Source organism: Coffea arabica, chromosome 4c, assembly GCF_036785885.1.
Source record: "Coffea arabica cultivar ET-39 chromosome 4c, Coffea Arabica ET-39 HiFi, whole genome shotgun sequence".
NCBI lineage: Eukaryota > Viridiplantae > Streptophyta > Magnoliopsida > Gentianales > Rubiaceae > Coffea > Coffea arabica.
Window position 1 is genome coordinate 51,890,179 of NC_092316.1, and position 71,570 is coordinate 51,961,748.

At 35.7% G+C, this 71,570-nt stretch overlaps 5 protein-coding genes and 1 long non-coding RNA gene across 11 annotated transcripts in view; 4 read left to right on the forward strand and 2 right to left on the reverse strand.

Moving 5' to 3' along the window:
- The first annotated feature begins 7,415 nt into the window (after window positions 1–7,415).
- On the forward strand, window positions 7,416–13,535 carry LOC113740380 (ABC transporter C family member 3-like). Its single transcript, XM_027267991.2, has 10 exons — window positions 7,416–9,937; window positions 10,038–10,124; window positions 10,211–10,849; window positions 10,963–11,127; window positions 11,215–11,509; window positions 11,602–11,816; window positions 12,102–12,407; window positions 12,495–12,558; window positions 12,651–12,890; window positions 12,980–13,535. Exons 1-10 carry the CDS (start codon window positions 7,496–7,498, stop codon window positions 13,093–13,095), a joined length of 4,569 nt encoding a protein of 1,522 aa, XP_027123792.2. The 5' UTR covers window positions 7,416–7,495; the 3' UTR covers window positions 13,096–13,535.
- A 761-nt stretch (window positions 13,536–14,296) lies between these two features.
- LOC113740381 (cytochrome c1-2, heme protein, mitochondrial) lies at window positions 14,297–21,445 on the forward strand. Its single transcript, XM_027267992.2, has 8 exons — window positions 14,297–14,619; window positions 14,803–14,896; window positions 16,272–16,492; window positions 18,011–18,290; window positions 18,374–18,445; window positions 20,622–20,738; window positions 20,837–20,902; window positions 20,977–21,445. The coding sequence occupies exons 2-8, from the start codon at window positions 14,828–14,830 to the stop codon at window positions 21,091–21,093; spliced, it is 942 nt and encodes a 313-aa protein (XP_027123793.1). The 5' UTR covers window positions 14,297–14,619; window positions 14,803–14,827; the 3' UTR covers window positions 21,094–21,445.
- A 2,432-nt stretch (window positions 21,446–23,877) lies between these two features.
- On the reverse strand, window positions 23,878–30,647 carry LOC113740382 (calcium-dependent protein kinase 10). Its single transcript, XM_027267993.2, has 7 exons — window positions 29,717–30,647; window positions 28,404–28,547; window positions 28,165–28,317; window positions 26,440–26,555; window positions 25,924–26,091; window positions 24,646–24,876; window positions 23,878–24,398 (listed from the first exon to the last, which is right to left on the reverse strand). The coding sequence occupies exons 1-7, from the start codon at window positions 30,405–30,407 to the stop codon at window positions 24,225–24,227; spliced, it is 1,677 nt and encodes a 558-aa protein (XP_027123794.1). The 5' UTR covers window positions 30,408–30,647; the 3' UTR covers window positions 23,878–24,224.
- Window positions 30,648–38,775: 8,128 nt separating this feature from the next.
- Window positions 38,776–41,218, reverse strand: LOC140005403 (uncharacterized). The gene is made up of 2 exons (XR_011813246.1): window positions 40,982–41,218; window positions 38,776–39,287 (listed from the first exon to the last, which is right to left on the reverse strand). It is a non-coding gene; the product is annotated as an uncharacterized lncRNA (long non-coding RNA).
- A 5,943-nt stretch (window positions 41,219–47,161) lies between these two features.
- Window positions 47,162–52,308, forward strand: LOC113740383 (pentatricopeptide repeat-containing protein At1g74750-like). Its single transcript, XM_027267994.2, has 2 exons — window positions 47,162–47,341; window positions 49,565–52,308. The coding sequence occupies exon 2, from the start codon at window positions 49,568–49,570 to the stop codon at window positions 52,160–52,162; it is 2,595 nt and encodes an 864-aa protein (XP_027123795.1). The 5' UTR covers window positions 47,162–47,341; window positions 49,565–49,567; the 3' UTR covers window positions 52,163–52,308.
- An 8,248-nt stretch (window positions 52,309–60,556) lies between these two features.
- Window positions 60,557–71,570, forward strand: part of LOC113740384 (uncharacterized) — a 14,734-nt gene continuing 3,720 nt past the window's right edge. For 3 of the 6 annotated variants that reach the window (XR_011813247.1, XM_027267995.2, XM_072046358.1), the window contains exons 1-12: window positions 60,572–60,786; window positions 60,952–63,714; window positions 63,800–63,928; window positions 64,039–64,230; window positions 64,334–64,386; window positions 64,463–64,793; window positions 64,920–65,004; window positions 65,111–65,266; window positions 69,463–69,558; window positions 70,481–70,677; window positions 70,827–71,042; window positions 71,212–71,487. Coding sequence is in view for 4 of the 6 variants with exons in the window: in XM_027267995.2 (XP_027123796.1) it covers window positions 60,967–63,714; window positions 63,800–63,928; window positions 64,039–64,230; window positions 64,334–64,386; window positions 64,463–64,793; window positions 64,920–65,004; window positions 65,111–65,266; window positions 69,463–69,558; window positions 70,481–70,677; window positions 70,827–71,042; window positions 71,212–71,487 (4,479 nt within the window). In the remaining 2 variants the exon portion in view is untranslated. Of the gene's footprint in view, window positions 60,787–60,951; window positions 63,715–63,799; window positions 63,929–64,038; window positions 64,231–64,333; window positions 64,387–64,462; window positions 64,794–64,919; window positions 65,005–65,110; window positions 65,267–69,462; window positions 69,559–70,480; window positions 70,678–70,826; window positions 71,043–71,211; window positions 71,488–71,570 lie in introns of all 6 variants that reach the window. The other 3 variants (XR_011813248.1, XM_027267996.2, XM_072046359.1) reach the window with 2 other exon arrangements.

Sequence of the window (71,570 nt, forward strand, 5' to 3'; positions counted from 1 at the left end):
CCTCGGAACTAGAAAACCCTGAAATTACATACATGAATACATGCAATTACTGAATGGTCGGATATGCACTCATTTCTTCATTCAAGAAAACATATATTACTCCATTTACTTATCCTTTCTTTTCTGTCTTTCTTTTCTTGCCCTTTTGTGAAAATTGTGGACTTTGTCCCATCCCATCAAAGAGGGCCACATGATTTTGATCTTTATTAGATTTATTGAAGTAGCAGGACTTCAGTTAAAGTAAAATTGTTATCGTAGAAACACGAGACCAACCAGAGAAATGTTGCCATGCGTGAAAATTTAAAAAGTCTTCTTTTTTTATTATTATTTTTTGTTCCTTCGAAAAAAGGAATCAGGAAAACCTGAAATTAAGGATATTTAGAATCCAAAAGTAGGTCTGTCAATCGCACCTAATGAGCCCGATTTTGATAAGTTTAAATTTAACTCATTTAATTTGAAACATTTTCGAGCTTCGAGCTATGAGTTTCGAGTTCATAAATGTGAATCTCATATTCAACTCACATAATATTCGGATTGTGAGCCTTAATCGGGTTTAGCCTAAATTCACTTATTACTCCTTAATTTTCTTAATATAATTACTAAAACTATTAAGTTGTAAAACTAATTTAATATTTACAAGACTATAATATTAAAACTAAATATGAACAAATAATAGTTCTTAAAAAGTATATAAACCAAAAATTTTCAACAATATTTATATTTAATTCGTTCAAAATGCATGAAAAATAGTAATAAAACATGGGATCATAAACCAAGACATCTTTAAAAGTTGAAACTTTTTTTACAATCTTGTGATTTAAATCCAAATATGCTTGATGATTTGTGTTTGTAGACCAAAAAGAAATCAACTAATATTATGCCAATACAAAAATTTACTCAACCAACAAGAAAAGTTAGAGATTTTGTTATGCATTACTAATATTGGTTCTCAAGAAAGCTCATGGAAGAGTCTTTAGATGTATTTTTGTGCTTTGTAATTTATATACATATTTAGTATTTAGTAATAATATATTTAGATATATACTTATACATAATATCAAAATATAAATATTATATATATAGGTAATTAAAGGGCCGGACATATATCGGATTTGAGCCTAATAAGGCCCAAGTTCGACTCATATTTAATTCGGATCTAATTTTAGGTTCAAACTCAAACCGGTTCACTAAATGATCGAGCTCATCGAATTTTTTATCGGTGCAAATGAATCGAGTTTGGATTGACCCAACCCTATTGACAGTCCTATCCAAAAGTTAATCAAGAGGCTAGTAATTCAAAAGATGAACTTGAAGAGTCCAAGTGAACAACTTGACAAGGCAATTTTGTACCTTTCGGCCAGATTTCACGGGCCACTGAGAATCATGACTAACTACAAAATGACTTTTTTGAGTAAAGTTGCATCCCAGTCCAGCTGCTCGCGAGCAAATCGATTTAAAACTAGTTTCGAACTCCGTTAACATTGAATTCGAGTTGATCAAATTGAGTTTGAACTCGATTTCAAAAATGCTTAATTTATTAACTTGCGAGTCGATTCAATTTTATATATATTATTTTATTTTTATTTTAATAGTAAAATTACATATATATTTATAATACTTCATTATTTGTTAAGAAAAATTACTATTTTATTTATTTTTTTAAAATCAAATTTTTTATTTTTTTTCTCGAATTCGACCTCGACTTAGCTCAAATTTGATGTTGAATTTGAGGTCAAACTTTACATTGAGCGTTCGTCAAACTCAAGTTCGAGTTTGAACTTGGTAAAATTAATTTAAGACTCAATTCAATTAGATCAAAATTCGATTCAACTCAAATCGTTTGCAGATATGAGGAAACTAGTTGCATTGACATCCATTTATGTTTCTTCACAATTCCAAAATACTTTCCTTAAAGTTGCATTAACATCCATTCAAACTATCAAAGCCGTTTTGGATTTTTTAAAAAAATTTTTTTTTGTAGAAAAATGTATTATAGTAATTTGATGCGTGTGAAATAAAAAGGTAATTGAAAAATACATTCAGGGAAACGTATAGGATAGATTTCAAAATATTTTCTCTAAAAGAATTCCTTAAAGTTTGTAAATCTTCGTTATTAAGGTTGAGAAATCCTCCAATATACGTCCATAGTAGTTTATTTTTGTGTATATCCCAAAGCAAATAGAAGAATGATTGGAGTTTTTTCACCCTTCTAGTAGAAAAACAAAATTAGTTTATCTCAAATTACTCCAAGGCACATGACTCAATTAAATTATTATAGGAAGTATGAGGTCTAAGTTGGTGGTTTTGTATTTGATGACTTTATGATCATTTATAGCTTTCAATTCCTTTGTCCCACTATTGTGGTCTTAAACAATGGGACACAAGTCCATCATTGACTAAAAGGATACTTAAATATGTGGGACTGAAAATAGATTTTTCTTCTCACAAGTTGTAGATTTTGACTACAAAAGGAACGCAAGGTTTCACATGAAATTTTAAAAAAAAATAAAAATAAAAATCAAACTTGGGAAAAAAAAAAAAGAAGGAAAAGATCTACCTACTGATAAAATAAACCATAATAGTAGCAGCATTAAGTGCTGCTACCATAAGGGAACCTACCAAAATTGGTAATGCTTCACTTATACCAATTGCTCAAAAATAACAAGCGACTTCTCATGGATGTTTCTCAAGAATCAATTAAACGCCATGCATTGGACAGCATCACTTACCAGTAACTAGTTTTCAATCATTCTTATTTCATATTTGACCATATTACATGATATGATGCGTATTTTAGGGCTGGCAATTGGATCGGCCAACCCTGTTCAGTTAAAAAAAAAAGTTCGTTAAATCCAAACTTTAATTAGATCGGGTAGAGTTTGAACCTCAATATTAGATCCGAACTAAATACGAGTCTAGTTTAGATCATACTAGGCTTAGACCCAATTAAGGCTCAGCCCATATTTGAGTATAACTATATATAATAATATTCATAATTCATAATTATATATATTATGACAAAAAATGTTAATAATTTAGATATATATATATATACTTATAGTAATTCATAATTATAGAATATATATATTATAGTGTATAATTATGAATTTGGATTGAGCCCAATTTGAACCCGAAACTCATATGATAGTGTAAACTGAACTTAAACTTTTTAATTTAAACCCAAAGCCTAAAAGCTTATATTCCCTCCATTCCACTTTGATAGTTCTGTTTCTTTTTTCACATAGTTTAAGAAAAAGTAGTTAACTTTGTTGGAAAAGTAAATTTAGATTGCTATTTTTCTAAAATACCCTCACATTAAATATGGTACAACTTTATGGGAACTTGGATTGATGGTAAAAAAAAGAATCAACTCTCATTAAATAGGATAGGTTTATAGTAACAACTACTTACATTGAATAAGGGTATTTTAGAAAAATTAAAATACAATTACATTGTTCAATTGGAAAGTGGACTATAATTGGAACAGATGAAAAAGGACTATCAAAATGGGAACGAAGGAGTATTTAAAAAGTCCAATTGACACCCTAGCATATTTTGCCGAATTCCTCCTAGTCCACTCTCTGAGTTTTAAAGCATGACAGTCAGTAAAATAATTTTTTTCGGGAACAAAAAACAATAACAAACTCCTCGCAAAACGATGTCGTGAAAATGCGAGGCCCAGTCACAGTGCGACAAAATACGTATATCCTTTAGCCAACTGACAAGATACTTTTTCGGTGTACCAATTATTTGTTTGACTTCTTGATTCCTGCTTTTGCCTTCATTCCACAAATCTAGCGTTTTTGTTCTAGTCGTGCCACCAAATGATTGGAAGAACAAAAAGCCAAGATTAGTTCACGTCAGTATCGTTGATAAGCTTGAACGTGAGTGATCATTTGCTACGGATTACTACTGATTAAATAGAATGGAGTGTCAATTTGTTAACTTACATGTACAATCTACCAAGTTAACCATCATAATATATTTGCTTTTAACCAAGTTATATTCATAATACATTCGAATTTTGAGCCTAATTCGAGTTTAGCCAAACTCATTATTGATTACTTCTTAATTTTCTTACTATTATTACTATAATCATTAAGTAATAAAATTATTTTGAAATTTACAACATTAAAACTACACATAAATAGGTAAAAAAATTTCATTAAACATACAAAAAAAAAATTCCAATAATAATTGTATTCGATTCTTTTCAAATACATGAAAATTAACAGTCATTAGTCAATAGACTACTAATTATCTTTCTAAATATATTTAATGAATCTAATTCTCTTTATGTTAATTACTGATAGTCTATTTCTACATTACGTATTTATTTAATGAATCTAATTGTCTTTCTGCTAATTACTAATAGTTTAATTATACATTACATACTCTGATTCCATCTTTCTCTTTAAATATATCTATTTAATGAATCTAATTCTTTTTCTGCTAAATATTAATGGTCTAATATTATACATTACATTTTTAAAAATAATACATTTATAGTTATATATCTTAGGGTGCATATATATATATATATATAATTATATACCAAAATATAAATATTATATATGTGTGTGTGTGAGAGAGAGAGAGATATATAATTGGCTGAGCTTTAATTGAGCTGAGTGTATTTATAGAGGCAAAACTCGACTCAGATTTTAATCAAAACTCAATTGAGGCCCAAATTTTGTCCAACCTAGAATTATAATAGGTTTAGCCCCTTTTACTTTCGGCTGAAGGAGCCGAACTCGGACTGATTCTATCCTATTGACAGCTCTAGACACAAAGTGGTGCATACTCCCCCCCCCCCCCCCTTCCCCTTCTAGAAGGTGGAATACTTGTGTATTGGTCTCCTTTTCAACCAAAAATAATGGATATTTATTCTAATCTTTTCAATAGTAAGTTGTCATAAGAAGTGACTTAAACTCATTTTCTAGGTTGTGGGTTTGGAATTTAAACCTTTAATCTCGTACTTGATAAATAAATAAATCAATAAAGGGGGTATACAAGGTGTATTATCAATGAACACGTGTGTGTATAACATTGCAAAAAACTTTTTAAAATTCTTAGCAAAATATTCAATGTGAAATCAAGGTTAAAAATCATTTTGATCTTTTTAAATTATTTCTTTACTTTTATTGATATGCAGTTGTAATGTGTGTGTATCAGTAACGGGGATGGGCGTAGAGGTGTTTCGCGAATCGAGCCGCTCGCGAGCGGCTCGAATACGAGCTCGACTCGAGCTCGTCAATATCGAGTTCGAGTCGAGCTCGAGCCAATTAAGTCGATTTCGAGCTCGAGCTCGAACTCAAAAACATTAAACTCGTTGGCTCGCGAGCACAATTATATATTTATTTTTTATTTTTTTATTTAATAGTAAAATTACATATATATATCCATAATATTTTATTATTTGTTAAAAAAATTGTTATTTTATTCATTTTTAAAAATAAATTTTTATTATTATTTTTTAAAAAATAAAATAATAATTATTATTTTTTTATTTTTTAAGCTCGAGCTCGACTCGAATTTGACTCGAGCTCGAGCTTGATATTTTGAGCTCGTCGAGCTCGAGCTTCACAAAATTAACTCGAGCTCGAGCTCGGCTCGTTTAACCAAAGTTCGGCTCGAGCTCGACTCGTTTGCACCCCTAGATGGCGGAGGATGAGGCAGCAGTGTCCTCCCCATCCACTGCACCATTCCAGATGGGTGGAGAGATATCCTACCGCCCCGCACCCGCCCCAGCCCCCATCCCATGACTTCCCCTCCCCGCCCCCCTCCACAAAAAAAGGAGGAGGCGGGTGCCCCGAGCGCGTTGCCATTCTGCCATCTTTCGTTTTCAACCGTTCAACAAAAAGAGCTATGGATGGAGTAAAACAAAAAATCAAACACACCACCAATGAGAATGAAGAGGTACAAGAAGGTTGCTATCTCATGGTCAGTTTATCAATCACTCGTCGCCTTGACTGACCGACCCACTGCTCTCCCAAATCTCGTACCCATTAATTGCTCCCTTCCAACCACATTTATTTATTTTTTGCCCACTTGCATTCTTTCCTCCCCATAGCCTTTGCTCTCTCCGTCGTCGTCAACTGACTCTTGCTCCCCACGCTATCCCTCCCCCAAGGAATAGATTCCCCAGTAAAACACCTCAGCCTTTTTTTGACTTCAAAATTAGTCCACTTCTTCTACGTCATCAATTGGACGGGATATATATATATATATATATATATATACTCCATCGATCCCACTTTAATAATCTTATTTTTTAATAATTATGTATATTAAATATGAATGAATATGTTAATAAAATAACAAACTAACTTCTCTTTAAAAAAAGAAATAGGTCTACAATTTAAGACAGATACAACAGGAAAATAAATCTATTTTTATGAGACGGACAGAGTATATATATATATATATATATATATATTGTTAATTTTATAGTATAATAAATGACAGTCATTTTCTTGACTGGTTGTTACTAACTGAAAAGTGCTACATGCGCCTGGCTGGCTCTTTAATCGTGTTCTGCACGCAAAAAATTAGAGACAACTGTTAAGACTAAATGAGAAGAAAATCCCTTGTGTTTGCTTACAGTTGAACTTTTGCTGCAATTTCTAACTGTTTTTTACTTGGGTAATAAATAGTACATGAAATAAAAATGAAAAGAAAAGAAAAAGAATATAAACCAAATAAAGTCAATTTCATAGTTTTTTTTTATTATTTAATTTTCCTTGCAGGGGACTTGTTGGATTTGAAAAAATTGGGAGGGGGAAGGAGGGATTGGAATCTTGAATCTTTAAATTCTAAAACCATAGTCGATCAGCACTAATATATATATATATAAATACTAGAATAATATATTTTAAAAATTAAAAATAAAAAATGTACTCAAGAAGAAGGAGTCTAGTACATTGAAAAAATTGCCGCTGCATCAAATTACATATTACAGACATTAATAAGAGGTCACGTGGTAACGTGGAAGGGATTATAAATAGGAGTATCTGAGTTCAAGACGTCCTCCAACTCATCGAAAAAATAAAATAAAGACTACAAACATTGGAACCACGTCAAAGTACAAATTAGAGACATTAATGCACATCAACAACCGAATTTCAGAAACTTAAATAGCTAAAATCTTAATCATATTATATTATGGATAATTTGGATTTCTATTATTGATTGATTTCCGCATGACCAAGAGTTTGCTTTTTAAGAAATGTTAATCATATTCTATTATTGATAATTTGATTTCCTTGCAACGTATGAACAGGACTTTTTTTTTTTGCTTCGTGGAAGTTGCTGTCAGACGCAGGCGCAGCCCGACTCTCTTTTGAATAGCTTGCTCAACACACACAATCACACATGATTCATCCCACGCCTTATATATAAGATGCAAAGCCTGCAGAGTGCAAAATAAACACACAGAAGCTTCACCCAAGAATCACAGACGTACTCTCGACGAACCTCATCTATCTGACAAACAATGGAAGCTCTTCAAACCTTAATGCCGTCCGTAAAGGGTATGTCTGTGTTTTCTTCTTCTTCCTCCTCCTCCTCAATAATGCCTTTGCACCTTAGCTTTGATTTCCTTGACCCTGTTTTCTTGCATGGTTTATCTGGTTTGTTGCACCTCGTATTGTTGTTCCTTCTGTTTTTCTCATGGGTTTACAAGAAAATCAAGGGGCCCAAACCCGATCAGATTACAAAGGAACACGGTGGTACTGGTAGTAATAGGGGAGCTAAGGTTTCTTCATGTCATAAAGCAACCCTTTTGGGCTGCGTGTTTCTGGCGGTCTTTAATCTTGTTCTCTGTTTATTGAACCATTTCCTTTGGTACAGAAATGGTTGGTCAGAGGAAAAGATTATAACCCTTTTTGATTTGAGCCTGAAGGCTCTAGCTTGGTTACTTGTTTCAATCTTCTTGCACGCCCAATTATTGTTGGAATCGAGTGAAAATAAGTGCCCGTCTGTTTTGAGAGTGTGGTGGGTGCTTTTCTTCTTTGTATCCTGCTATTGCCTTGTCGTAGACTTCGTTGCTTTCTACAAAAAGCATCAATCTTTGACAACTCTGTTTTGGGTGTCGGACATTGGTTCCACGTTGCTGGGCTTATTTTTCTGCGTCGTGGGGTTTTTGGATAAAAATGAAGGGGAAGGTAGCCTTCTTCAGGAACCCCTTTTGAATGGTAGTGCTAGTGCTAATTATGTCAGTGAGCCTAAGAAAGCTACTGGGGAGGAGAATCTCACTCCTTATGCTAGTGCTAGTCTTTTTAGTATTCTTTGTTTCTCTTGGATGGGCCCTTTGATTTCTCTTGGCAACAAGAAAACTCTGGACCTTGAGGATGTTCCTCAGCTCATGGGACCTGATAGTGTAAGAGAGGCCTTTCCAATTTTAGAGCATAAGCTAGAATCCGAGTGTCAGGGGAGTAATAAAGTTACCACACTCATGCTGGTGAAGGGCTTGATGTCCACTGTGTGGAAGGAAGTTCTGTTGTCAGCTGTTTTTGTGCTTCTGTACACATTGGCTAATTATGTTGGTCCAGCCCTCATCGACACTCTTGTTCAGTACCTTAACGGGCAGACAGAGTTCGACAATGAAGGGTATATCTTGGTTTTTGCATTTTTTGGTGCAAAGGTTGTTGAGTGCTTGGCACAGAGGCACTGGTTCTTTAGGGTACAGCAGGCTGGATTTAGAGCCAGGGCTTCCCTGGTTGAGAAAATCTATACCAAGGGCTTGACCCTCTCGTGCCAATCCAAGCAGGGGCAGACAAGCGGCGAAATCATCAATTTCATGGCTGTCGATGCCGAGAGAATTGGTGATTTTGGCTGGTATATGCATGATCCTTGGATGGTTCTCATACAGATTGTTCTAGCATTGGCAATTTTGTATAAGAATCTTGGACTTGCTTCCCTTGCTACATTGGTTGCCACAGTACTAGTGATGCTGGCTAATATACCATTGGGAAAGTTGCAAGAGAACTTTCAGGATCAACTGATGAAATCAAAAGACAGAAGGATGAAGGCCATGTCTGAAGTCTTGAGGAACATGAGAATCCTCAAGCTACAGGCTTGGGAAATGAAGTTTTTGGCCAAAATCCAGGAGCTCAGGAATAGTGAAGCCGGATGGCTGAAAAAATTCATGTACACTTCAGCTATGACCAGCTTTGTCTTCTGGGGTGCTCCAACTTTTGTGTCTGCAGTTACATTCGGTGCTTGCGTGTTAATGGGTATCCCATTGGAGACGGGCAAGATATTAGCTGCCCTGGCAACATTCAGGATCCTTCAAGAGCCCATTTACAATCTTCCTGATACAATTTCCATGATTGTTCAGACTAAAGTTTCTCTGGACCGTATTGCTTCATTCCTTTCCCTTGCTGACCTGCCACACGATGTAATTGAGAAGCTCCCAAGGGGCAGCTCTGACATAGCTATTGAGATCGTTGATGGGAATTTCTCCTGGGAAGTGAAATCTTCTAGCCTGTCTCTCAGAGATATAAATGTCAATGTTTCTCACGGCATGAGGGTAGCAATTTGTGGTGCTGTTGGTGCTGGCAAGTCTAGTTTACTTTCATGTATATTGGGAGAAATACCCAAATTATCAGGGATTGTTAAGCTGTGTGGCACAAAGGCTTATGTTGCTCAATCACCGTGGATACAGAGTGGAAAAATCGAAGAGAATATATTGTTTGGTAAGGAAATGGAAAGAGAGAAGTATGATCGTGTTCTCGAAGCATGTGCATTGAAGAAGGACCTCGAAATTCTTTCATTTGGTGATCAAACTGTTGTAGGTGAGAGAGGTATCAATTTGAGTGGTGGACAGAAGCAAAGAATACAGATTGCACGTGCACTCTACCAGGATGCTGACATCTATCTGTTTGATGATCCATTTAGTGCTGTGGATGCTCATACGGGAACTCATCTCTTCAATGTAATGCGGTCCTCCTCTCTTATTGTGTTTACAATTTATTTTTCTCTCTGTGGAACTAAGTTTAACTGGAAAATTCCCTCTTATTATCTCTGAATTGCAGGAATGCATACTGGGACTTCTGTCTCGTAAAACAGTTGTTTATGTCACTCATCAAGTAGAGTTTTTGCCAGCAGCAGATCTTATTTTGGTCAGTTATCCTTTCTTTATTGTGTTATTGAGTTAGCAGCTCATCTCCTAAGACAAGGTTAAATAACCTAACATCTCTGTCATCAGGTTATGAAAGACGGAAAAGTTACAGAGGCTGGAAACTACAATAACATTCTGAAATCAGGAAGTGACTTTATGGAACTTGTGGGTGCACACAGGGAGGCTCTGTCTGTGCTCGATTCTGTTGAAGTGACGTCGGCGAATATCAGTGAGGATGGTAGCGGGGTGGGAAGCACTAAGAAAGCAGTAAAGAAAGAGGAAACTGGAGATGGTGAAAATGGTAAAATTGATGATGGTGCTGGGCCTAAAGGACAGCTTGTTCAAGAAGAAGAAAGAGAGAAAGGCAAGGTTGGGTTTCCAGTTTACTGGAAATACATCACAACAGCGTATGGAGGAGCTCTTGTGCCCTTCATCTTGTTGGCACAGATTTTGTTTCAAGTACTTCAAATTGGAAGCAACTACTGGATGTCTTGGGCTACACCTGTTTCAGAGGATGTTGCTCCTCCAGTAACAACCTCCACTCTCATCACTGTCTATGTTGCTTTGGCAATTGGAAGTTCCTTTTGCATCCTTTTCAGATCCTTGTTTCTTGCGACAGCCGGGTATCAGACTGCCACACTACTTTTCAATAAGATGCATTTCAGCATTTTTCGTGCTCCGATGTCCTTTTTTGATGCCACCCCAAGTGGACGAATTCTCAACCGAGTAAGGCAACAATGAAATTCCTTGACTGTCAAAAACTTTAATATCACATTTACATTAATGCATCTAGAAGTTTTAACTTTGAAGTTGTACTTAGCTGCTCTTTCCTACCACAGGCTTCTACAGACCAATCTGCCGTGGATTTGAATATTCCATACCAAGTTGGGTCGTTTGCATTCTCCACAATACAGCTTTTGGGAATTATTGCAGTAATGACACAAGTTTCATGGCAGATCATAATCATTGTCATTCCTGCAATAGCAATCTGCATTTGGTTACAGGTACCTTTATATTTGCTTATCAATAATTAGCAAGTGTTGCACATCATGATGGATTGGTGGAAGGGTTCTTATTTTTGCTGTATGCAGCGATATTATATATCTTCAGCAAGAGAACTGGCAAGACTTGTTGGGGTCTGCAAAGCTCCAGTTATTCAGCATTTTGCCGAGACCATCTCAGGATCCAGTACAATTAGAAGTTTTGATCAGGAAACTAGATTCCAGGACACGAGTATGAAGCTGATTGATGGTTATTCTCGTCCAAAGTTTCATACTGCTGCTGCAATGGAGTGGCTTTGCTTTCGCTTAGACATTCTGTCTCTGATCACTTTTACCTTTTTATTAGTTTTCTTGGTCTCTATTCCTGAAGGAACAATTGATCCAGGTGAGTAGCTTTTAATTTACCATCTGTACCAGACCGCTATTGCTGATGGTATTCTAAGATTATCTAATTGCTTTCCATAATGAAATCTGAAGGTGTTGCGGGATTGGCAGTCACATATGGGCTTAACCTGAACATGATACAAGCTTGGGTTGTGTGGGTCATTTGTCTGATGGAGAATAAAATCATATCAGTTGAAAGAATTCTCCAGTATATGAGTATTCCTAGTGAGCCTCCACTTGTGGTTGAATCAAATAGACCCAACAATCACTGGCCATCACAAGGGGAAGTTGATATTTGTGATCTCAAGGTAAATTATTCTGGAAAAATTGAAAAATGATCAACACATGCCTCATCAAAAGCCTCAAAATTGAGGCAGGATGCTATTTTTATTTGGCTATTCTCCAAAAACTCCCCCTGGGGTATTTGCAAAATGTACTCATTGCTTCCGTAATTTGCTAAGGCATCTACGCTTATCAAATTTGCCAACAAGAAAAGGGATGAATTTCCAAATTATTGGATTTACATGGACTTCTAGTAATTATGCGCCTCTTGTGGAGAAAATGACTATTAATATCATCTACTATAATTGTAGGTCCGATATGCTCCGCATATGCCGCTAGTATTAAGAGGCTTAACGTGCACTTTCTTTGGAGGAAAAAAGACTGGAATTGTAGGGAGGACGGGAAGCGGTAAATCAACACTTATACAGACGCTCTTCCGAATTGTTGATCCAGCTGGTGGACAAATAAAGATAGATGGTATTAATATCTCTTCTATCGGACTACATGATTTGCGATCTCGATTGAGTATAATTCCACAGGATCCAACCATGTTTGAGGGAACAGTGCGGACAAATTTGGATCCACTTGAAGAGTATACTGATGAACAGATTTGGGAGGTTAGCTTGCTTTTCGAATGAAAATTGTGTCAGATCAGTTTTAGTGACTTCCTGAAACCTGTTGATGAGCTTTTTTCTTTACGTTAGGTTCTGGATAAATGCCAGCTTGGAGAAGAAGTTAGGAAAAAGGAAGCGAAGCTTGAGTCTGCAGGTCTTCTAGTCTACAAATTTTTCTAATTTGGTGTCTTTATAACTATACTTATTGCTGCTGCTTAATCATAATATTCCCCTCGGTGATTGCAGTTTCTGAGAATGGAGAGAACTGGAGTGTTGGTCAAAGGCAGCTGGTATGTCTTGGTCGTGTGCTGCTCAAGAAAAGCAAGGTTCTGGTGCTTGATGAGGCCACAGCATCAGTTGATACGGCAACTGATAATCTGATCCAGCAAACTCTTAGGCAACATTTTACTGATTCAACAGTAATTACAATTGCACACAGAATAACATCCGTGTTGGGCAGTGACATGGTCCTGCTGCTGGATCATGGTACTCTATAACCTTAAGAATTCAATGTCAGGTTTTCTTTGGTTACACTACTATTTTGCCTTTGTCCACAATTTCTTCCTCTCGTGTAGGTCTTATCGAAGAATATGATTCTCCGACAAGGTTACTGGAAGACAAGACATCTTCATTTTCCAAGCTTGTAGCTGAATACAGCACGAGATCAACTTCTAGCTTTGGAGAGACCTAGAAAACAGCCGAATAAAGTGTTGGTTTATTTTGTCTGCTGTGATGTGCATGATAATGACGAAAACTAACAGTATCCGCATGTCGTGAGTTCTGCATAGCAAGTATAAAGGTGAGGCTAGAGCTTATAGCTTCAGCATGGTGTCTAAATTCATTTTCTTGAAAGGCAAAGTTACCTTCAAGCTTATGGTGCTCTCGCAAGGAGGGACATTCCTATGCTGCTAGATGACTAATTATGTGCAAGACTCAGTTGAAGCTCACCTCTGCACACGGCAGTTGGAAGCAGGTTATAGCCCAACTCATATTCTGCAATCTTGGTGGCGAATCAGATGATGCAGCTTCATTTTGAGTTAGATCATTTCATCCATGTTATGTACTCTAAACTAAATTTCAGTTTTCTGGCAATAAAAGATTGGAGGATTAAGTACATGTCCTTCTTTTGTATGTACCAGGCGCTGTTTAAATCATTGGAACATTATTAAGCGTTTAAATTTTTGTAGAGCCCCAAAATTCAATCACCGTTTTATCTCACATATATCAAATTGCTACAGTAATTTTTTTTACAAAAAAATCCAGAAAAATATAATCCAAACAAAGCCGTTCATTGAGTTTTAAGTTACAATGATGTCTGCCAAATGTCAAATTTTTGTGCTCCATGTCTGGAAAGCTACTTTGTATCAAAAAGCTTCTACATTTTTCGTAAATAAAATTTTTAATTATATTTTTACCTCACATATATTAAATCGTTACAATACATTTTTTACAAAAATTTCAGAAAATTACAATCCAAACAAAAGACTTGGTCAAAGTGTACTGAATCGACAAGCCATAAGTACCCTCCCAAACACCCTAATATTTGGTTCATGTTCTTGTCAATTAACAAGTGAAATGCCGTTTTCACCATGAATATTTGGTTCATCATGAATGGCAGCATGTTTACACGAATTGTTGCGACCGGATATTCAATTCAATATGCCTACGTGTCTTCATATAAGCCAAGATTACTCTGCTAGCTTCACTGCCATAAACTAGTTCAGGTACGTGGTAGTCGAGATTCACATATTTTTGTATAATTATTTTTTAAAATTAAAATGTGTGCGTCACATTATTAAATTCATATTTTACTTTTGTGATTATTACATTACTTAACCCTATTATATATAAATAATTGATTAATTGATCAATGCTTTTGCAACGCAGAGTTTGCCGTCAATCCATTTTGCAAACAAAACAACAAAAGCCAGCGAAAAAAAAAGGAGAGAAAAGAAAAGAAAAATACACAAAGGGCACTTGTTTATCTCAATGGTTTAGAAGGGGGAAAGTGAGAAATAACAAAATTGAAGGGGCAAAGTGAGATAATGTATAAATGTAGGAGGTAAAATGTAATTTATGTAAAGTTTGTTGGTTCTCTTTTCTTCCCTTTCCTCGGCACATCTACCGGCAGAAGAGTCCTTCCAATACTTTTTCAGCCGCAGCAATCAGATCGAAGACGCAATCAAAGCTCCCACTTTTTATTCAAGCAGCCCAGGTAAGCAGTATCAATATCCTCTCCTGCTCCGCCATCTTTTAACTTCGTTAACCTCAAAACAATTTTATAATTAGGGCCCCTTTTGATTTTCACCCGAGATTTGGAAAATTTTTAAGCTCATTCTATTGATTTCATTCCGTTTCGATGTGGGTCTATTGATTTTTTTTTTTTGTTAATGAAAAGGGTTGTTTGCTTTTGAGTGGTGAAAATGTTCGGAGCCGGAGGTAGAGCAGCCTTCCACAGGTTGAGGGAAAGGCTTCAGTCGACGAAAACCACTGTGAGATTTTTACTATATTTTCTTGATTTTTTTGGGGGCATTATGTGCGTAGAAATGATTTCTCTTTCCTGTTTAAATAGCTGGGATATTGGTGTTTTGGGCTGGAAAAACAGGTTGTAGTTTTTGGGTTTTACAGTATATGTAATTAAAAGTTGATGTATGAATGTGACTAAATGAAGAATGCCTTTGGCTGGAAAAGCAGTGAGAGGCGAGTGACTTGACGGTATTGCGTTGACTATTTTGCGTTCGTTGGAACCGGTTTGGTGTTTAGGTTATTCTTGGAAATCATCTATGGCGTGATAATTTTAGATGACTGAATCTTTCTCTCAAAGCAGCTCAATCAGAAGATTTTCTTTTTTTAGCTTTTTGTGAATTTCTGCTGTTGAATTTTGTGTTTAGTTTGTTCATTGCGAGTCCGCGTATTTGTTAGGTTAATTGAACTTTTTATCTGTTTCAGTTTGCTTCATTTTCTTTTCCCTGCTTGCACCTTACTAGATTGTCTGCTATAAAGATAGCGACTTTTAGCGTTTATCTAATGTTTGCAGGTGAATAGACGTGTTTGTGTCTAGAATTCTTTGTAGACACATGATTTTAAGCTTTGTCATTTAAGGTCCAAAGTGTTAGAGAGAGAAATAACCAATAACGGACACATTTTTGGAGGGTACAAATATATCTCAGCTAGACTATCCTCCAAGGGGAGAACGGCATTTGGTTGGGTTGTGGTTGCATGTATGGCTTCTATCTTCTTTATTTATTTATTTATTTTTCAATTATAGAAGTTACACGTGAACATAAAAGTCGGGAACCAAGCCAAGCTATGGCCATGGATGGTTGTTTGTTAGGCTTCCTAGGGATTATATTTTACTAAAATCATTCACCTCTTACTTTGAGGGTTTTGTGTTTTAGTACTTTAAAAGATAATTCAAGAGACACGGGCTAAGTGCAAAGGATACTGGAGAGATGATGAGTAATGTCTAATACCCAGGCTTTTGAAAGAGGGTTATCACAGTACCTGTGTCATCAAGTTTAACTTTGGAAATCACCACTTTCTGCAGGTCAATAGTGTAGTTTTGTTTCTTTTTATGTGGTGTTGTCCTCTCATTTCCCTGAGCTGTGCTATGTTGTTGCATGGTTATGCATAAATCAAAAGCAGAGTGGAAAAAAAAGGGTCTAACCTTAATCCACTCTTTGATCTGAGAGAAAATTTGTTTTCCTTAACATTGCCGTTGCCATGTGCAGTTTGGATCTGGGATTCAATTTATGACTCAAAATTTCGTATCTAGAATTGTTCTGTGTCAACAAGTATTGAAGTGCTTTTCTGGTTAATTTGGCCTTGGACTTGTTAACTATTAGACCATCGTGCTTCATCTTGCAGGCCTCTCCATTTTTGTCATCCCTCGTTTCCAAGAAAGGTCCAGAGGATGTGGGATCTGCTAGCATGAAATCTCTTAGAGCATTGGCTCTAGCTGGGGCTGGTGTATCAGGGCTTCTAAGTTTTGCATCAGTAGCATCTGCTGATGAGGCTGAACATGGTTTGGGGGTTGCAAGTTATCCTTGGCCTCATAAAGGAATCCTCAGTTCATATGACCATGCCTCGTGAGTCTCACTAAAACTTTCTAGTTATTTTGAGCTCTATGTTCTTTACTTGTATTGCAAGTGGATCTTTTGAGTCTTCTGAAAATTCAGTCACTGCTGCAGCAAGATAACTACTTGATCTGGTGCTAGATGCTCTACTGCTCTCCACACCCCTTTCTTTTAGGAAAAAATTAATCTGGGGGCAGTTTGGTTTTTTTATGGTACAGAAGTGTGTTGGGAATCATATGCTTGAGAAAAGTATTTGGTTAAAATGTGGAGTTGGTGTAATTGCAATTTTAGCAGTTTGGTTTGTTGAAGATTGGTTCTTTTCTTATTTTATCCCTGCAATGAAACCCAAGTACTTTTAGCGATGCCCATTTGCTCCGTTAAGTCCATTTCTGATTTGCTCCTTATATTTCAAATATAACTGGTCTCCCTTTTCCCTGCAGAGTCCATTTGCAACATTAAGTTTGCTAACATCATACTTATGGCTGCTCTGCTGTACCAACCTCTCATGCCATGTTTAATGGTACAAAATGTTGAACTAAAACAGTCCTTCAACCTCCTAATCCTATTTTAGAGCATAAATTTTCCCAGTAAAGGACAGAACCTTGCTTAATAAACTGTCAAAAAGTTTATGGTTAAACATCTAATGACTATTTTTCCCTATCCAAATTTCATATCAGCTTCACTTAAGCAGAAGAAGGTGTAGGCAAAGGAAGGGGTAGAGAAAAGATTATGGATAAGAGGGAGAGTAGAGAGGCATTTTGGTGCTCCTCATGTTGTGTGTGTGGATGTTTCTTTGTGGCTTCTTTTTTTTATTTAAATAGCTGAGGAATTGACCATGAAATGGACTAAAAGCCCAGAGGTCAGTCACTGATATCACCATTTCTCACTTTCGGTATATGAAAATGCTATAGCTGATGGCACAATTTGGTGTACCGAGCACTATTAATACCTGCACCGGTTTCCAATTTTGTAGTTCAAAAGCCTCCAACGTCTCTTCATTTTCGCATTCTATGTTGCCGTTTGATCTCCCTGAATTGTATATAAAACATGGAATTGATTGGCCAATGTTCTGTTTATCTAGTGTCAGTGCATAAATAATGTGGAAAAACTATTCACCTCTGTTTGATGCTCTTGATAGTTAATGAAAACGAGGTTTTTTTTTTTATCATCCCATGGCTTGAACAGTAAAAGAAAAGCACTCACATCCGTCATCTTACTAGAAGTGCGCGGCACTAATTTATGATGCATATTGATTGTCCTTGGCTTGGAATTATGCCTGGATGTAATGTGATACTATCATGCTTCTGCACTAATAGATTCCATAGAGTCTACAAATATGCTATTCATGTTTCATAACTGGCAATTTGAAGCAAAATTATGTCTCATCATTTCTATTGTGCAATATTGAGTCCACGGATTGTAGATTTACAAAGATGATGGATGCTACTGGAGCAGAATATGCATGAATGCTTTGTAGTTGATTGACTTTGTTTAATAATCTAAATCATTGTGGTCATTTTATGCAAACAGGATCCGTCGTGGTCACCAGGTTTACCAGGAAGTGTGTGCATCCTGTCATTCCATGTCTCTGATTTCATATCGTGACTTGGTGGGTGTGGCGTATACAGAGGAGGAAACAAAAGCTATGGCTGCTGAGATTGAGGTGGTTGATGGGCCTAACGATGAGGGTGAGATGTTCACTCGTCCTGGGAAACTAAGTGACCGTTTCCCACAGCCATATGCAAATGAACAAGCAGCGAGATTTGCCAATGGAGGCGCCTATCCTCCAGACTTGAGTCTCATCACCAAAGTATCTTAGTCCTTCCAGATTCTTTTTTTTTTTTTTGAATGAAATATCTATGTAATGTCTAACGCTCTTCTTTTTCATTTTAGGCTCGTCACGATGGTCAAAACTATGTATTTGCCCTTTTAACTGGTTATCGCGATCCTCCTGCTGGTGTTTCAGTAAGTTCAGTTTCTTTTGATGAACAGCTGGTCTAATGGTTTTCCGATCTGTTATTATTGTGTCTATCATGATAGGAAGATGCTTCAGAAGGTTGTCATGTTTTTCTTCCTTTTTTTTGTTGTATTTCTGCTGTTTTTTTATTGAAAGATCAAGTAACCAAACTATGCATGGAGGAGGCTTAACCCTAAAAAATGTACAGCATAAAATGGCGCATACCATTGCCATACAAGATAAAAACAGTTGATGTAGGAATATCATAGGAAAACTTGTTAATCTTAGTGTTCAAATATTTTTAAGGACAACTTTGACACTGGGAAAAGTACCCACATATTGTAACTAGAGGAAGAGGAGAGAAGAAGAAACCGTGGAGGGGGAGGGAGCAGCAGAATAACACTACTCAGTGATAACCAAAATTTTAGTAAATCAACTGTTCAGTCATCAGTTGCGAAGAGATTCAGAAAAGAAAAAGTTTCCTAAAGATGAATCCTATTGTAATCAGGACTAACAATTGTACTTCCAACAGATGACTAAATAATTATGTTACTTAGATACCTGTGACCAAATAGAGCCGTTAAAGAATAAAATTTTTTCATTATCTTGGTAATTGTCAATTAGGAACCAGCAAGAAGGATTGTATCCTAGAGAATATTTCTATCACATCTTCCTTTGATGAAATGGCTTTTGCTTGTTAGAACCCTATGGCTTTTCTTTCAGTTCTCGGATAATTATAAGTTATTGTCCAACCAAATTATAGCCATCATCATCTGAAAAACTTGTTGGCATATGGTGCATCCAACATGCCACTGTTGATTTCCAGCATACATGGGTTCAAGCAGCATAGTTCCACAGAGTTGCGTACACTCTGAGCATATATGGGCTATTTGTACTGCAGTAGGAGACAAGTTATTCTGTTGTCAATCTTTGTACACGAAGACAAGCAGAGATGTGTTGTAGTGTATATTTTCTAGTATGAAATTGAAGATTTTGAGGACAGATTATGATTTAAAATGTAGGATGGTCATGGATGACCATTTGGGTAATATACGGTGCCAAACCACAGATCTCTGTGATAACTCTGGAGTCAGCTTTCGGGCATTTCTAATATCTGAACAAAATCAGTCATTTAACTAGACAGAATCTTTAATGTCATTGGAAGCGTTATCCTTCTCCAAGCTGTTGGAGCTTGTAGTATCAAAAACTTGAAGCTTTGACTATCTCTAGTGCTCTGCCACTCTGGTGACTATTTGGTGGCATTTTGTGAGTATTGTGATGTATAGCTGTTCTTTGGATGATCCCTTTTTCCTCCTATTTACTTTTGACTTTTCAGGCAATCTTTTTTCATCTCTTCACCTTATGCAACAGAGATTTGGTCCACCTGTGCCCTGTGCCCTGTGCCATTGCCAGGGTCTTTTCAACATTCCTTCTCTTTGGCAAACTGACATGCCCATGAAATAAATGTGATGATTTCTTTCTCACTACATAAAGCGGATGGCATAACATCTTTTGCTGCCATCTCTTAGAGCAATTTCCTTGGAATACCCCCACCTCATAGCTGCTTGCATGAGATGCACAGTTAATACCACAGCCTGAATAGTAGCAGTGGATACCCGAAACAGAAAATTTGGTCCATAGATCGATCTTCCAGTCCAGTTTAATACCACAATCCACCTTCAATCTACCTTTCCTTTAGTTTATATGAGTCTATAACTTCTGCTAATAGGCAAAGCCAGAGAACAGGGTTAAGGATTCGGTTTCTAAACCATGTCTGTTTATAGGAATCCACTCTGGCAAGCATTTCCTTAAATGTTCCAGAGTAAAGAAACTGAAAAATATATGATATTGAACTCGATTGGAGGTTTGGAAGGACTTCTTCTCCAGACTTCCTTGAAGCCATTGGTGGTTCTTTGGCTCATTTTCCTCCTGGCTCTGTTTCTCTGTCATTTGGATATTGGACTTTGTGGTGATTGCCATGATTTTGCAGGCAATGTGAATTGTGAAGACTAGCACATGTCAAAAAAGAGAAAATGCCTGTATTTGTATGGTTGACTAATATAACATGTCTATAACTGGAGCAAATTAATAGTTTCCTTCAGTTGATGGGTTACTCCCTTTTTTTTTTGTGGGCAATATGGTTGGTATTGTGGCTTAATGTTTTGGCTTGTTATGTTATTGTAGATTCGAGAAGGATTGCACTATAATCCTTACTTCCCTGGTGGTGCTATTGCTATGCCCAAAATGCTTAATGATGGTGCCTTGGAGTATGAAGATGGTACTCCTGCAACAGAAGCTCAGGTTGGTGTCTTCTTTCATGACCTTTGAGGTTGTTACTGGTAAATATCCATTGTTTTGGTTAGCACTAATCATATCATTCTATTGCCTTGAAATTGTAGATGGGGAAAGATGTTGTGACATTTTTGTCGTGGGCTGCGGAGCCAGAGATGGAAGAAAGAAAGCTGGTAAGTAGGGTTCTAAGTTGTGGAACATGAGAATTCCTAGAATATAATTTCACTTACATATCTTCACACCTCAGATGGGATTCAAGTGGATATTTGTACTGTCACTGGCACTCCTTCAAGCTGCTTACTACAGGCGTTTGAAATGGTCGGTTTTGAAGTCACGTAAGCTGGTCCTCGATGTTGTCAACTAAACTCGGTTTATTCTTCTCCTTGATGTTTATCAGAGGATTGAAATCAGGGAATAATATTTGTTTCTTGCTACAATATGTGTCTCTCTGCTGTGTTAAGTTTGTTCAACCTGCTTGGTGGTAATTTGTGCTAGCAGAGCAACCTCCTTCCACACGGTGAGGTAAAATAATAGACGAATACAAAGCGAAAGCTTTTTTGGTCTTCATTTTGGACCGCTTAGAAATCTAATTTTATAAGTCTTTTGTTTTGGTTAGTCTATATGGTAGAGTGGTGAATTTGTCCCTCAAGATAGCTGCAGTTATTATGCAAAATTGACACTGAAATTTTTGTAATGTAAGGGTACCTTTTTCTTCATTCACGTCCTTTGCAAGGTTAGATATGTCTGCTTTCTACGATTTCATCGTCTTCCAGCCATCAAATAAATGATCAGATAATGTTTGAATGAACCACAAATCAGACTAAAGTAGTAGTCTGAATGTGTGGATCCGAGACTGAACGGTGCATGCGGATGCGGATAGGTTTTGAAGCCGTCCCAGAAAGAAACATTTTCTCGTTTTTCTCATTTTGATTCCATCTAAAGTATATGGATGCTTCATCTAAAATAATGTACTTTTGGTACCATGAAAAACACAATAACCATTTTAGGAAATGTAAGGAGGACGCAAGTTTAGAGGTACAATCCAGGTTCATCATGGTGTCTGTCTTGTGTCTCCAAACCCATAACTTCTTTTGAAGTTTGGGAGCAGATGAATTGTTGTTTCTTTTATCATGACTTTGTATTAGCAAATTCCTTTCTCCTTACCAGGGACATGTATTGGTGGTAGTTTAATCTTTTTCATGTTTAGATACTATTTCTTCTTGTGCTTAGTATAAACTCCTTGCATGTCATGCTTATACATATTGAGTAGAATGTGTTCTCTTAATAAACCTTGAGCTTTTGTTTAGGGTTTCATCATTATATGAATTTCGAGCACTCTCTTCTCGCCAATCTACATCATGAAAGCTAAGGAATTTACCATTGAATACTACGTATGGTGATTAGAAAGGCCAGAATTTGTCACTCCAAGCCATCCCCTACATGTTAAATTGTATCGGTTGCATGGTTCGCGGTCGCGGTCGCGGTTGTTCCACATTCGTTGCGGCATATCGGTTGGATATTGGGTGGTACGTACATTATAGCACATAAAAATTATAACAAACATAATTATCAAATTAGATTTGTTAAATAACTACATTGTCTCTCTCTCTCTCACACACACATATATACTCACTAATTTGTTAAACAAATTGATGCTGCCATAACCAATGACCTATAGCATTAAAAGTAAATCATTTTATCATTAATAACACACCTTTTATTCCTATTTTATATGACATCAAAAGTTAAATGTAAGATTAAAACCATTATATTTTATACAACACAATACTAATTCCACTTGAGTTGATGATAACATATAAATGAAGAAATTTGTTGAACAAACCATAAATCTCATCTAAGTAATTATATTGTTAAGCATATGTATCATAAATTAGCAAATCACACCAAAAAAAAATATTATATATTAAATCTAGAAAAAATAGTAAATTAGAAATAAAACCTTTAACAATTTCAAATAAATGAACAAATTAATAAAACTAAATTAACAAGCCTTTGCTCAAAATGCTGATTTGCACTTCCATGGAATAGGCCCAACAAAATTAATTCGTAAAAATCAACCCCAATATGTCAATTCCCCTAATTATCACGTTAATTGAAGGCCCATAAATTTGAAAGTTGAAAAGCCCATATTTCCCCAAATTATCACATTAGCACCGATTTAAGTCTTTAACCCCCAAAGCTTCCTAACTCCTTCACCTTCGATTGACTTGTCAGATTAGCATCACCAGTCACAATCACCATTGCATCTTCCCTATCGGTTGCCAAATCTTGAGCTCTTCCCTCGCTTCCCTTCCTTTCCCTGCCCGTTACTGATGGATTAAGCTTTCCTAAAAGCTTCTTTTTTCTAACAAAAACAAAGGCAAAGGCAGGATTTGATGGAGATGGGATTCAACTCACACATGATTGTTGGCTACTGCTAGGAAAAATGCAGATGGGCTTGACTTCTAGAAAGATGAGTGCATAACCTTTCAATTTGCTTGTCTGAAACCTTTCAATTATTAGGTGTTCAATTTTTCAATAAAAGTTAGAAAAAAAAAAAAAAGAGGTAAAGCAATAGAGATGTGATAGAAAGCAATCGTTGTTGTGAACCGTTGGAGTAGCACCAATTTGTGTGCATCTGAAATGGTAGGATAATAACTCTCTATTTCGGCAAATTTTTGTCCGACTTTGTTTGATTCTCGAGTTGACTCGAAGATTTAAATTGACTCCAAGCATCACAATTTCGACTCAACCAATATTAATCAAATTAGAATGAGTTACCGCAACTATGAATTTACCTGCAATTCAGAGATCGATATCGTAACGGCGCTCTCCGTTCTAGTTCGGACTCGACTGAGATGGCTAACCATGATTGGTTGTCTGTAATCACCAGTCATTTTGCTAGAGAATGTAAACTACAATTTTATCAAGTTCAATTAGCTTTTTTTTTTTTTTTTAAAGAACCACTTTCTCATCTAGCCATCAATTTAATTAGTTTTCGTCATTGAACTAAATTCGAGTTTTATTTATCTTAGCCCTTGCATGTTTTGGGCATTTGCTGAAAACATGATGAAGACTTTGAACTGCAGCTTTTCAATCAGAGCAAACAACTTTTAACAAATTAAAGAATGCCTCCAGCACTGACATGTACTCAACAAGCAACTCTTAACTGCTTTTTGTGCGGTTCAAAGAGGCACAAAAGTGGATATGGAACTCAAATCACGTGACAATTTACAAGTTAAAAATCGAATCAACCAGCAAAACATGGATGCCTGAACAATAAACAATCGCGACCAGAATGTACCATCCTTCAACTGTCAAAGACCAACCCCCCCCCCCCTCGGGAACCTGAAAATTAAAGGTTCATCCTTCATTCTGCAATTCCTATAACACAGACTATCCACATAGCAGAAATTATGGACATGGCAGAACTGGTTTTCGTTGGCTATTTACTTCTGAAGCAAAGAAACACTAACTGAGGGTGAAGCATTGAGATCAAACGACGACAGTTTGACCCGTAAACCCGTCTTGAAGCTGCAAAGATCCATCCTTCATCAGATTAAGGCTCAAACTCTTGAACCTTTCTCTCGAGTACTGCCGAGATGCCTTTCTCCAGTCAGTTCCAGTTTTCATCATTGCAACAAACTCATCATAACTAATTTGTCCATCCTGGGAGGAACAGTTCAGAATGAGCAAGGTGAGAGAGAGGAATGGGTAGGCATCTCTAGTTTGATTTATGATAGGAAGCGCATGCAATTTCGAATCAACTCCTGCTTAAATAATGTCCTAAAGGTAACAAGTACCTTTTTGCTCAATGAGCAAAGCTTGACTGGTGTTTTAAGGTGAACTATTTTACAGAATGATGATAATTAGGCCTTAAATTGATTAGAGGAGATAATTAAATTAGCTGTCATACCTTGTCTGTATCAACTTCTCGCATAATTTCATTCAGTACAGCCACATCAGTCTCGCCTGATTCATCCGCCAAAGCTTCTTTGAGCTCATCCAGATCAATATACCCGCTTCCGTCTTTGTCAAAAAACATGAACGCTCTACGAAAGTGCTCATCATTCTCCATCCTCTGCAAGTGTATCGTCACTGCTACAAACTCTCCATAGTCCAGAACTCCATTGCCATCAACATCAGCCTAATAAGTTTCAGTAGAGACAGTAGAAAAAGCGCATTAACCCTTATGATGGACAAATAGACATACCCATTGGTAATTCGACCTTCCTTGGTCAATCAATAATGTCTTCAATAGCATATAGGATTCCAGTGACATCGAAAACTCGATATCTCTGTTTGTCATTACCAACTTTTTCCGGAGTTTGGTCACACAGTCACATGTAAATACATGTTCAAAGTAGTACAGCTATTAGAAATTAGTCGTACTGTAACTTCTCTGGTCAAGAAGTAATGAGTGAATTAAAAGAGCAATCTGTGTTACAGGATTCTTCTTTTCCTTTTATGGTCTCTAGAGATCTTTCTTTTGACATTGACTTCTATTCAGAAAAATATGCGGAAAACAAAGTCAAGGCTCCCAAGACCAATACCAAAATTTAATGCCTTAGTGTAGATTGACCAAATACTTCAACAGATTGATAAAATATAGACAACATTAAGTGCAGAGCAGACTTCACATCCAGGTAGAATCTGATGATCTACTGCTAGAGCATCAAGTTCAGAAAACACTTTATTCCACAGAACATTGTTTTACTGATTTTTATAGAAACAATTACTTAGTTTGCCCTCAAAAATAAAGAAGTTAAATAAGGGAAATAGACTTCTCAGGTTCAAGCCAAACAGGCAAATGCAAAAGGAAGCGTTGGTTATTTGTGGTTTGAGCCGAGTCCAAAGCTATAATATCTTCTACAATAAGAGTTTACATTCCTCATTTATATGGTACAGTGTTTCATAAATTATAGACAGGATGAAGAGGAAAGGCAAAGTAGACGCGAGGACAAAGGTTTAACTATATGCAGCTGTACAGGCACAAGTGTATTACGACAAAAGAACATATTTCCAAGTAGTGACTAAATAAAACCACGACTGATGGTCAAGATATTAAGTGACCTATTGAAATATCAAGAACAAGTTTATACAGCCCTAGAACAGACAAAGACTAATGGAAGAAGGATCACTCTTTAACATTAAAGCAAGCCAACCTCAGAGTTTCAAGAGAAATGACATTTACCACTTCCATAAGCAATTTTATCTCTGGTTCAGCCAACTGTGAACCAACTTTCCGAAGCCCTGCCCTTAACTCCTCATATGTTACTTTCCCATCATTGTCAGTGTCCATCAACGTAAACATATCCCTTGTGACCTCTACCTCTTCAACAGATAAGTGTTCTGCAATCACCTACAGATTCGACAAAGAACAAAAATGTATCTTGGTTATCCTAATGAAAATATCTGCATAATTGGCATTGGAGTACTAAAAAGCAATTCAAAAAGAAAAAAAACTTATATGCAACCATAAACTTATAACTAAATCAAATACAAATTTAGCATATATTTCAAAATTTGCTCATTGAATTCATCCAGAGCAAAAGCTTTTTTATTTATCCAATTGTAACATTTTGAGGCTTTGGCATTAAAAAAAATTGAGGCATTGACAAATAATAATAATAATATTTGTAACATCTTGCACAAACAGTAATTGCAACCTGGACTTGGAAAAAGACAAAAAAAAAATTATGAAGCTCACCCGAAGTGCTTTCTTCTTGAACTTATTCATCACAGAAAATTGCTTGAGCCTTGTCCGGACTATATCACCCAATGGAACATTTGGAGCTTTTTTAGCATTTTGTAACCAGGGGTGGTCTGACCAAAGAAACAGACATATTGCAACTAGTTAGTCGCATAATTGCTGCTAGACACCAAAACTATTTTCATTACCCCTAAACACCAAAATTCCCCAATGTTCTACCAAACTTCTAGTTCTGATCATCTACAATTCAGTATGCTTTCACATTTTCCAGACATTCTAAATTTTAAGATATTCCATCCAAGAACATTGAGTTACCAGAATGAAGAGATAAATGTAAAGAAAGTATCAAAAACATGAAGTAAAGTGGTAGACATCCAAGCAGGTAAACAGTAACAGCAGATTAAACACATAGTCCTCCATGACTGTAGTATTAAGTCCATGAATTTTACATTTACATGAGAATTAACTCAGAGAACCATCCAAAACAAGAGTTTTAATTCTCATAAAGCAAACTTTTGATTAAACTATTTTGCTACAACAAGAGGACCAGCCGAATACATCAAAAAAGTTTCAAGAGGGGTTTTACCATCTCTATGAAGGTGCAGCAAGATAACAGATTTAAATTGGAGCTAGTATTACTTAGAATACTTGCAGTTTAAATCAAGTACTACACTTAGAAGAGTATGATCACTATCAACTATCACGAGGAAGGCACAAATTGAAGATTATGATGAGGAAGAGATTTTGTGCCGGATCAAATATGATTCGAATACAAGGATGTGAACTCTGATATGAAATCAGCAATTATGTTTAGAAAGAATGTTGAGGAAGAAAGTAGGCAGCTGGTGCCATAGGCACTTCATGGAGTCAAACCAGTTCAGCAATCGCTTGGTGCTTGGTAGATAAAAGATTCAGACTTTGAGTCCTAAGCAGAGAAGGATTGAAAGATTGTTCCAGTTATTCCTCTAATTGGATCACTGGGTCACAAGCATAGGAGGGGAAACTGCTCATTTGAGGGAAAGAAGTTATGCTTGAATCCTTTTTATCAGTACTTCTGGTTTACTCTATAATCTTGTTATGGGATTTTCAAAAAATTTTAAGAAAATAAAAAATAAATTTTGAGACAGACATTGACTGATATCATGGATCGATTCTGATTGACTAGAACAAGCTCTTGCATGTCAAAGGTTTGGTGGAGTCATAATTTAGAGATTTATAAGCATCCAACATTGCTATGCAAAACAGCATCAGATATCATGCTCTAAGAATAAGATATTTATTGGTTTAAAGAGGTTTCATAGGCAAAAACTATCGAAGTTATTCCTACTGCAAGCTACAATAGCCTTCACTTACCTCATTTTGGTGATTTAGTTTATCAAGTTGTAACAGTGACAGTGTACAGTTTAGATACGAAACCAAAGCTAAAGCATTTGTTCTGGAAGTGTTTACAACCCATACTTCCACTTGTTAACACATAATGGACACTGATCCAATGTGTAAATGCTGCAGTTAGTTATGGAATCAGCTTATCAAGGTTCAGTGCACTCCAACCCAATCGTCCAAGTCTTATCTTTTGCCCCAATGAAAGAACTAGTAAAGCACCAAATATACTAACTCCACTGCTTTCATATCTCTTTGCAGAATCATCAACCATAATTAAAGATAAGAAACAATTTGTGGGTTATATAAGACATACAACCAAGCTTCAGAAGAAATGCTTACCAAGCACCTGTTGGGCAGTCAAACGCTTTTTAGGATCTGGCTCCAACATCTGCTTAACAAGGCTCTTCGCACTTTCAGATATTTGGGGCCATGGTTCCCTTTTAAAATCGATCACACCCCGTAAAATTGCCAGAGCAACACCCTGTTCAGTTTCTACAGCAGACAATTAAAAAAAAAAAAAAACTGTTAGTATAGAAGTTAACTTCTGGGATACTTTGCATAGTTAATAATAAAATTACCCGCCCAAAATGGAGGAACTCCACATAGCAAAATGTAAAGGATCACACCAGAGCTCCAAACATCCACCTCAGGTCCATAACTGCGCTTCAAAACCTCAGGAGCCATGTAATATGGACTTCCAACAATCTCAGAAAATCTATCACCTTTACAACAAAAATGAAGATTAAGCAAAGTAACGACTTGATGTCATAAATAAATAAATAAATGATTCACCTGTAACAATACAAAATTATGCAAACTATCAAATTGATGGCAAAATGGAAATTTAATTCTGTAAAAGTTAGAAATTTTACCAGAAAATTCAAGAAAAGTAACATAAAATCTAATGAAGATATATCATGATTTTCTGAATATTTTACCACAAAAGTTTGCTATAACGTTGTAAAATATTCTGAATTTGACAACTTGTTGCTGAAATATCAACCCAAATTTAGAGACAATTAAGAAGAACTAACAATCGTTGAGTAAACTAAATAAATATTCAGGAAAATAATCACATGCCACTTTATAATTTCCTGATACTTTCCAAATTCAACCAAATATCCTGTTGTACCCTCCAAAGACCAAACAAGATAAGTAGAAACCAACTGAATTTCCAACATTAAAACTGAAATCAGAAATCTCCTGAAATCATTAAAATACACTGAAACCGAAATTCCAGAATTAATCCACCTCCACCCTAATAGGAAGGGGGGGGGGGGAGTTGAAAAAGAATAAAAACTAGAAAAACATTTCCAGACTTGGACAAAGCTTTAACCTCTAATTAATTCGAGCAAAACCCAAAATTTCACACAAATCCACAACATATGAAAAAGGAAAAAAAAACTTTTAGCCAAATCCCCAACATAATACCCAAAAAAAATGTTGAAAACTAAAAATTAAAACTTGAAACTGTCCCAGGCTTAAACAGTCCAAATTCAATACTAATACTAATAAATTTATCCACCGTAACAAGAAGGGGAGGAGGGGAATTGGAAAAAAAAATAAGAATAAAGAACTAGAAACATTTCCAGGATTAGACAAAGTTTTAACCTCTAATTAATTCGAGCACAACCCAAAATTTCACACAAATCCACAACATGTAAAAAAAGGAAAAAAAACAAACAAACAAACAAACTTTTAGCCAAATCCCCAACATAATACCCAAAAAAAAATGTTGAAAACTAAAAATTAAAACTTGAAACTGTCCCAGGCTTAAACAGTCCAAATTCAATACTAAAACTAAATAAATTTAGGTGTAAAGCAAGAAAACAAGTTTAATTCATTAAAAGACCAAAATTTCCACTCTTTTGGATTGGAAGTATAAACACACCGGGCTTAAAAAACACAGACAAGCCGAAATCAATAGCCTTGAGAGGAGAATTCTCCTTCTTATTAGCAAACAAGAAATTCTCCGGCTTTAAATCCCTATGCATCACTCCATTGGCATGACACATCCTCACCACCTCCCCAATAGTCTTGGCCACCGCGGCCGCCGCCCTCTCGCTGTAATGCCCCCTCGCCACTATCCTATCAAACAGCTCCCCGCCTTCGCACAGCTCCATCACCAGATGAACCGCCTCGTTGTCCTCGTACGTGGCCCTCAGCTTCACTATGTTGGGATGCTCCGGCAAGCTCGACATGATGGCCACCTCCCGCCTCACGTCCTCTATGTCCACCGCCGTCCTCAGCTTCTTCTTGGAGATTGACTTGCAGGCAAGCGCGTCCCGGGTCTCCCGGTCGGTGCAGAGGTAAGTTATCCCGAATTCGCCCCGGCCGAGCTCCCGGCCGAGGATGTACTTGTCGGAGATTCGGGTGCGGGGGATGAAGTCCTTGAGGACACGGATGGTAGCTGGGGATTCGGCGTAGGGGTTGGGCCTTCGCTCCCGGGTTTTTCTGGGTTTTGGAGAAGGCGGTTTCTTGTGGTGTTTATGACGGCGGTCGGACGAGGAGGTGGTGGTGGGGGAGGACGCTGCTTGGGGAAGCTCGTTTTCGGGGCGTATGCAGGCGTTGCAGTTGCCCATGGTTTAACTTTCGTGGGTTGAAAGTGGTGGTGGCCAGTGGGTGAATATGAAGTAGAATACTCAAAACAGCGGGTTCGTTGTTCGGCCGTGAGTGGTGGTGATGGAGGAAGCGGGCATGGCGGAGGGTGGGTGGAGAGCAGGTGGGTGGGAGGTTAGTTGGTGAGAGTTGAGAAATGAGTAGAGAGAGAGAGAGAGAAAACGCGGGGGGGAAAGCAATGGATTGAGGAGGGTGACGAAAAGTTGGCTTTTTTTGAAAATTGTTGAATTTATTTAGAAGTTATTTTTCTATTGGAGTCTTGCAATTATTATATATTTGTTTGATTTGTTTACTACTCCAGTAATTAGTAAGTTTACCAGTCCAAGTAAAGTGTTGAGCATGATGTTTTTGACTTTTTAAATAGAGAGAAGAGAATAAGTAGCTTAAGCACAATTTTTTTTTATTTTAATTTTTGTAGCTACAGAGAAAAAGGTGAGATTCAAAAAGTAAGGCAGAGACGGCGAAATTAGAACTCATAATCTGATTGATTGCGTGCATTCTAAGGTCTCAATTAGTTTATAGTACTACTATTGATGTAATGAAACTAAGCAAGTGTAATGTTTTTAGTGGCTTTTTTAGTTTTGTTTCCAAAAGGTGACAAGAAATTTATGTGGTCAAGATCATGAGATCATCCTCACAATTAATGCTAATACATGGGGGAAAGTGAATGGATACTTTTAATTACTTGGTATTACCTAAGCATTTGAAACATTTGCGCTATGTTGTCCTAAACATTTGCATAGGACAAAGAGTTGTTAAGTTAATTAATTGAACCTATCTATTCCCTCTTTTTTTTTTTCCTTTTTTTGAGCAAATGTATTCTCTTTGTTTTTTTCTTAAAATAATGGAATTTTATTTTAAGTGTTGGACAAAAGAGGTTAGACCATAGAATATAGATGCTTGTTTGGGGATTTGTGGATGGGGAGAGATGGTCAAACGTGACTCCTCTTATATATAATTTAATGAATGAAGATGAATTAAAGTATTCTTTGCTTGTTTAGGTTCGGTTCTTTAGTTTAGCAAGTCTTCTCAACAAGGACATCCCCACCATTGACTTAGGCTGATTAGTTCAGAGACCATTTATATTCTTCTTCTAGAAATAAGATTAGGAAAAAAGAAAGTTTATGCGTGCATACGTTGCAAATCGAAGAAATTTTACACCATTTCAAACTAGCTTAACAAATAATTTACGTGTAAGTATGAGAACTCGAACTCGTACGTACGTCAGAGCAAATTAAGAAGGCCGAATATAGGTTTAACACTTTCACGAACTTACAATGCAATTAATCTCCGTGTTGGAGACTACATACGTACAATGTATTTGACAATCATTAATTGACACTTGAAGTAAATATTTGATAATCATATTTGTTTCTTTTTTTTTTCCCCACAAAAACATGACTTGGGCAAACTTCTAAACTATCTGCATGCAACTAAAAATGGTGTCGGGCGGACAGAGCGAAACGAGACGGTAGACATGCAAGAACAAGTTAAGGATAATGAGAAAGAAGACAGATGTGCTGCCAACTTACCATGACTGGTTCTAGTGTGTAGTGATCAGTAAAACTCATGAAAAAAGCAGAAAGTTTATTAACGTAACTCCAAGGACTTGACACTTGTGAACTTTAGTAAACAAAACAATAACCAAAATCCCAATCCAAACCAAATACTACAACGAGCAAATGCCCAATATCTGGCTCTGAAATAAGATAACAACAGCTTTGGAAGGGCTTCCTAGTAGTTTACACAGAGACAAAAGTTGATGTTCGTCTATTGTTTCATGATTTGTTTCGACCAGTGAAAGGCACCAAATGGATCTCATTTACACTAGAAAACATTTTACTGAGGAAGAATGGAAGTAGACACATCAAGAAAGAAGTTTGGATAGTTTACCAAACTTGTCTCACTAATTACTATATTGCTTTCCAAATGAAGATTAATTAAAGAACTAATATTGGTCATTGAAGGGTTGGAATGATCAGGAGCATTGCAATTTGGAGTTGTTCACCAATTACACCTTTGTCGTTTGTATTCATCATCAAATGCATTAATCAAGTGCATTAATCAATTGCATTGATGAAAAAGATAGAGGATAAATTACATATAACCCCCTATGATTTCATCTATTGCCACGTGTCCTCCCTAAAGTTTCAAAATATTCATTTCATCCCTCTATAATTTTATGTAAAGTGAAAATTTGACAAAAAAAAAATAGTCTATGTAACGTAGTTAGTTGAAATACCGATAGTGTTCTTACTTAAATGTTAAATCAATCGACGGCTTAACCACCTTGTATAAAAGCACAGAGAGATTATGAGGATAAATTAAAAAAAAATCATAACGGGGTAAAGTGGATATTTATACAAACTATAAGGGAATTATACGGATATTAAAATTTTATCGTACGCGCTTTTAAAGTGCATTTAGTATATAAACGCCGTAACTGATTGTGCATTTTGTTCATTTTTCATTTTACATAAAATCACAGAGGGGTTATGTAGGTATTTTAAAACCTTAGAGAGATCAGCTGGGATGATGTAAAACCATAGGGGATAATAAGTAATTTATCCAAAAATAAACTAATGAAAAGGGAGGAAACAAACTAATTTTGAGCTAACAATGCGTGTGCCAAGCAAAGAATAAAGCCCCTACAACTAATGGCCCTAATCTAACACTTCTTTTTTCTTTTTCATCACAAAGGGGGAAAAAAGAAATGGGTACTAAGTGTTAATTAATGATGTGATAGAAGTAATGATCATAATCATGTTACTCACCTAAAAAAATAAAACTTGATTTTGATCATTTTATGTACATCTAGTGTGTAATTTTGCTTTTCTTGGTCATAGTTTCTCGGGACAAGTTGTCTGTTAAATCTTCAAAAGCTACCCAAGAACATTCCCTTCTGGTATAATGCAACTTCCAACAAATTATAAGGAGCTATCGATTTCATGACGATACATTACATTAGAAGTCACATTCATTGAGTTACCAACCACTACTATAAACCTATATTCTTACAAAACCTTATCATAGCTCGTCAACAATTAATTCTCTAAAAGTAAAACTTATCATTCCCTACATATATATATATCTAGAAGCCGTTTGTACTACTTCAAAAAAAAATTCATCCTCTCATTTGACCTTGTCAACGAAAAGGAATCAAGCCTGTTTATTTTCTAGAATTTTTGTAAAGAAATGTATTACAACAATGTAATGTACGTGAGATAGAAAGGTGATTGAAAAATATAGTCGTGACTGAAAAACGTAAAAATTTATTGAGAAAAAATATCAATCCAAACAAGGCATATCATAGGCTACTTTCGTTTGCCTCGGAGAGGAAAGGGGGGAATAGAGGTATTTCATTCTCACCGAAAGAGTAATAAATAAGTGAATGAGCCTTTTTGACGTTGGTGAGATAAGCCAACCTCTCCAAACACTTTCTGTTGCCCTAAATTTATTTCCACAAAAAGAAATGGAATTAGTTTGATTTGGTAGGTCTGTTTCACGCCCATGCTTTTATTGATTAGTGGTTTTGGACTGCTTTGACTAGGGTTAAAATTCCAGGCATGAAGTCAAGTCAGGGGCATTCACTTACTGATTAATCAAAGGTATTCAATGATCGATACGCGTAACATTTGTACGTGTTAATTCTTGTAGATACAATTAATGGCTATTTTAGAACTTCGGTATTTAATATGACAAAGACTCCTCCTTTGTAACGTATGGTCACGGGCTGGTTTTGAAGCATTAACATCCAAGAAAGTCGAGAAAAGAAATCACACCTAGTCCTCCAACACTCCCTACAGCAGGTAAGTCTGGTCTGACGGTAGTTCAGTTCTCATTCGATTTCTGCGATTCAATTGAGTCACCTCTTAGAGTAGGCTCCTTCCCATCCGATTTCTGCGATTCAGTTGAGTCACCTCTTAGAGTAGGCTCCCTTCTTTGAATAGGAGTAGGTTAGATGTGACGTTACGTTAAAAAAAAAAAAAAAAAAAAAAAAGTCCTCCAACACTGTTTCTTTTTGTTTCTTCACTTCCCTTTCCTCCCCAAGTCGTCCTCATACCCTTCTCACCCCAAAATTAAACTACCGGATTCAGAATTCGAACAAAGCCCTCAAACACAAACAGTCATCTCTCAAAATTCAATTGTATATACGTCACCAATCTTTAACCTATTTGAAGACTTGGTAAAATTCAATTATGTTTTCACCCAATCTTCATTGCATTAGTCACAAAATTGGTAAAAACATTAAAATGTAAGAAAAGTCTTAGGATCCATTGTGGTAGTTTACCCTGTAAATTACTTCCAAAATTTTCTTACTTTTGGCCATGGACATTGGACAGCAGCCAGCAGGATGGATCAAGAAGTCAACATAGTGAGGCAATGCTGGCTAAGAATTCAAGGCCAACCAAGCTAGACAATTGACCAGAGTCGTAGATAATCATGTGTTGATGGTTCTTTCTTCATACACATCACCCTTGAAGCAAGTCAACAGAATTGAATTCCAGGACAATAACGCCAACAATTAATCGCAAGGGCCAACAGGAGATTATTGTTATTCCTGTAGCATGACAGTTTTTTCCATGAACAAACTTTACACACCTCAGCACATTTAATATTTACCTGTGAAATATATTATAGTCTGGTGATTCTGAGAAGTGAGACGTCCCCTCTCACTTCTCCTTCAAAGTTCAAACACAACATCAAAGTCAGAACGGTCCAGGCCCCGGTCTGGAGTCTGGACCACCATCAAGTAGCTGTCTCCTGGCCTCTACCTCTACAAAAAGCCTCGTGACAATGGAATATTGCACTATTTGTAAGTTGTGGTTCGGTGGAAATCGGTGGGGAAGAGAATTGGAATTCCCTCTCATATCCCGGAGAATTGGAATTCTGCAGAATGTTCGATCTTGGTGGCTATTTTATGTCGTCTCTTAGCTCATGATACTGATTTATCCTTTTCACATGCGCGCGCGCAGACACACACACATATATATATGTATGTATATATCCAAAAGCTGCTTCCTTAGCGACAAAATTTTTGTAATCAAGCTACATTACAATAGTTCTTTCATCCAAGATCAAAATAGGCCATCATATTTTAGAAGATAAAAAGAATGATTTTGGTAGAAATGTTAATCAACAAGCGAACTTTGATGGACAAGGGCCCGAATGGGAACCAGGAAAACCGTTCAGGGTGGTTTTGTGTAAAATGCATGTAGCGTAATTTTGTCTGCACGCGACGTAACTCACTTTCAATAACATGTAATTATAGAATAAAATTTTGTGAGCCCCATACATGGTATTAAAAACGAGGTACAAGATGAAATCTAACCCTTACATTTTTTTTTTTGGCCATGATTTCTGACCCTCTTCCAACTTTGATACCATAAATCCGATTACGCAGTGTCATTTATGTACCTTGGATGTTAGGACTCCTTAATTAACATCATCTGAATCCATGTGGTCTGATGGTCGTTCAGTCCCTGTCAGGTTCTTTCGACTCAGTTGGGCCACCCCTAGAGTAGGCTCCCCCCTTCCCTTCAGTGTAGGAGTAGGAGTGGGTTAACCTAAGTTAGATGTGCCATTACGGCCAAAAAGAAAAAAAGAATCCATGTGGACGGTCCATTATGATGTGGAATAGACGTGGGACTTTACTGTAGTGATTCATTTCTTGGATAAGCCTCCGCTTCCCGGGTCTCACTGGTACAAAGTCGCTTTCGTCTCCTTCTGGACGTGCACGCTTAGCCGGGGGCTTCTCTCTTTGATAATTAACCACTACAAGTTTTGATTGCCGGTGATAAATGGAAAGAAATTGTGCAAAGAGACATTATAACTCAAGTTCTAGGCACTCGTCCGATTGAATCCTTGTTCAATGTTAAAGCTGTCAAAGAATAATATTGAAGCAAATAACTCAAGTCCAAAAAATTAATCCACCCTTTTCATTCTTGAAATACACATAGAACGTCCGTCCGAGTTTTTTTTTTTTTGCCTTTTCGCTGTTGGGGCCTCTTCCACATGGCTCAAAAAGAGGGTTGTGACTTGTGTGTGGGTATGTCTTTATGCAAAAGAGGTGCAGAATCTGTGTAATTCTTAATTATCCCAAATGAGGTCTAAAGCAGCCCTGTTGAAATCAAGAATTCCCTATATATATGTAACTCTTTTAATTTTCATAGTGTAATCTATAGCAAATCAATCAGCCCATAAAAGGAACATTTGCCAACAAATTAACTTGTATATTTCTTCATGACATATTAAATGTGTGGACCTTATATTACTAAACTCCGCTGGGAAGAAGGAAAAGCAAGTTAAAAGAACAAACAAAGCCCTCCCTTGTGGCATCTAACATGTCACATGTCCAATTAATAGCAAAGCAAAAAGGACCCATGAAATGTTTGATTTAGATAGATACTTAAACCGCATGCAAACTATAGATAGGAACGTCTAAGTATATTATATAACAGTTGGTGTAGTTACGTTGTAGAACATGTAAGCGGACTAACTAAAGAAAAGGGAAAAAATAATGGTTTTCATTTAATGCATATGATTATGAAAGCAATGATGGAAAGAAATTAGTCTCATTCTCGTGTGGGTATCTTTATACCCTGGCATTGCGGCAAGGTAGGGCATCCGGGAAGAAAAGGGAAAAAAGGGTAGCCATGTTGTGTAGTTTTTGAGTATGGTGGCTGGCTATTATGATGTTTGAACTTTTGATGATGCCAAGGAAGAATGCATTTCTCTCACAGCTCATTCTCTCACGCCTACCGCATAAAAGAATCACTTTCTGGAGTCTTTTTTAAGATTTGGTACAGGGGATAGGGACTTTGCCACATCCTGTTTTTTTTTTTTTTTTTAGGTATAATGTACCTACAACATCGATCTTGCTGTTTTAGATTGATCCTTTTTTTTTTTCTTATATTTGAATAACAGAAAGTGCATTTTTTTTTTCTCGGAAACGATAACTATTGTATAACTTAATCTACCCTACACTAGGAGGTGAGGACGGAGCTAAGGAAGTCCAGGGTAACCCAGAGGGGATTGAATCATCACCGGACCAAACAAGTACACTACACACCCGGCCGAAATTTTTTTTAAGCCAAGCCACTTTAAATGTGGCATTTTGGTGGTGGGCAAGGGTTAATGGCTGAGTGGTGGCCATCAGCCCAAAGGCCGGTGGTTAGAAAGTGCCTTTGAGGGTCCTGTTACATTAAGCTGACAGGAGAGCTTCTAGACAGGAGTTAAACATCCTGCTTGATAGACCAAAAGTTTTTCATATTTATTAGGGTCAGTCATAGTTTGCACCCCTGAATTAGTTTGGGATGGTCACACTTCGCATCCTCTAACTTTGGGAATGTATACTTCACCACCTCAAGTTAAGACCATTGGTGGTTTCTAACGCCATCACTTCACTTGAACCCAAAATTTATCTTTCAAAATTAGAATTTAGTTAGGGTACGTTTGGTTCTATAGAATTAGAATTGAAATTCTATAGAATTGGAATTCCAAATTATTTCAATTCTTTTGTTTGGGAAATGCATAGAATTGATACGGAATTTATTTGGAATTCCAAATCCTTTGTTTGCATGAGAGAAGAATTCATTAGGAATTAGAATTGTTTTCATGAAACATTTGCTTACATAATTTTTTTTCTTTTTTCTATATAATAATTTTTTTTCCGTACATTTAGCTAATTTTTACTAAAGATTTAAAAGTAAAAATCAATTTGTGCCTTTAATAATTTATTTTTTCCCACTCGTATGTCAATTTCTTGGTGAACATTTCCAGAGTTAGGTTGTGCTAAGCACAGCATTAGCGAGACGTGTCAATCTGACTGCCTTCTTTTGTTCAACGTATGCTATAGATATTGGCATCCAACCAAAACTGGACCTCACCCCCTTAAAAGTAAATCCCCAATGACACTAGCATATTTCTTAAACCATGGTAGAATACCAGTTAGTGAATTAGTCACAAATTACCTGACCCAAGAAAATAGTGAAAAAGAAGACAAAATATACAAATCGACTTTTTTGGTGATAATCAAGTAGGGTAAAATTTATGACTCTACCAAAAAGTGTAGAATAGATCTCAATCATGAAGACAAAGTTCCGAGGCTTGTTTTTGTAACACAATATAACAAATACACGGCCGAACCTTTGTACTAATATTTACCAGCTTCTTTGGAGGAGATATTGGAAAATACAAAACTTAAGACTGTCAGATGACCAATTCACACACAGTCAAGTACTTGCTAAATAGAATAATATCTGTCATCCATTCTTTAGTGAGTGTGCATACTTGTGGAAGATAAAAACCAACAGAATATAGGAAGAGCACTTATACAAAATCTCCTTAACTTTGAAAAAGAATGCAAAGGTTCATGTAACTCAAGGACAAGTCAGGGCATCAACACAGGCAGCTATGTTAATCTCAATATCTAAAATGCTAGTTCATCAGACAAAAGATCCAATGTTCCATTCTTATCATCTCAAAAACAGAGAAAATAGCTGAAATACTCTCTAGAATCTTTCTATAATCTTGTTTTGATCCATTACATAAAAAACAAAGAACTCATCAGAATTTAAAAAGTCATGGATACACGATGGAGTAGTAACAACTTCTACTTGCTCTACTTGGGCTTCCAGCAATCAGCTCAACTTCTTCTACAAAACAACTTCAACTGGAGATTACCAAAAAAATCAATTACCAATGCACATTTACCATCCAATTTGTTTCCTTGGTTCATTTGGTCAATAAACAAGTGCCCATTACATGATCCATTTCAGGAGTCCAAGTGAAATACCCTTTGCCTTTTCCTTTTGACTGAGATGTTGCTTCAGATGCCATATCTGAGGCAGATATGCACCAGAAAAACATCACAATGTCATGTTCTTAAGAACATATTTAATAGCTACTGCATTATAGAACTAAAAATGAAAGGCAAATATGCACCTGAAAAATTCATACATATGTTAAATGAAGAAAAACTCATTCAGTGCCAAGTAGGAGAAGAGGTCTCAGGAGTCAAGTAAGAGAATTTTAGAATGCAACCTACATCAGAGTAGGATATCAAACAGCCAATCGCAACCTAAATGAAAACTCCAACATCGTCATGTGACATGTTCTTCAGAAATAGACATTAGTACAACATATGAAAATGATCGACTGCTGAAAATAAGCTTAAGAAGCATTGAGAATGAGGATACAACACAAATCTCACAGGTTCTTAATATCTTCACAACTCATAGCACTTCTCCTGTTCAGTTATGAAAATGCATACCTAGAGTTAAGAGCTAATACATCATAGAATCACATGCAGGAATTCGGTGGTGGAGGCCATCGGAATGCGAGTTCATTTATGTTAGCCTCTACTGAGTTTAAGAAGTGGAAGGTTCATGGTGATGCCTTGACCAATGCGGCAATTTAGAATATTTTGTGCATGTCATGTAGATGGTGTAAGATGCTCTAATCATTGTTGATTCTATTATCAATCCATGTGAATCAAATCCAACAGTAATCTATATAGATAGTACGTTAAAGTTTCTTCTGTTAGATTTTTTCCTGTTTAAAGAGAAGTAAGAACTTTTTCTTCTGTTACCTCCTAGAAGCATAGAAGCCATAACATTCTATGTTAAATCATTTGCAGAGTTGATCTGCTTAGTGTCTCGCAGGTAAAATCTGTCAAGAACAGAAGCAGCCTGAAAGTTGGGGCGCAGTCATGCTAAGTCGCTCAAAGTGTCACTTCAAGTGTTAATTCAAGCTCTAATTCGTATGCTCAAAGATTATTCCGCTGCTCAAATTTAGATATCTTTGGTCTACTTTTTTTTCTTTTTTACAAAATAACCCACTTAATTTTTTTAAGTGATTATTATATTAATTTTTACAGTTAAGATAAACTGAACTTTGTTGTATAACCATCTACTGCAAACTTTTCCATACCTCAGAGAACTCTGTCCCAGGGATTTTCAATTGATTCATTCTTTACAGTCATAACTAAGCTTTCCAATCTGAAAAAGTTGTCATTAGTATCCCTGGGAATATGGGGACCATTGCCTGCCAAGGTTGATAGGCTTGATTTTCTAGAGGTGCTAAACATTAGTTCCAACTTCGTTCAGGGTGGCATCCCCCCAGAGATTGCCACATTCAAGAATCTGAAAAGTCTTGTTTTGGCTTATAATCTGTTAAATGGAAGTATTCCCGATCTGAAAGGCCTATCACAGCTTGAAGAGCTAGATATCAGTAACAATCCTCTTGGTCCTAAGTTTCCTTCTTTAGGCAACAACCTAGTACGTATCAATCTTAGGAGCATGGCTTTGAGATCCCAAATTCCTCTAGATTTCATTCTAATTCTATCATTTCACACCCAAAATTTTTATGTCCAAATCAATTAAAATATTTTATAACTTTAAAAAAATCCCCTGAAAATCATTTTTCATATGGGGTTCATATCCGGAAAATAATTTCACAACTACTCTCGACTAAATATAATTCAATGTGTGCAATCATCTAAAAATCGAAGCAAAGGAGAGCTTTTAGTTGTTACCTTCCGGACTGAAGAACCTAGTTCGTGAAAATTAAGCACGGGTAAGTAGAGAGCACTCGGAGCAGTCTTGCGATTGGTGAGGGACAGCCGGAGAAGCAAAAAGCGATGCCGGAGACGGTGGTGGAAGAGGCAAAATGTTAGGGTGGAGGTGAAGGCGATGACGCAGAGCAGAAGCAGTTGCGGTTGAGGAAAAGTGATCGAGAGAGAGGGCTGCTTACCTAGTTGACCCGATTTTAATTTTTTACCCACAAGATCCGCGTGTAGACCCGTTTCGCAGGATTTAGTTGTGGAATTGGAATTAGAATTCTTTTGGTCCAATAAAGAATTCAAATCATGGAATTGGACCCCTATAGAATTCAGATTCAATTCTAATTTTTTGACCGAAGTAGTATCCAAACAACAGATTTGGAATTGGGGCCCCAATTCCAGTTCTAAACCTCAATTTCATGGGAAACCAAACATACCCTTAGCCTCTTATAAGTTATAGCCCAATGGTCGAGAATGAATCAAATTCTAAACTCTATACAATCTACTCTTAACAAATGAATGAAAACAACTGCTCCTCGAGTAGTTCATTCAATTCATGATAGAATTAATCACTTCCAATGCTTCTTAATCAACTCATTCATCCCTTTTGTTGACCGATGAAACCATTTAGTTGAGTTGAGATTCAATGAGGATGTAGCTATTGTGAGCAGTATTAAGAAGGAAAATAGCAAAGTCACAAAACGCTTTGGTTTTGTTAACCACGAAAATACAATAGTAGTATTACTTAACATCATTCCTTTTGTCTAAAGTTTACACATACTTATGCGGTTTTCTAAAAGTATCAATGGTTGGAATGTAACAATTCCAATTTTTTTTCTACATGTCTGGTACTCTCAAAATGAAAACGTCTGTTACAAGTAGAGGTGGCAAATCAACCCACTTAACTAGATTTACCCATACCCGCCCATGAATAGATGGGTATGGATATCTTAAATTTTTGTATATGGGTATATATTATTATTATTATTTGTTGATTTTATCTTATTATTTTATTTTTTCTTAGTTTGTTAACTTGCTCATTTTTTAGCATTACCAATTTATGATAAATTTTAGCCTATTTTCTTATCTTTATAAAATGAAATTTTAAATTTATATATGAAAAAATGTTAGGAGTTCAAAATTTTTGGATTAAGTTTTATATTAATTTTTATAGTACTTAATTCAAATTTTTATATTCGTATTATTCAATTATTAAATAATAGGTAATTTTGTTACATAGAGTATAAATGAAAAAAATTGGTAATTAAGTTTATTGAACATTATAAGTAAATATTTAAAACTAATGATGGGTACAAAGAGTGGTATAAATTGATAACTTAGTTTGCAAAAATGAATTTAAATGAGTTTGCAAAAAGTTAAAATAAATGAGTTATAAATGGGTAATTGGGTTACCCAATTCATTTTTTGACTTACCCATTTATACCCATCTAATTAAATGGGTATAAATGAGTTGACTCATTTATACCCATTATCCATTTTACCCAACCCAAACCTGCCCAAGTCACCCATTTTGACACCTCTAGTTACAAGCCATAATTTTCTTCAGCAGAAGAAGAATGCATACTCGTCCGTCTATCGTAAATTTTCTGACAAGTATTGAATTATAGCGTCCTCCCTTGCAAAATTTCGGCGAGGCCCAATTTAGATTTGTGCAGATGAGTTGAACGCATAATATGGGCTGCAAGGATTTCCAACAAGCCCACTGCTTGACTTGGGCTAAGCATGAACTTGCCTAAACTCAACAGTCGTTTATTGCTGGCATCGGGCTCACGGACCCCACGGCCGCGAGCTTTCATATTCATACTCTTCTCACTGGCATTAGGAGGAGGTTTTGAATTTAGAACATTTCAGTTACACTCATTTCGTTTTTATCATTCACCGACAATCATAAATGACACACACATACACACATTATTTAAGGGAAACCCACAACCCAACCCAAAAGACATGCTGACTTTCAGACTACACTGAAAATCTTAAGTAGTACACACACACCATTCACAATCGATGTGGGATAGAGGGAAAGGGGGAGGGGAAACACCAAGACTATTGCCAAAGGCTCACCAACGGCTTTTAACCACTCTATGATTTTCCTTATTCACCAACAACCATAAATAACACACACACACACTACCTAAGGGAAACCGACGGTCCAACCCAAAAGGCATGATTTCCTTTTTATTATCCAATTTATTCCTTCTTCATATTAAAAAAAATTATGACAAAGAAAGACATTAATGTAAGAAAGTAGTTTTAATTTGTATTAAACACTAGAGAAAAAATTTGAGCGGAAACCACAAAAAAAGAAAAGAAAACATTACAAATGAAAATTATAATATCAAATCTATCCAACCTAGCACAATCTAACTTTAACTTATTCAGTATAAACTCTTGCAGTGTTTGACCTATTTTATAGTCCAAACTTACCGAGCCTGAATTAATAAAATGATCAAAGGAAGTACAGACTTGTTCTTATGAAATCTGTATCGAAAATTGAAAATGAAGCATAAAGTACGTTAGACACTTGATAGATTATCAATGCATAGTTCCCCAATCAAGTAAAATTTGGATTGCCATTTTTCTCCGTCAAAAAAATTTTTACGTTTTTCATGAACGCATTTTTCAATCACCTTTTTACTTCATATGTACCAAATCGTTACAGTAATTTTTTTTTTTTTTTCAGAAACTCTAAAAAGATAGCAATCTAAAAGGGCTCAAAAATGTTTAGATTTTTTAACCACTTTATTAACGTAGCAAGATTCTCTATTTGTGCTTAGGAGAAAAGTATATTCCACTCATGGCCCGAAAACATGTGGACCCTTGGATGGGACAAGGCTAATTTGTTAATTTAGATTTAGACTCGGGGGGTTCCCACAGCCAATAAAAGCGTTTCTTGGGGTTCAAGACATATTTCAAACTCCAATGCGGCTCGAGTTTTCTCCCCCGTGGACCGAAAGCTACGGCTGACTCTTATCACAATATGCCCCTGCAGTTCTGCTGCGCTTATGGATAAGCCCAGAAAGTTCTTTTAGATTGCAATGACCTCCTCTCCATAACGTAATTTGTGCTTTAGATTAGAAAATGTTACTCCGTTGCTTTACCGTGCAAAAAGGTATGCTTTTTTTTATCTCGGTAATTATCATTCTATAATCGTTACAGCTAATCAAAAAAGTAGCCGTAAATATAAACATAAGATCAGTAATACTCGCAAACTTAATACTAGTGAATTTCTCAAACTTCCAAATGATAATTAAAGTTTGGGAAATTTTTCATTGCAGACGGTGAAAACTTTGCTAATTCAGATTTGCCAATTGGTGGAGCGCAAACTTTGACGAGGGTGTGTTTGGATTGCAGATTTTCAAAGAAAAATTGCTACATTTTCTGTGGACACATTTTTCAACCACGTTTTTATCTCACATTTATTAAATCGTTACAGTAATTTTTCTATAAAAAAGTCCAGAAAAATGCAATCCAAACGAAAAATCAGAAAAGCGTTTTATAAATGCAAATGGTTAACGTAGTGTATGCAAATGTGTGTAGTATGTTAGGAAAATTCTTTTGTGAAAATTTGTGTCACATGTATTGTTTACTTCCCATAAAGCAAAACTTCAAGAACTCTAATCTTTGATCATTTCAAATACTACTAGTTCATACGGCAAAAGGGGGGCAGTGGACCTGCATATTTTCTGTCTGCTACAGTGTTATTATAATTTTTAAGCGACAAAGACAATAATAATCTCTTCACACGTTTACAGCTTTGTCTTTAGACTAGCAGTATTCATTTTGACCATCTTTTAATACTCATTCAAACTAAGATCTTTAATTTGGAGCAGAATCAGTAATTCAATCTAGAAAGATATTCCATCTATTAAGTTGACCTTAACATTTAGGGTGGTCGAGATATAAAGGTCATGCGTGCCTCACGGATGATGTTTACTCCGTTAGAAAATACTACACACAATTCCACATCACAGCTGGATTCATGGTTTTGTTCTCTCTCTTTTCTTTTTAATGTAAGGGTTTTTTTAACGGGTGCTCTATGGGCACTCGTTAATCCCAACATATTATATATATATATATATATATATATGTATATATACACTATAACAGTTACTGTGTTTTCTTGCATTTATACACTTTCTCTAATTAATTTTATGTTTTTAAAAATCTAACGTTTGAAATATATTTTAATGGATGCCTATTAAACATATCATATATAATTTATTACTTGTACAAACACTACTTCACTTCTTTAAAATTTTATAGATCGAAAGCAAATTTTAATTATTTTGATGCTCAACTTTTCTCCTGTATTTACCAAAAAGATTTGTTGCTGTGTGTTTAACTGGACTTCTAGGGGGCTAGGCTGTGGTTAAATGTATACATATAAATTATTACTTGTACAAATACTACTTCACTTCTTTAAAATGACTAATACTTGATTAGTTGAACCCTGTTTTAACGTGTGCTCGTTGGGCATCGATATATTAGACAAAAAGCGTTTTAAATTTGCAGTCCCTGCTTTTAGGTCGATCGGAAGAATGGTTAATTGATCCTCCTGTTAATATGATTATAGTCAAGTAAAACATAAAAAGTAGGATAAAATTATCTTCATCTATTCTAATTCTTTAACTAACGAGAGGCTTCAATTCAAAGATACCAACTACATTACTTCACTCCAATAGACATTTGAATGGATTATGTTAGGATACATGAATTCCCACAGGATATGTCACTTTTAAACACGATTAAAAGAAGTAAAAATATTTCTCCAGCTTTATGAGTGCTTATCCTTTCATGTACTTTCTCTCCAAGAATCAAGCCGTAAATAATTTGTACAATTTATTACTCTTGGACGTGTAAACAAGTTTGGTAAAAACATCAAACAATTGGCATTAGCCTCGCAATCATCCCTCCATCTCACACTATCTATCGAAGCTAGTCATCCTCCTCTAGGGCACTGCTTAAAACCTACCTTATTCATCAGCACAAATTTGCTCGAGCAATTTAATGGTTTTTGAACTGTATAGCAGATTAGTAATTCTTGAAATTAATTTACTTTGATTCTTCGAATCTCTTCTGTGATTAGATCTTTTATTGAAACATTTTCTCTTCACTTCTTGACCGAAAATGAGTGAAAATAAAATATATGGCAAGTTGAACAAGTACTTCATAAAGATATCTTTCTTTTACCCTTCACTAAACTGGTGCATCAATTTGCACATCTCTTAAACTTATGTAATGATTCAACCCCCACCTTCATGTTTGTATAAACAACTGACTCAAGAAAAGAAAAGAAAATGTTCATATAATCTTCTATAAGTTTTTTTTGGGGGGGGGGGGGGTCAAACATCATTGTATATGAATACTTGATAATCAAGAGTTTAATTACAAAAGAGAAGCAACTGCCCTTGCATCCTCCTGGGCATGGACTTCATATCGTTAACTAGCTCTATTGCAAATTTTGCTAACTTACGTCTATGCATGTTTTCAAAATTTGGTATATGTGAGGATCAAATATTGTAACGCTTTTTGTAACTTTTTGTAACGTAACATATATATAAAAGAAGATAGTTGGAAACAGAAAAAAATGATTCAAAAATATATTTACGACACAAGTGTCCAAACACACCCACTAGTGTCACTACTAAGAGTTTTGTGAGAAACTAATAGGGGGAAAACTGTAGTAAAAGGGACTCTTATAGGCAATTGGCCAAAAGGGCAAAAGCACACTATGCATACTATTTGAAAACATTCGGGGACAAAATTATACTTGGATGTAAATTCATGGGAGTTGAATGTAATTATACCAAAATCCAGAATGCTCCCCATCCGAACCTAGTCAAAGCCAACAACCGCACCCAAAAGTCAAAATCATTAGCAAAAAAAAAAAAATCCAAAAAAGAAAAAAGAAAATGGTGATAAATCTTTTTGTCACTGTCGGACTTTTACAGTCAAGGTGCGAACACGTGGCTTATGTAATCATCAGATAGTATCTCCCAAAAAAAAAAAGGAAAAAAAGAAAAGCTAAAAGGTTAAAAAGAAAAAAAAAAGAAAATCAACAGTCCATCTCACTAGCAACAGCCCCAGTTGCTTGGAAACGCAGGGGTTTGAGTTTCAGTTAGTTGACGGCAGCAGGACAGAGGGAGAGAGAAAATAAAGCCGCCCCCTCCTTTTAACCCCTTCTCCTGTCTTTTTGCCTCTGTTCAATTTCTTCTTCTTCTTCTCCTCCTCCTCCTATGCTTATGTTTTCTCTCATTATTTATCACTCCCAGTAATACGTATTCTTTGAAGCCTCAAATACCATTTTAGGTACTTCTCGACTCTGTTACTCGTGTTACTTTATGCTGTTGCAGTATAAAGTTTGAGTATTTCTTTTGTTTTATTTATTTTTTTGGTAGCTGGGTTCTGGCTGTTACGGTTAGTTCTGCTTCTTATGGCTATAATGTGGGTTTGTGATGATTTTTCGTTGCTCCGTTTCTTTTGGGGCCAGGGTGAAGGGGTGTGATTGATCCTGTGATTCTGGGTTGTGCTCAATTTGCTGATACAATAGAAAGTAAAGGTTTGTTTGTTGGGTGTGGATTAGTAAGGGAAAATGTGGGTTCTTTTTTATTTGGCTTGGATTTGGTAAAGACTGATGCTTTTGTATTTTACTTGAATTGAAATGGTAAAAGTTTTATGTTGGTTGTAGTTTTACTTGTATAGAAATGGTAAAGATTGTTTTTTTTTCTTTCTTTTTTTTTTTTTTTGCATTTTTAGACTTTTATTATTATTATTCTTTAATTTGGATGGACTATTTGCAAATCGTTGTCATGGTTACAGTTTTTTTTTTCCTTCCTTGAACCTCCTGATAGAGGTATCTGTACATAGTTTCTGCTTATGAGAGTTGAAGCTGCTTCTTTCCGAACATAGGAGTTGGGTGGGTTTTGTTTCTACTTACTCATTGTTGGTAGGTTGGGTATTTTAAACATTTAGATTTGATCAGGAGTAATGCCACGAGTAGGGCAAGATATAAGTTGAATAATTATTGTTATGAAATATGAACACTTTTTTTTTTGGTTGAGATGTTTGAATGTAGCAGTTGTCTTTTTCATTTATACTATGAGAAGCTTCCAGTGTTGTTTTTCTGCTTCCACGGAGAACCTTCAATGGCAGCTTTTGTGTTGCCTGTTTACTTTTATGGTGATTGCTGATGGTGTGATATTAAGGAGGAATAAAAAAAATCTTCTATGTGCTTCCATTGTCTGGTTTTTGTTTAATTGCAGTTCTTGATCACAAGGTGTGGACTAGCAGAGAGCTGCCTTTTTTTTTTTGCGGCATTCTTGCTTGTGTTTAATCGAGTCATGCTTGTAGTTATAACTGTATATAGGTACAATAATCAGGTGTTTTTTGTTTTGGCTTTGCTGCTTGCGTGGTGTTTTCATGTCTTTCTTTTTAATGTTCAGAGAGACCTAAGATGTATGTATATAGTTTTTGTTTAATGACTAAGTTTTTCCTTTCTCTTGCAATTAGATGTTTATGTAATGAAATTCAAACTTGTGAGTGCTTGTGCATGTTTTGCCTCATGGGTATTTTCCAGCTTCTCCATGGCCATGACAAGGGTTTTCTCCTCCATTTTTTAATGAGAGGGTGTAGGAGGATGGCTAACTTTTACTTCTTTTTCTTTTTTTCCCTCCAGCGTGATGCTCATAAACTTTGCTACTACTTCATTTTAAAGTGTCGATCACCTTTATTGAAGAAAGAGCTTACTTCCAACTCTCAAACCCTTTCATCATTTCCCTCAAAAACTGAAGTGGCAGATGAAATATAGTGGTGAAGTTTGTTTAACTACTTCTTAGTCTTCCTTAATGTATTGACTTAGTTGGCTTCACGTTTGGTCAATATGATCAGAAATTTTGTTTTGCCAAACCAGTGTTTATGGCATCGACATATTTTGTCCTTGGGCTTTATGTTTCCTGTGTCCTGTACATCTGTGTATCTTCAGCATTCCATAATTAGCATAGGTTTTCTTGTTCATGGAGATATGAGTTTGTTGGTCATATGTGATGCCTAATTTCCATTGGAATATGAACGTTGTGATCCCCCATCCTGCTGCAATCTAAAATTCTGCATCTCACTCTCCATCAGTCAGACTTGAATTGCTGAATTGACATATGCTTCTATTCAGTTTAGGTCCCTTGGCAGTTCTTTCTGTGCTGCGTGCAATAGTCTGTAGAAAATGATGAAATATCTAATTAAGACTGATTTAGTGCTGCTGATGTAAGCAGGTCCCTTTTTTTTTTTGGTTTTTTGGCTAGGTTCCTTGGCTTTTTTGTTACAGCAAAGTGTCCATAAGTTGTTAATTAGTTTAATCTAAAATCAAGATACATTAAGGTGCATGGTGTCTGCTTACTAATATATTGTATAAACTGCCAATGCCATTTGTTACCTTATGTTGAATGGATTTGTGGAACAAAGACTAAATTAATGCTTGTAGCTTTCAAGGTGGAATTGTCAATAATCTGTTTCTCTCATTTCTGTACCACAACATTCCAGATTATGCTACGTGCAAAGCAGCTTGGTACACTTTCTCAGTCAGCGAGGTCTTTTATTCTTAGTGGTTCAAGGTGTAGTGCAGCAGATGGAAGTTCATGCACTTGTTCTGAAGATGAGACCTGTGTTTCTGGGAGGCCTCATAGGAAACATGAATTGCCACAACGGGCAATATCATCCCCCGTTGTGTCTAGACCTTCGGTAGCAGTAGGTTCTCTCATTTCAAAAGATGCTGGAAAAACTGCGGACAATCAAAAACTGGATGTTAAGCATCCAGTCTCGCAGCCGCAAGTCACACCTGTCTCCAGCTCAATCAAAAGAGAAAATTGTGTAAATTATGCTGACTTTGATGGTACTGGTGTAATGCATCCATCACCTCCAATTGCTGACCAGTTTGTCAAGGCAGGCATTGCTGCTGTCGGCTTTTTGTCTGATTTGGTAAGTTATAAGATTTCAATGACAGATGGAGGTGGAATTCTTGGCTCACCTCAAAACTCTGTTGTTGAGCAGGCAAAGCCAATCCATGTCAGAGCTTCAAATGTTAAAACTGTAAGAAGAGAAAAAGTCCATCCGCAATCCCACCCTCATACCACAGCTGGATCAAGTGCAACAAATAACTCGAATGCTTCAAAGGGCAGAGCAGATAAATCTACTTCAGTGAAAAGTACTGGTAATTTGTCAAATAATGGAATGGGGAACTATGTGGAAGCCAATGGGATTGCTTTGGAATCTTGTGACAGGAAAAGATCAATGCCTCAGAGATCTAAAACCTACCCTAGTCACTTTGTTCCAAATGTGCACAATGGAGAAAAAAAGATAGTCAAAGACATGACTGAAGGTTTTGCTAGGTCTGTGAGAGAAACCAAGGTACTGAGAGGAGTTGCTCCTATTGCTAGGGAGTTTTCAGGCTCTGGCCATGTGGTTGATAATGTTTCTCACATGTTACAGCAGATGAAGTGGGGACCTGTAACTGAAGAGTCTCTTAGAAAACTCAACTGCTCTCTGGATGCTTTCCAAGCTAACAAAATTTTAAAGCAGCTTCAAGATTATACCGTTGCTCTTGGATTTTTCTATTGGTTGAAAAAGCAACCTGGGTTCAAGCATGATGGACATACCTACACCACCATGGTTGGTATCCTTGGCCGAGCCAGGCAATTTGGGGCAATAAACAAGTTGCTTGACCAAATGGTCATGGAGGGATGCCAACCTAATGTTGTAACATACAATCGACTTATTCACAGTTATGGCCGGGCAAACTATTTAAATGAGGCTATCAATGTCTTCAACAAGATGCAGAAGGCAGGCTGTCAACCTGACCGTGTAACCTATTGTACGCTTATTGATATTCATGCAAAAGCAGGGTATCTAGATGTTGCTATGGACATGTACCAGAGGATGCAAGAATTTGGGCTCTCTCCAGACACATTCACTTATAGTGTCATCATTAATTGTCTTGGGAAAGCTGGTCACTTGGCTGATGCTCATAAGCTGTTTTGCGAGATGGTTAATCAGGGATGTGTACCTAATTTAGTGACATACAATATCATGATTGCTCTGCATGCTAAGGCAAGGAATTACCAAAATGCTTTGCAGCTGTACCGTGACATGCAAAATGCTGGCTTTGAACCAGACAAAGTGACGTACAGCATAGTGATGGAGGTGCTTGGTCACTGTGGCTATCTGGAGGAAGCAGAGGCAGTTTTTGCTGAGATGAAAAGGAAGAACTGGGTTCCAGATGAGCCAGTGTATGGTCTTCTTGTGGACGTCTGGGGAAAGGTTGGGAATGCTGAAAAGGCCTGGGAATGGTATAGAGCCATGCTTAATGCAGGTTTACGCCCTAATGTGCCTACTTGTAATTCTCTTCTCAGTGCTTTTCTTAGGGTTCATCGACTCTCAGATGCATATAACCTGCTCCAGAGCATGCTTAGTTTGGGGCTCAATCCTTCTTTGCAAACTTACACCTTACTCCTTAGTTGTTGTACAGAAGCCAAAACATCATTTGACATGTCATTTTGTTGCCAGCTGATGGCTGTCACATGCCACCCAGCACATATGTTCTTGTTGTCCATGCCAGCAGCAGGACCTGACGGGCAGAATGTGAGGGATCATGCGAGCAACTTCTTAGATTTTATGCATAGTGAAGATAGAGAGAGTAAGAGGGGACTTGTGGATGCAGTAGTTGATTTTCTTCACAAGACAGGTCTTAAGGAGGAAGCTGGGTCTGTTTGGGAGGTTGCTGCACAGAAAAATGTTTATCCTGATGCTGTTAGGGAGAAAAGTTCTTGTTATTGGCTTATAAACTTGCACGTCATGTCGGATGGAACTGCTGTAACAGCACTGTCAAGGACACTTGCCTGGTTTCGTCGTCAGATGCTTGCTTCAGGGATTTGTCCAAGTCGGATCGATATTGTGACAGGCTGGGGCAGGAGGAGCAGGGTAACGGGGTCATCTCTGGTGCGGCAGGCTGTGCAGGAGTTGCTTAACGTGTTTAGCTTCCCTTTTGTCACTGAGAATGGTAATTCTGGGTGTTTTGTGGGGTGTGGAGAACCTCTTAGCAGGTGGTTGGTGCAATCATATGTTGAGCGCATGCATTTGCTGTAGGTTCTAATAGGGGGAAGGTTTTGTATTCCCCCATCTTCAGGAAATTTTGTTGTGGAAGAGGAACTTTGATTGCCTCAGGGATTAGCATGTAATCGTCATGTACCTAAATGTTCTTATTGTGTAGTGTTAAGATCTAGTTTACATTAGTTTCTGTCCCCTTCCAGTTGCTTTCACTCAGTATTAGCTTCAAATGAGTCCTAAGCGTGAGTCAAATTTTGCTGGAGTCCTTCCATTGATCATGACAAATGGAAAGCTTAAAGCCTCTATGTCTTGAAAGCTGGTGAATAGTTTTGTTTGAAAGCTTGTGAATAGTTTTGTTTGATATGCTTCCCGAATCTGGAGCTGCTTCAAATCTGGTAATTGTCGTAAAGACATTGATTACTGGGCTTAAATTCCTTATTCCTCGCTGTATCACTCTGGACTTTTTCTTTGTATTGTACATTTGGGAGACAGTTCGAGCAAGTGGCAGGAGCTGCAGATGTGCTTGTCAAATGAAGTTGGGAGATGAAGTTCAAATTCGAAATATATTTTTGCCATTCGAAAGCTTTAGGCTTTTGCATGGCAAAAATTGATTTAACAGGGTGAGCAGCTGCATCTAGTTTAACCTCTTCAAGCCAAAGAATCACACATATACGTTCAAACTTTGGTACCATCAGCAAGTAAAAACATAATCGATTCTACAATCAAATCCAACTTTTGAGTTTTTAACAAGCACTTAACTTGTCTCAGCACTTACTTTAGAGTTTTGAACCGAGAAGAACTGCAAGGAAAACAAACGACTTATTTGTGCCACATCAAATACGCAATGAATTTTTGTTACTAGTGCCTTGGGTTTTACCCTACGACAATGGCCTTTGTTACCATTTCTGCAAGGTTTGTACAACAAACTCATCAAGGGATGAGCAATATGACCTGTTCAATGTCTGACGTTTTGGTTTCTTCCAAGTTGCATTCTGGATTTGATGCCAATATCAAGAGGTTGGTTTTGAACTCATTTCCTGAGCAGTTGCAATGAAAGCACCTAAAGGGTCAAATCAAAATTTCTCTTTTTTCGGCTCATTATTGTTTTCCATGTACACTGGAGAACAGATGCAAACTTAAAATGGTATGGTATATAAATAGGATACATTGTGAAGAAACTGAAACTGAAGTTCTTCCCCGTCTCTAACAATTAGAACATCTTCAACCTTCAGATTTCCTTCTCTTATTCGATTTTTTTTGCTCAGGATGTTCTAATGATCCAGAAAAGACATCAGCTCTATGTTCTTTTCCTGAATCTTGGACAGAATGGTCAATGGACCTGCCTGGCTCATCCACAGGTCTTCTCAATGGACTCTTTGATGCATCCTCGGACCCAGAACTTCTGTTTCTTGGAGTATGTATAGAGGAAGTATAGCCACTCACTGGGCTCCGGATAATGCAGTAGAGAAACAAGCCGTGAAGATCTTCCCAGCTGTTACCACATACAAGTCATATTCAAGTGTAGCGTCATTGAAAACAATAACAGCATCGAGCTACATTTCATTCACACGAAAATCTGGAGTGAGATCTTTGATTCTCTGGCTTTAAATAAACCATTTGAGCAAAACCATAATTGGATTTGTTGTTCTAGTTTTACATGATTCTGCTAGCAATACCTATTTCGTCAAACTGCACGGAAACTTTTGCATGCAACAAGGCCTATGATATTAGAAATCCATAGAGTAATTTAGGACATGCCTTTGTTAATATAGACTCAAACTCAACATCTTAAGTAGGTAACCGGAATAGGTTTCTCTATCTTCACTTTCCTTGTTTTAACAACTCAAATAGAAACTCATAACTTGCTTTGACTGTAATATTTTTTTGGCCAACCAATATTCAACTTAGAACCTACTCCAATTATGGGAGCTTGATGGATATTTCTCCGGAGAGTTCTCTCCTAAAAGAGCTGCATTTGGATATAAAAAGCATGCACTTTACAATGATTGTCAATTTATTGTTTTTCCCAGATAAAATAAAAAACGGCACATGTGACTCAACCAATAAAAACAATGGGTCCGTTTGGAATAGCTGTTTTTGGGGTTGTTTTTCAAAAACAATACTTTAGCATTTCGATTTTCAAATACAAGTCCGTTTGGATTAGTTGTTTTTCAAAAATTATATGAAAAACTTTTACTGTAGATGTTTTATGGATTATTTTTAGATGTATTTTTAAAAATATTTTGAATTATTTTATAATTTATAAATTTTATATTTTTATAACAATATACATTTATACATTTATAATACATTTATAAATATTTATAAATAAATGTATTTATATATTTATATAAAAATATATAAATGTATTATATTATAATAATACATAATATAAATATATTTATAAATGTATAAATGTATATTATTATAAATGAATATTATATAAATGTATAAATTATAATTTTTATATTTTTATATTTATATAAATTTATGCATTTATATTACATTTATAAATATTTATAAATAAATATATTTATATATTTATATAAAAATATATAAATGTATTATATTATATATAATACATAATATAAATATATTTATAAATGTATAAATGTATAGTATTATAAATGTATAAATTATAAATAAATATTATATAAATGTATATTATAATTTATAATTTATAATTTTTATATTTATATACATTTATGCATTTATAATACATTTATAAATATTTATAAATAAATACATTTATATATTTATAAATAAATATATTTATATATAAATATATAAATGTATTATATTATATAAAATACATAATATAAATATATTTATAAATGTATAAATGTATATTATTACAAACGTATAAATTATAAATCAATATTATATAAATGTATATTATAATTTTTAATTTTTATATTTATATACATTTATGCATTTATAATACATTTATAAATATTTATAAATAAATATATTTATATATTTATATAAAAATATGTAAATTTACTATATTATATATAATACATAATATAAATATATTTATAAATGTATAGATGTATAAATGTATATTATTATAAATGTATAAATTATAAATGTATAAATTGTAAATGAATTTTATATAAATGTATATTATAATTTTTAAATTTTAAATTTATATACATTTATGCATTTATAATACATTTATAAATAATTATGAATAAAAATATTTATATATTTATAAATAAATATATAAATGTATTATATTATATATAATACATAATATAAATATATTTATAAATGTACAAATGTATATTATATAAATATGTATAAATTATAAATGAATATTATATAAATGTATAAATTAATATATTATAAATATATATTAATATTATGTATAAATGTATTAATATAATAAATATAAATGTATAAATATATTAATATAAATGTATTACATTATATATAATGCATAATATAAATGTATTACATTATATATAATACATAATATAAATGTATATTATAAATATACATAAATATATATTATGTATAAATGTACATTTATATAAATGTATAATATATATAATATATATTATTTATATATTAAATATATAGTATATAATATATAATATTTATATAAATGTATAATTACATTTATATTATATATAATTTATGTAATATATAATATTTATATAAATATATTATAAATATATAACATATATTTTATATAAAAAAAATATTTATAATTTGTATAAATAAATATATTTAAATTAATATAATATATATATCCTATACATAATTGAAATATACAAATTGAAATAAACATATTAAATATGTATTTGGAGTTATTTTAGATATATTGTTTGGATATGATAATGTTTTTTGAATTATTTTTGAAATACACATTTACTGTAACATTTGGAATGTGAAAAACAGTTTTTCAAAAACATACCAAAAAACAAGGAATCCAAACAGACCCAATAATAGTAGCCATTGCATGTTAAATATGCAGATAATTACCGATTCTAGACTCTGATGTTGATGACAGGAATACAGTCGCTTCTGGGTCCTGTTTCGTGTCACTTCTGGGTCCTGTGACTTGAAACTTACTACATCATACGATTATCCTATGACAATATTGACATAAAACAATGCCATCCATCATCATCGTTGACATAATCTTGGATTTCAACAAATTTAGAAACCACTTTTGCACAAAACCATCAAATGCAGGAAACAATGGAATAACACAGAAGTGATTAGTGACATAGCAGTACCAGATGAACCCTCGAAACTACCCAGATGTCCATCATGGTGAAGCTTCAAAGACACTTGCTGTCCATTCAAATCAGAAGCTTGGAACACCCAAAAGCATGATAATGTAAAACGTAAAACAAACATCGAAAGCACTAACAAAATTTAGAGTCTGTTTGATAACATAAAAAAGTGTTGAATCTAAATTTTTTCAAACATTCAGATGTTTTGACAAAAGATGTTTAGGTTTGTAAAGTCACAAAAGTCTTACGAAAGGTTTTGACAAAAAAAAAAAAAAAATGTTTTGAGTGTTTGATAAATGAAAATCCATTTGCTGAAATTGTTAAGTAGTGCTGAACTTGTGCGTATTTTTTTCAGCACAAGAATCCTAATTGAATGCTTAATTCTGATAGGAATCAATAGAATTATTTCAATTATCTTATCTTACCTACCAAATATATCATTGTTTGTTAATTATGTTCAAAATTTTTATCTAATTAAACAATCTAATATTCTCTATCTAATGATTTTCTTTTTCTTTTTTCTTCCTTTTGAATGATTTTCACATCTTCTCCATACACCACATATAATATATTTCATCTTTTATATTAATTTGATTTAAAAATAAATATTATCATTTTCATACCTAACATTTTTAGCTAATTAAATCATATATTCTATTTCTTTTTTGGATGAAAAGATATAAGAGTAAATTTGTCAAATTTAACTTATTAAGCATTCAGTTATAAATGTTTATCAAACAGTATAAATAGGTTTAACATTAAAATTCAGACATTCATATATTTCTTTTCAGTACTTAAAATTCAACAAATTAATTATTTCAGTATTCAGAATTCAGACTTCAGAATTCAAATTCAGTTTTATCAAACGGAACCTTAGGTTTCATATTACCAGACTGACTACTCTTCTGCAATAACTAGCAATCACCATCAAATTCACAAAATTATGAACGGCAACGCATCGTCTATTGTACAATCTTTCAAAAATTTCAAAATTTACTCGAGTTGATTAAAGTCAAGAAAGATTAACGAATATTAACTGAAAATTAATTTCTAAACATTGATCGTTTTCAATTAATTGCACATTAACAAAAATTAATGATCTCTCAACTGGAAAATTCATCATAAATAAAAGTAATTGGATTAAAAAAAAAGTTACTTGATTAACAGTCCATTGAATCAGCCAAAGCTCCTTTGAATCGTCAAGATTGAGTTCAATAAGAGCGTCCTTTTCCACTTCTTCAAATTCTTCTGGAGGTCTACACGTCACGAGTTCTTTGCTACTACTGCCCTCCATTGGTTTTTAGGGTTTATCTTCCAGTGGCGGAGCATGTCCCTGAAGCGACGCAGGTTAAAGGGTTGGGTTAATTTTACATACCTCCCCTGAGGTTTTTGACAATTGCAGAAAAGTGCCCTCAATTTCTAAAATTTACACTTATCTCCCCTAATTTCCCTATTTAAATAACATTCTAGACCCAAAAGACTATACTTTTTTTTCAAAATTCCTATAATACCCTTAAGTTATAATTCACAACAAAAATGTAAAGAAAAAAAATGGTTTAAAGTCTCTATTTCATTTATATTTATTTCGTACCACCATTACCTACTATCAACATCCAAATCACTACTAAATAAACACTTATTTTTGTTCTAATGTTCCTCTTTTACCTAAAAATTTCTGATGCAAACTATTGTATCAACTATAAATGCTATATCATATATGCAAAAACTTACCTACAATTTTATAACAATATCAAATTTTACTTAATATATTACAATATTCATTAATATCCCTAATTTTCAATTCTATGGCTGCTACCTTTTTAATACAAAATAATCTAAACCATCACTACTAATATCAATATCCAATATATTCCATTGGCACAAAGTTTAAAATTCATCAAATTCTCTCTATAGGAATAATATCAATAATTGTAAATAAAAAAATAGAAACACAATGCAGTTATAAATATATACCAAGAACATTTGTTTCATGATAACTATAACAATATAACCTATATTTAGCTCCTATTTCACTTTTTATCCTTAATTTTTATTTATTTTTTTTATCACTATCACTATCTTCATCTCCATCTAATTTGATAATGAAATTAACACTCAATTTGTCATTTGATAATTTCATTTTGCTAATACCTATAAAAAATTGGAAATAAAAATGGGCGCAAGGAAACTATTTACTAATAATGGAAAATCGAGGATTGGGAATAGATACCAAGATATATAAATATTGGTGGTTTAATGCATATGACGATTTTATTAATAGCGACAGTATACATTTGGTTGATAATAATAAATAAATGAGTTTAAAAGGAAAATAGATATATGAGGAAGATAATAGATAGTTAAATAGCAAAAACTGTAGTTTGAATTATTGATTAATAAAAGATGAGAGAGTTTTAATATTTTATAAAATTTTTCAATAAGTTGACAATTAATAAAGGCCACTATTGTCTTTTTATCATAACAAAAGAGGTCTCTGTAATCATGTAAATCTCGAGAGAGTCGAGTGAAATTGTCGAAAACCTTAGGTGAAGTTTCTGAAATTATCCCTAAAGGGTTGTAGCTGGGGACTGAAATAATAAGTAGGGCGTGAAGAAGCTACAAAGAAAGACACTTATTTTGCTAATAAGCCCTTTAACTTCGATGCTATCCTAATTTTGGATTGATAAAATATTAATTACATATATAATTAAGGTTTGTGTTCAATAACTCAGTTTAGCACTCAAACTTTTTTATACATTCAAACGTATTTGATAACAAAAAATAGAAGATCTGAATTAATTAATTGACACTGAAATTTTTAGGCAAAACTTACTCTCAAAATTAAGTGATAAGTTATTCACTTATCACTTAATGTGATACACACTCAAATGTATTAAATCTACTACTTAACGATTTAAAAAATTAATTGATTAAAACTTCAGATTTTAAATTTTAGACTTCAGTTTTTAGATTTCAATTCTATCAAATGCACTCTTATGGCTAGTTTGGGGGATGAGATTTGACAGGAAAAGAAAAGAAAGTGGAAAGAAGGAATATTTTTCTTTCATTTGCGAGTTTAATCACGACAGAAAACAAAGGATTTGGTCTGATTTGGATGGGATTCAGTGTTTGAATCCCACTATCAATTCCCTTTAGTATTTGAATTCTACTGTCAATGTGAAAGTTGTATTGTTGGATGATTTGTAACAATTTTTGTAAACAATATACTATTCTAGAGGTATGCCCAAAAGAATTTGGTTTGATTTGGAGGGATTCAATGTTTGAATCTCACTGTTGAAGTGAAAACTATGTTATTGAGCGATTTGTGAGAACTTTTGTAAGGGATATATGATTCCGGAACTATGTCCAAAAACATTTAAAAAAAAAGTGATAGTTCATGTACAAATGTCTCAGATGCATATCCTGATCAGTAGTGATAATCAATTGGAGTCGAACTCATTCAAACAATTTTTTTTTCCTCCCCAAAAATGGGTAGTTCATAAAATGTAGGGTTAATACCATTTTGTCCCCCCAAACTTTGGACGATTACCCATTTTGGTCCCTAAACTTCAAAATGGGACACTTAAGTCCCTAAACTTATAAATACCTCCCACTTAAGAAAATTTGTTAATAAATCCTGAATGCCGTTGGTGGTCGAAGTGTCCCATTTTATAAGGATTTAGGGATTTAAGTGTTCCATTTTATAAGTTTAGGGACTTAAGTGGGAGGTATTTATAAGTTCAGGGACTTAAGTGTCCCATTTTGAAGTTTAAGGACTGAAGTGGGTAATTGTCCAAAATTTGGGGGGACAAAGTGGAATTAACCCTAAAATTTACTGTATCACTGAATGACAATAGTAGCTCTCCATTATTGTAAAAAAATTTTTTTTTTTAATAGTTTTGCTTTTTAACCTATTTGATTGAGACCAAAAATTATCTCGCGAGCAAATCACAGCCACGTATTTTAAAAGATGAAAATTTGAGCCAATCTGGACCCTTAATCTTGGCTAACTGGCAATGGCGACGATCCTCATGCTCAACAGCTTCCACTGTAAAGTACTCCATACACTACTGTACTTACTAACGAAAGATACATTTCGCATTTTCCCAAAACCTCCCCAACCATACCATTTGCGGTTTGGTGCATTGTAGTGTGTACACACACAGTCTCGCGCACCACCAACTCATATTCAATTATTCATATAGCAGTAGTACAAAACACCCACACGCTGAATTTGGTCATCTTCAATTCCCCCCGTCGCCACCCCACCCTACCCACCATTCCCCCGCCTATCGCCACCCTCGACCACCGCCGGTCCTCCTCCACTTTCACTCTCGATCGATCACTTGTGATGCTCGGACAGTCTGTTTCCTCAGTCTCAACTTCGTCCCCGCATTTTCTCTCTCTGCCCCCAAAGTAAGTTGCTCTCTCCTTTCTCTGTTTTTTTTTTTTTTTTTTGTAATCTTTTTGGAGCTTTCTTTCTGTAGAATCCCTGCACTGCGGGTAATTTTGAGGTTTTGTGGTTCAAATGTTGGATTTTGATGCGTGAATTTATGCATGCGATTTTTTGTTTTTCTGTAGAAGAGACTGATACGTATGGGGCACAAGAAGCGAAACTCCGCTGCCCGCTCCAAACCCTCGGTTTCTTCACCGGCGGCTGTTTCTCCTTCCCCTCCGGCCGTGGTGTCAGCTGCTGGCGACGGTGCTGTTGCATCAGCCGAACAGCCAGAAAACCTAATCTCGTTGAATCCGTCGATTAATACAGCTGAAGCTCCGTTGAGTACTGAGTCAGAAAACAGGTCGGAAAGCCTTAATTCAGCTTCTTCTTCCTCCTTAGCATCGACTTCTTATGCTTCTATTAAAGGTGAATGTGAGCGTGCTTTGACGGCCTTGCGCCGGGGAAATCATACTAAAGCCCTTAGATTGATGAAGGAATTGTCTTCCAAGCATGAGAGTTCTCCCCATTCTGCTTTGATTCACCGTGTTCAAGGGACTGTGTGTGTCAAAGTGGCATCCATTATCGATGATCCTAATTCTAAGCAGCGGCATTTGAAAAATGCCATAGACAGTGCGCGTAAAGCGGTTACTTTGTCGCCTAATTCGATTGAGTTTGCTCATTTTTATGCTAACCTGATGTATGAAGCTGCAAATGAGGGGAAGGAGTACGAAGAGGTTGTGCAGGAGTGTGAGAGAGCATTGGCGATTGAGAATCCAGTTGACCCTGGGAAGGAGAGCTTGCAGGATGAGAGTCAGCAGAAGTTAACTCCAGCTGAGGCCAGGATTGCTCACGTGCAGAGTGAGCTTCGGTCACTGATCCAGAAGTCGAACATTGCATCCATCTCGACTTGGATGAAGAACTTGGGGAATGGGGAGGAGAAATTTAGGTTGATTCCTATAAGGAGGGTCTCAGAGGATCCAATGGAATTGAGGTTGGTTCAAACAAGACGGCCAAATGAGATAAAGAAGGCAACTAAGACGCCTGAGGAGAGGAGGAAGGAGATTGAGGTTCGGGTGGCTGCTGCCAGGTTGTTGCAACAGAAGTCAGAGTCACCCTTGTCACAGGCTGATGGTGACAGGATATTGGATTCATCTTCTGGGTCAGGACAGAGAATGGGAGAGAGACGGAAAAGTGGAAGCGCTAGGAAGAATGCATCTTCTGCTGAGAGGAAGGACTGGGTTAGGTCATTTTGGAATTCCATGAGTTTGGATAAGAAGAAGGATCTGCTTAGGGTTAGGGTTTCAGATCTTAAGGCTCATTTTAGTTTGTCCAAGGATGGGGTAGCAAATGAGGTGATCTGTGAAGCTTTGACATTTGCTGAAGCTAATAAAGACTGGAATTTTTTTGTTTGCTGCCGATGCAATGAAAAATTTGCTGATGCAGACTCTCACATACATCACGTTTTACGTGAACATATGGGGATTTTGTTGCCAAAAATGGAGAGAGTTATACCTAAAATTGTGGAGAATGAGTGGGCTGAGATGCTTCTCAATTGTGACTGGAAGCCACTGGACGTTAGTACAGCTATAAAAACCCTTGGAGAACAATCAAAAGCTCACGGGTCTGAATTTCTTGATGAGTCTTATCCCAGAAACGAGACTGAAGATTTCAATGAATGCTTTGCTGACAGTTACTGTAATGAAGATGAGTGGGATTCTTCACCTAGGAAAAAAGAATCAGGGGATAACTGCAATGGTAGTAGTATTAAGAGCAAAGAGTATGATAAGATCTCAGACATTGTTTGGATGGACTGTGATGATAATCAAGAAACTAAGGCATGCTTCCCTCAGGATAGCTGGCCAGTGTCTGATGACATTGAGCGTGCAAAGCTTCTTGAGAGAATCCATACTATCTTCCAGGCCCTCATAAAACATAAATATCTCGCTTCAAGTCATCTCAACAAGGTTATGCGATTTGCAGTGGAGGAGTTGCAAGGGCTAGCTTATGGTTCACAACTTCTTAATCATAACATTGACCAAACACCTTTGTGCATCTGCTTCCTGGGTGCTCCAGAGTTGAAAAAAATTCTGAAATTTATACAGGAGCTTTATCATTCTTGTGGCTTAGGTAGATATCCTGATAAAGGTAATGCAGTGGATGATGCAAATAGTGGGAATCAAGGTGTAAAGGTTTTGGAGAAGTTAGTTTTGAGTGAAGATGCTTCATGTTTAAGTTTGGATGAGCATTTCTTGCCACAAAAGCATATTCCCAGCTCTTGCCATAGTGTAGTAACTGGGGATATTAGTGCTGCAAATTTACCTGATATGAGCAATGACAGTGGTAATTTACTTGACTCTGATGCTTTATTATCCTGGATATTTTTCGGTCCTTCAAGTGGGGAACAGTTGGCATCATGGATGCGGGGGAGAGAAGAGAAAGCACAACAGGGTATCGAAATTCTCCAGTTACTTGAGAAGGAATTTTACAACCTACAGGGCTTGTGTGAGAGAAAATTGGAGCATTTAAGTTATGATGAGGCACTGCAGGCCGTTGAGGATCTCTGTTTAGAAGAAGGTAAGAAAAGGGAGCATGTAACTGAATTTGTCCGGAGAAGTTACGAGTCTGTTTTAAGGAAACGACGAGAGGATCTCATTGAATGTGATAATGAACTTACCATTATGAGCAATAGGTTTGAATTGGATGCTATATCAAATATCTTGAAGGAAGCAGAATCTCTAAATGTTAATCAGTTTGGATTTGAGGAAAATTATGGTGGCATGACATCTCAATTATGTGACTTGGAATCTGGTGAAGACGAAGACTGGAGAACGAGGGATTATCTGCATCAGGTTGACTCCTGTGTAGAAGTTGCGATATCTAGACAAAAAGAACATGTGTCTGTTGAGGTTGGTGCTTTACTCATTGATTGATCCTTTTCCTACATGTGAATTGTACTACTATGCTACTTATCCTTACTTTCTGTAAATGCAGCTCAGTAAAATTGATGCAAGAATTATGCGAGTAATAGCTGCGATGCAGCAGTTGGAAGCTAAACTTGTGCCTGCATCTGCTTTTGATTACCGGGCAATCTTAGTACCCCTAGTGAAGTCATATATGCGGGTTTGTTTTGGACTTTCTTACATTCTAGTTGACTCATCCTATGCTTTTGCTCACTTTTTTAATTTTGATGGCTTTGTCTTGCTGTCTTTCTTTATGTTCTCTTTCTCCAGGCTCACTTGGAGGATCTTGCAGAGAAAGATGCCACAGAGAAATCTGATGCCGCCAGAGAAGCATTTTTGGCAGAACTTGCTCTTGATTCTAAGAAGGGCAGCAGCGGAGGAAGTGATAATGCTCGTCATATGCATGAGAAAACAAAAGATAAGAAAAAGAACAAGGATTTTCGAAAAGCCAAGGATTCAAAGGTTCGAATTTCGTGTTGAGATATCCCTTTGTGTTACCGCCTTCCTAGTTGGTAGTTTATTGCTCAGCTGGAGCATTTATGGTTGGCAATTTATTCCTTTTCAGGCTAATAGTGGCAGTGAGCTACATATGCTTTCCTCAGAGACTACTAAAGAAATGTATGTTTGTTTTCTAGTCTGAGCATGTTAATGTGAACCATCTGAAGTTGATCTTTGTTTTATAAATACGAGTAAGGTTTTGTTGCAGCTCATATCCAGTCACACACGAGGGAGAAGATATACATGCTGAGATAGTGAATGCTGGAAATGGTGACACCTTAGAACAAGAGGAAGAGGAAGTCAGGCGTAGAATTGAGCTTGAAGCTGAGGAGAGAAAGCTAGAAGAAACTTTGGAATATCAAAGGCGTATTGAAAATGAAGCTAAACAGAAGCATCTAGCTGAGCAACATAAGAGAACTGTAGGGATAAATCCAGAAAAAGTTGCTGCAATTGCTCACTCTGATACTTACTTGAAGCAACAGGAAGATGATCATGATGTCAATGTCCAATGGAAATATAGAAAAAAAGTGAGTATTTTATATTTGTAACTCCTGGAATAAAAAATAGATGGATATTTGGTGCCTTTCGGCTTTCTTTCTTCGAGTCAGAGGACATTATTGAACAGACTGTAACTTATGACCTGCAACTTTTAGGAACCCATGGTACAGAAGAATGGATTTTCAAATGCCATGGAAGGTTTTCTAGAGGATGGCGTTGAAGGAGTTGGACAAAAAGCTGGTAACTTTACTTGGCTGTGTAATTGTTAATTTGTTGTTGCAATATGGTTTAGGATTATTAGAATTGGAATGCTTGTCACTTCTTGGAGTTTGGCCATGTCTTATAGGCTTGCCCAACGGAGGAAGCATAGAGGATGGCCTGTTGCCTTCTGATCGACGGTCAGGAAGGAGAAATAGACGGCAAAAAGGTGCAGCTAGACTTAACCAGCCCGTGCTATCAGAAAAGGAAAACTTGGAATTCAAATCCTTGGATGAAGCACATGGTGAGTTCAATATATGCATTTCACTTTATAATGAACTCTTTTGATGCGTATTATTTTGGAAACAGTTTTAAGTTGAATTTTAGTTTATGATTTGCTCATAGCATCAATACTCTAATGGGAACTTTAACAACTGTCTAATACTTCAGAATGATTTGAAGACTCTGTTGATCCTAACTTTTTGGCGATCCTAACCCTTGCCCCTGTCATGGAATGTGTTCCTTTGGTGGGTTTAGGTGAACGATTAAGTATCTACTTTGAATTCATTGGTGGGCATATTCTTTCTCACCTAGCCATTTGCTAGTTAACAATTTTTTTAATTTATTTTTCCGAGTTAACTAGTTGATATGTTTGAGTGTCTTTTGCTTTTTAACTTTCTTGTAGTTTCCAGTTTGTCATGCATCAAGACATTGGCATGTTGGTTTTGCTCTTGTGGTTTCCAGCTGATTCTCAGTCAACTGGATGTTATTGGGTTCCATCCATCTTGTCTTTTTGTCTGATCATTATCATTTGAGTTTGCTCCCTTTCATTGTTTTCTTCTTCTTGTTTCACTTTCTTCTGTGGTGTTGGCAGCAGTGCTCTCCTATACGTGATTGAAGGGGTTTTTTGGTCCTTGGCTAGAGTTAAATGTGCAACCTCATGTACATGCAAAACGATTCAGAAACTGAGCATCATGAATTTTCTTAGTTGTTTTTAGTAATTAATCTCATAACTTTAATCGACTCTTCTCATAGTCAAATTCTGATAGGACTACATATCTCTTTATTCATGCTTGATTGAATTTGCTTCATTGACCTTCTTTCTTTCAGTTTAAGTCCACCACATGGCTAAAAGTTTGTTCATTGTTTCTTAGGCTGTCTTACTTGACTAGCTTGGCCTTATTTTAGGTAAATGTTTTGGCCAGTTCATTGAGGTGGTTTATCTTGAGGTTCTATATCATATGAGTAAATATTTGGGCTGATATGAATAAAGTATTTTCATTTTGTCTTATTTTTTGATTTGGTGTTTTCAACGTAAAAATTGTATCAATGGGATTGGCTTGCGTGCAAAGGCAGATCGCTTGTATTTTAGCTGTGCTAATTTGACGAGACTCGAATATTTTATGGAACTTAGAGAAGTTTTTCTATCATTTTTTTTACTCTCTTTGGACATTTGGGTTTCTTGTTTAATTATATTTTTTTAAGGATGTAGATGGAGAATGAGGAGGACAGGTTGTATTTTGAACATTAAAAAAGAAGGAATAAACGGACAAACATCTCTTGCCTTGGCAGGTGGCAAGAGGGGTTCAGTGTGGTGTTTGGAACCCATGAACCAATTTGGAGAATGACTGAAAAGAAGTAATGTTTTTCCCGAGTTAAGTTTATGTGCGAAAAGTCAAAGATATATACACTTGCACAACTTATCTACGGATCTTGTGGTTTTGACTACATGAGTTTTTGATGGGACTCGTGACGGAAAAGACAAATATTTTGAATTTATTGCTATTGTTGATAGATGAAATCTGTATCTCCATTTTGGTTATTTATTGATTTATTGATTTATTGAGGGAGGCTATGCAACTCTACCAAATGTGAACTTCCTCGGTGAGGACTGTCAAATTAGAAATCTGATCTGCATAATAATTGAGGTAAATACTGAACCTTATGAGGTGTTGCATCCCTTGGTAGTGTTTCGAGACCCTTCACTCTACTCCACAATTGTAACCTGGGCACTACATGAAAGAAATGGGACCACTATCAGTCTGCCGCTTCTGGTGTTTGAGCGGCTTCACTCCTTTTTCATTTCCTCTTTCCCAGTTCCCAGCTCCAAGACTGGTGGAAGAAGGGGCAAGAGTGGTTTAGCTCCTACACCTTCCTATGCAAACAGCTGCTCTTAGACATTCTCTTTTCCTGTTGCTAGAGTTATTTCTTCCTAGATGTTTCTCTCCTTTCATTTTGAAAGTGAAACCAAAGGAAAAAAAGGAAGAAATGAAAAGACAACACTGAGCATCAAGCTAAGAAGTTGCATTGTCCTGTCTGTCTCATCCTTGAGGGAAATAGGAGCTGTATAAATGCAGGATGCTTGTGCTCATTAAGTGGTTGCTTATGCCCTGTTCAGTGTTAAACAACCAAGATAAAAGAATAGAAATAGGTTACTCTTTGTTGTATTATCAGGTTTTAAGGGGGAATTTCATACAATGATAATCAGTAATTGTAGCCAACTCCTGAAGGTTGAGGGTAATAACCAATCTAGTCATTAGTCATGGTGGATAAAAGTCGTGTGGTCTTTAGCTGCTCTTTGCAATAGATTCATTTGATGCATTAGAGTTTTCATCTGTCCTGCAAGTCATAGTGCTTCAAACAAGCATCAGATATTAACGGTTGTGGTAGTTGGGACGCTTTATTGGTAGGTGGATTTAGGATTGTTGACTTTTGAACTGTCTTTTAATGTAGAATAATTTGATGGTAATAGTCAGTTTTTTAGTTTTTCTTTGTTTTTGGGGGCAGGGGTGTGTGAGGGGTAGGGAAATAGTCATAACTTTGTATTAAGTGTGAAGCATAAGTTGGGTCTTGGGTTTCAGTGATGGTCAACCAATTAGGAGGCCCCAAACGAGAGGCAATTTTTTTTTTTTTTTTTGCTTTTGCATTCTTCTTGGTGGAAGTATATGGGAATTTTTTTGCTTGTTTTTGTTGAAAGTGAATCAAATAGCATTTTTTCCTCAGTTCTTTAATGTAATTGTGAGAGATTTGTCCCAAAATCCATATGTGCATGTCATGTCTAACTAAAAAATTGTTGACCAGATATGAAAGAGAAGCAGAAAGCTTGTGAGCTTTTTGGTATCTTACTTTTAACTTTCATATAGATACCTTCCATAAAACTAACAAAATTGATATTGACAACTAGCAGATGATTTTGAACAAAAAACATTTGGAACAAAAAGCTGCATATGGTATTGGTTGTGCGATCATTAGTTTGGTAGGCGTTTGGAACTTTAGATGGATATTCAGATTTTATTTGATAGGTTGACATATCGAATATGTGCACATAATTAGTATTTTATGAATTATGAGCTGCTTAATGTTTCTCACCTGGTTTGAACTCTGCTGTGGAAATTGGTGCAGGAGTTCGAAATTTCCAATAAAATACTGGATCATTATCCATTCAGTATCAGTTTGGAAATACTGATGTCAAAAATATGTTTGATGATTAAGAATCCAGTTTTTGGTTAAAGCCGAGTGAAACCAACATCTGAAATCAATCTTTTATCCAACTTTGAACAATTGGCATTTTTGATGTGTTGAATTTTTTATACCTGTAGTTGTACTGAAAATTTTGCTGGGCACCGATGAATCTCAGAGAGTGAATATCTGTGGGTTTCTTCTGAGTGGTAGGGTAGGTTCTTTGTTTTGGATGTCCTTAAGATTTTTCCCTGAAATGCTTTTCTCTCTGTTAGCAGTTATTTTATGCTTGTTTTTTTTATGGAGTATGGAAAGGGTTGTGTATCTTAACCTAGAAATGAATGACAGTGAACATGGCTTGACAAATTTTGCCATAGGGATGTCCTATCTAATGTTTTCATAAGGTTTAGAGGTGATCATCTTGTTGATGTGGTCTAAGATAATGCTTTTCAATGCTTTACTATTGCAAGTTCTTAGTCGATCCTCATTTTCCCTGTTAAAGTTCAAGGAGACTGGTATAATCTCACTCCTGTTGCAATTAGTTCGATACATAAGTGAAAGTTCGTTGTTGTTTTCCAGAGTGTTTATTGTCATTGTAATGGAATTAACTTTTCTTCAAATCGCACATTTTTTCATTTTACATTATTTTTGTAACTTCATGTAACATCTATAGTATTCTCCTGTCTTTTTTGGATGCACACTCTGATTTCTATCATTTCACATTGCTTTTGTTATTTATGTAACATTTACAGTATTCTCCTGTCTTTTTTGATGCACACTCTGATTTCTATCATATTTGTTGCTCATCCTAATAGCATGCTTTTAAGAGATTTACTGTATTATGTTACAACTGCACAATTATTTGAAAGATTAACAATCCTGTTCTTTTGTTTTAGTTTCTTTTTCCTGCAGAATTAACTTTTAAGATTTCCTATGATATCTTTTTACTTGAGTTCATCTTTTATTAAAGATTTACAGGATAAAATTATTCTTTCTTTTTCTTATTTTTGGAGGAAAAATATCATTATTCTTGTCCTGCAGATGATGGAACAAAGACATTGAGACAACTACAGGCAGAGGAGGATGATGAAGAAAGGTTCCAAGCTGACCTCAAGAAAGCTGTACGCCAAAGTCTTGGTTTGTCTCTTTCTCAAGACATGATGTGCTTGTTCTTTGTTTTAAATTATTTTGTTTGCTGGTTTAGCTAATTATTTAGTGAGTCATCAGTTCCAGATTATAGTTCATGTTGTATATTTTACCTGTGTAGCATATTAGAATTAGTATAATCTTTTGAACTTTTCATTTTTTTAAGATTTAAAATCTTGTGCTGTCTATGAAGAACCCATTGCGTGCTTTCCTATCTCTGTGTTTGGAGTGCTGTTATTTGCTTTTAATCTTTTTTTGGAGAAATCAAGAATTGCAGTGGGTCACTGATGATTTACGTATACATGCATGTATTTACGTATGTAATTTTATACATGTATGTGATTGTTGTGTTGTTTCTGTCTGTAGTGAACATGCATATATTTGGATTGTTTTTGCCAGAGTCTTCTACAAACATGTGAGCAAATTTCCTCCTGATACCAATTTTTTTGGAAGATGAAGAATGACCTTATTCTCTTCTGAGTACAGCCTCATTGAGCTTGTCTAAAGCTTCCTTTTGCATGTACTATGTTGGAAAATTTGCCCGCAAGAATGAATGGGATCTCTTATATGAAAAAGATTAGTTGCCTCATTTTGGAAGATAACTTGTTCTGATTTCTGGATTTTCCCAAACCTGTTTGTTGTGATCATGAACAAAATTTCCTGGCTTAATCAGTATTTGTCTGCAAAAATAAAAAAATTACTAAAGGATAAGGTGGTTTGGTGAATTTGGTAATGATTGCAGCACAACTAACTTTCTTGGCTTTTGACCCAGGGACTATGACTAAATTTAGTCTGATCATTAGAGATATTTCATGGTGATGCGCTTGCGTGCAAAATCAGTGTTATAGTTTCTCATGAGTCAATTAAATAACTTGTACCTGATGTTTCCATCTTTTTGTGTTGTTAATGCCAGATTCTTTTCACGCGCATCAGAAATTGCCTCTTGCAGCGAAGTTGGGAATGCCGCCCAAAACCTTTCCTGCAGCAACTGACTCGGTCATTTCTGCTGATGAGATCATGACTGAAAACTTAGATCAGATGGATGTATATGGTACAGGGTTAAAGAATGAAATTGGCGAATACAATTGCTTTTTAAATGTCATTATTCAGGTTTGATATAGGAACCTTTTCCATGTATTACTTTTGTTATTGTGGTGTTGGCTTCTTCTTGGGGTCAACGATTAGCTTGGTTTTTTTTTTTATCTTCAAGTATCATGTCTATGCTGAGTTCTGTTATTTTTGGCGTCTTTTATTTTCAGTCTTTGTGGCACTTACGACGGTTTAGAGATGAATTTTTGAAGAGATCATTATCAGAACATGTACATGTTGGGGATCCTTGTGTTGTATGTGCATTATATGATATTTTTGCTGCTCTGAACACTGCTTCAGTGGATGCACGAAGAGAAGCTGTTGCCCCTACTTCCCTGAGAATTGCCCTTAGCAACCTCTATCCGGATAGTAATTTCTTCCAAGAAGTAAATCTTTGAGCCGTTTCTGGTGGTTCTTCTTTATTATTTATTTTTTTTTCAAGTTTTCCTTCTATCTGCAATTTTATTAGCCTGTAAAACCTACAGGAGTGAATGCTTGTGGTGTCTGATTACTCCTCAGTTCATAAATTTTGGCTAACACGAATGCTACATACAGGGACAAATGAATGATGCTTCAGAAGTGTTGGGCGTCATATTTGATTGCCTTCATCGATCATTTACTTCAACCATGTGTACTTCTGATGCCGAATCATTAGATAGCAACTGCATGGGCTCTTGGGATTGCACAAATGGTGCTTGCGTTGCACATTCTCTTTTTGGCATGGACATATTTGAAAGAATGAATTGCTACAATTGTGGTCTGGAGTCCAGACACTTAAAGTACACTTCATTCTTCCACAATATCAACGCCAGTGCTCTCCGTACTATGAAGGTATATTATGTTTGAGTCTGGTCAAATATCTAAGTTTATTACATAAATAATAGTGGAAACTCTTATCCTCTTAACAAAAAATG

Bases quoted from the DNA above. Each gene is read 5' to 3' on its own strand.
- LOC113740380 (XM_027267991.2), top strand. From the start codon at position 7,496: ATGGAAGCTCTTCAAACCTTAATGCCGTCCGTAAAGGGTATGTCTGTG. The intron at 10,850-10,962 runs GTAAGGCAACAA...TTCCTACCACAG, and splicing joins GTGGACGAATTCTCAACCGA to GCTTCTACAGACCAATCTGC. The intron at 12,408-12,494 runs GTTAGCTTGCTT...TCTTTACGTTAG, and splicing joins CTGATGAACAGATTTGGGAG to GTTCTGGATAAATGCCAGCT.
- LOC113740381 (XM_027267992.2), top strand. From the start codon at position 14,828: ATGTTCGGAGCCGGAGGTAGAGCAGCCTTCCACAGGTTGAGGGAAAGG. The intron at 16,493-18,010 runs GTGAGTCTCACT...TTATGCAAACAG, and splicing joins AGTTCATATGACCATGCCTC to GATCCGTCGTGGTCACCAGG. The intron at 20,739-20,836 runs GTTGGTGTCTTC...TTGAAATTGTAG, and splicing joins CTCCTGCAACAGAAGCTCAG to ATGGGGAAAGATGTTGTGAC.
- LOC113740382 (XM_027267993.2), bottom strand. From the start codon at position 30,407: ATGGGCAACTGCAACGCCTGCATACGCCCCGAAAACGAGCTTCCCCAA. The intron at 28,548-29,716 runs GTGTGTTTATAC...TTTGTTGTAAAG, and splicing joins GTCTGTGTTTTTTAAGCCCG to GTGATAGATTTTCTGAGATT. The intron at 24,877-25,923 runs GTAAATGTCATT...GAAACTTATTAG, and splicing joins TAAAATTGCTTATGGAAGTG to GCTGATGTTGATGGCAATGG.
- LOC113740383 (XM_027267994.2), top strand. From the start codon at position 49,568: ATGCTACGTGCAAAGCAGCTTGGTACACTTTCTCAGTCAGCGAGGTCT.